General features: G+C 32.4%; 3 protein-coding genes across 5 annotated transcripts; 2 read left to right on the top strand and 1 right to left on the bottom strand.

The window, feature by feature from the left end:
* The first annotated feature begins 35,259 nt into the window (after nucleotides 1–35,259).
* Nucleotides 35,260–43,753, top strand: LOC132714992 (uncharacterized). Its single transcript, XM_060697952.1, has 5 exons — nucleotides 35,260–35,798; nucleotides 36,729–36,932; nucleotides 37,896–37,933; nucleotides 41,133–41,982; nucleotides 42,274–43,753. Exons 1-5 carry the CDS (start codon nucleotides 35,630–35,632, stop codon nucleotides 42,612–42,614), a joined length of 1,602 nt encoding a protein of 533 aa, XP_060553935.1. The 5' UTR covers nucleotides 35,260–35,629; the 3' UTR covers nucleotides 42,615–43,753.
* On the bottom strand, nucleotides 43,588–56,040 carry LOC132714993 (uncharacterized). 2 transcript variants are annotated; one of them, XM_060697954.1, is made up of 9 exons: nucleotides 55,886–56,040; nucleotides 53,039–53,112; nucleotides 51,810–51,952; nucleotides 51,210–51,370; nucleotides 49,055–49,218; nucleotides 48,753–48,840; nucleotides 47,734–47,902; nucleotides 45,852–45,969; nucleotides 43,588–43,763 (listed from the first exon to the last, which is right to left on the bottom strand). In XM_060697954.1, the coding sequence occupies exons 1-9, from the start codon at nucleotides 55,900–55,902 to the stop codon at nucleotides 43,690–43,692; spliced, it is 1,008 nt and encodes a 335-aa protein (XP_060553937.1). In that variant the 5' UTR covers nucleotides 55,903–56,040; the 3' UTR covers nucleotides 43,588–43,689. The 2 variants fall into 2 exon arrangements, with proteins under 2 accessions (XP_060553937.1, XP_060553936.1); XM_060697953.1 differs by lacking the exon at nucleotides 55,886–56,040 and adding an exon at nucleotides 53,794–53,843.
* Nucleotides 56,041–56,179: 139 nt separating this feature from the next.
* On the top strand, nucleotides 56,180–64,292 carry LOC132714991 (serine/arginine repetitive matrix protein 2-like). Of its 2 annotated transcripts, none has more exons than XM_060697951.1 (7): nucleotides 56,180–56,547; nucleotides 57,542–58,239; nucleotides 58,691–58,764; nucleotides 59,286–59,333; nucleotides 59,543–59,641; nucleotides 60,584–60,685; nucleotides 61,890–64,292. In XM_060697951.1, exons 2-7 carry the CDS (start codon nucleotides 57,561–57,563, stop codon nucleotides 63,225–63,227), a joined length of 2,340 nt encoding a protein of 779 aa, XP_060553934.1. In that variant the 5' UTR covers nucleotides 56,180–56,547; nucleotides 57,542–57,560; the 3' UTR covers nucleotides 63,228–64,292. The 2 variants fall into 2 exon arrangements, with proteins under 2 accessions (XP_060553934.1, XP_060553933.1); XM_060697950.1 differs by having other exon boundaries at nucleotides 59,283–59,333.
* Nucleotides 64,293–72,089: the final 7,797 nt, after the last annotated feature.

The raw sequence follows: 72,089 nt of genomic DNA, 5'->3' as shown, positions 1-72,089 counted from the left end.
GAATCTGACAGCATAATAAGTTTTCATTTCTCAAAACACACCTTTGTTTTAGATAATCAGTGAAGCCAAGGGTGCAAAAGATACATAAACATTTATACATACTATAAATATATATACATGTACTATATATTACAAAACTATATATATATATATATAGTTTTGTAATTCGTTCCACTTTTGTTATATTTTCTGACAAAACACTGTCATACAATACTTTTTGAGTGGAACGGCTTTTACAGTTAATATGTCATAATATTTATGTATGAATTAAGCAATTTTGAGCTTACCAAAACGTAAAGCATGGAAACGGTATAAATTATATGTCTCTAGAAATAAGAAGTTAGTTCTGCAGGCCAGAAATTCATAGTAATTCAGACAAATAAGCTATAGATATAAGTATAAATTTCTACTTGAATTCAATAACACTACAATATCAATATTACATCCGCGACTATATGTCTCCTTATGTCAACCAAAATACAAATGTAAAAGGTTTATTGCTAGAAGGCTAAAAACAAGCAATACAATATAAAATATTCTATACAAACATTTCTAATAAAGAAATCGCGTGTTTTTCATATATAACCATTTGTTACAAGTTGTATACGAGAATCTACTTGTTTGATATTGTTTTCAGGAAATGTCTGTAAATATATAAATTTGTTTTCAAGACATTTTCACGTTTAGGAAAATTAAAATCCCGATTGTTTATTTTATGAATATTTGTTAAATGTGAAAGGCTCATCCTTATCAACATCGGCAAGCACCTTATATCTATATTGGCCATTTGTTTCTCCGTATTGACCACCTAGTCTCATTATAGTAACAACTAATTTTACTTTTGCATCAAGATCATCCTGACTGATCATGGTATGTAACTTTTCGCTTTTCACCCATTGCATATCTTGAATGATAAATTTAATGAGGATGGTTACAAGTATGATTATTGTTGTAGAATCAACATGCACAAAAGTCACATAATATATCATTCACTTGACCGCATTAAGACCTTTTCCATCAATTATATAGAGGATATTGAATGAGTGTAGTTTAATGAACGAGTTGAATAAAATTATATTATGCGAGCCTCTGGCGAGCATAATATTGTTTTATTCAACGTGTTCAATAAATTTAGTATTGAATCTACACGAATATGATATGTTATTTTGGTTTTGGAGTGATATATGTGGATATATTACCTGCTAAGATTTTTTTAACTGTCAAATGATAAATATTTACCAAAGTAGAGTAATGATACAAATTCCTATCAGTATTGAAAACAAATATGACCTTGTGATGCTTGATATTAATTTCAAAAAAGTGCTTTCAATAGACTACTCCTTTTCTCTTGGGGGGCAGGGGACATATTTGAATGATGGCCCCGGTCAAATAGTTTAATAACTCAGACATGGTGTTTTGAAGGTACTGATAACTTCTGATATTTCTCTGTCATTGTAATTCTTTCTTGTTTGTGTGTAGGAAATGAGATATATTTTTGGGATTTTACCCGAAACTAAGCATTTTGGTAGCTTTGTATGTATTTCTGACTCTCCGTATGGAGGTGAAAAAGTTAAAAATCAAGCTTTGACAGTTGGCGCCAAACAAGTAAGAAATTTCAGATAAATTTTGTGAAAAATCTAAACGTATGACAGACACTTTATTTGTCATTTCTGAAAATGCCATAGCTTGCACTGCGTGTTACAGATATTTTTAAAGGAATCGGGCGGATTCTGGAGTATGCTGCACCTTCATGAAGATTGCCCATATTGGTATATTTTAGGTGTGATTTTGGCTGGGTGGGGGTAAATATAAATTGCTGTCAGTCATTTTTTGAAGGAGCAATGCATGCAAACTATTATTTTCTTCAATGTATGTCATATATCATTGAATAAAGCTGTGCAACTGGTTATCTGCCTGTGAAACAGATTTTGAAATATTTGGAATTGTGTTTCTGGTCACACTGAAATACAAAATTTTTCATTTTTAGGTCCCCTGCCCCCTTACATTCGTTAGGTACGGGAAAAATATGTCATGTATTTATGTGACGTCATGTTGTGACGAAGAGGTACCCTAAAGGGAATCTTATTTCGACGTTTCATTTGAAACAGCAATGATTTTTTTAAAAATCGTCTAAACTCGGCAGGGGAAGGGTAATAAAATTATTATTTTGGTTTTGGAGTGATATATGTGGATATATTACCTGCCAAGATAAAATATCACCCTCGCCTAACGGCTCGGGTGATATAAAATCTTAGCAGGTAATATATCCACATATATCACTCCAAAACCAAAATAACATATACTATTTATCACATATTAAAATCATAACGGTAAACTGTCAAAAAGAGTCATTTTTCATTGACACGCCTTTAGTGTAACGCTAACATTAGCGCGTTTTTACGCTATGTTTCTATATAGCGCAAATGACGTCACGTCAAAGTGTTATTACACTAGTGTAATATCGTTTTTCAACATTTCAACATTTTAATTTAAGATTGATCACAAACCTCAGACCTTGTTTTAAGAAATGAAATATCATCAAGTTTAGATTTATTAATTCAGTTATTTGTATGCAAACTGTCACAACAGGTTATCCGTTGGTGTCATGAAAATTGCAGAACGCTGCAATGTTGTCAAGTGTGCTTTAACGTGATAGATTTTTGTAGTCACAATGATGGTGAAAGTAATTCTATACCATAATATTTGCTAGTGAATAACAGGACTGTTTGTTTTTCTATTTTATTTAATGTTTAATAGCACAATTTGTAATATTTGGTTTTGAATAGAATATTAAGAATTGTATTCAAATTATAGAAGTCTTAAATATATATATTTCATTAGCCATTATATGTTCAGAAGATATTTTGGGTCATAGAAAAGATGACTGCTTGCAGGTAGACAGAATTCAATGATACAATATGTAAAATGTGTTCGTTAAAGCCTGCGTCACATTACAAGCGGGGACCGGCCGAGATACAGGGATCCATGGAACACCGTTTATAATTTAAGATCGGAAGGAAACATTTTAATCCTATCCAGGAAGATAGGAGTCGTCATTTACCCTCTGTGGTCCTGAAGGCATTTCGGACGGTTCGATATTCTAAAGATAATTGGCCGACTGTCGTACTACTATAAATGCACAATTGTTGTCCGTTATCCGGCCATTTTGCGCCATCGTACAGTTACAGTAAGGTATGCGGGCAAAAACCGTGCGATATCCGATCGGCTATTGGTATTTGTATGGCATGTCTTCTCCCTTCGTTCTTAGGCAGGCTGTCCAGCAGTTAACCAGTACTAGTCGACTTCACTTTTGCAAGGAACTGATAACTTCTGTACATGCGGTGCAGAGGTACAGTGCGAATGACCATAGAAAAGAGTTCATGATCAACCACAACGAAAGTGTCCTTAACCTCGGGGAATTTAACCCGAGTTCCGATTCACAGTCCAACGCTTTACCTGTCGTCAGGTCTTACGGTGTCAATATGGGCATTATAAGACCATACGGACAACGTACGGCGTCCAGCTGAGTCGCCTTTGTTGACCGTTCGGAGGGTTATTTTGTGCCAAGAATGTGAAATTTTTCACCGGCATGCAACCGGATATCGGAAGGTTTTTCACCTTGTCTGCTACAGTGAGCCAGCGATGTGCTTCATACCGCAAGAAAATAACTCCGTGCTAAATGTCTACGGTTACCCGTACGATGCCCTACCTCTGGCTTGTCAGCGAAGGATCATCGGTCCGAGACCTTTAAATACTAGTGTTCAGACACTCATACCCCATCCTTAACCTAATCGGAGTTTATTGTGACGCAGCAATAACGATACCAAATTCGTTTAAGGTCAATTGTGTGAACGTAAAAAAGGATATTATCAAAATATCAATACGGCATTCCACTTATAAATTGGTTGAGAATATCCAGGCTTTTGTAAGTTAATCAAAATACGGAAAATAGTTCAACGCTTTCAGAATTTATATATGCATTTGATGGTGAAATATTATCGTGATGTTACAATAGAATTGGATAGCTTTGATTCATTGATTGAAGTTAGGAAGCGATTTCTTTTCGAAATTGAATGAAGAGATAATAGCGTGATAGTTTAAAGTTCCATTCATTTATTTTTTATTCCTCTTCTTGATTGATCAATTCAGAAATTGAAATAAACTGTTCAAACATTCTTTAAAATGCTCTTTAAATCAAGTTATTGTTTCAGAAAAAAATCGGAAGACATTTAAACATTTGGAATGTAAAATTTAGTCTTTTTTTTATTCAATAATTAGATAATGGACAAAGTAACAAGATGGACTCGGAAAACGATTGGAAAATAATGAACACTTGTTTTTAAGCATTCATTAAAAAAGAAAACGTCCCAACGGGTATTAAGATACGTGTTTATAACTCTAACATTTAATATGTGATATCGTTATCTACTTTATACATAAAATTCACTCATCGATCAAATCATCTGTTTCATCTATCTTCTAAAAATGTGTCAGATTGTTATCTGACGTAAGAATGTTATGAATATAGTATGTTTTACTATAGGCTTATTTAGAGATAGAAATGTTGCACATGTGGTTTTACATGTATGCCCTTTTCCGTTGCATTGTTTTTATTAAAATCATTTTTTAAACTTTATTAAATGTCATTTCTTTGATGTATGTATTAGTCTTTATAAATGCCAAGAATTGATAACAACAATATTTAATTTTGAATTGAATAAGAATTCAACATAATTTGTACACTTACATGTTTACACTATTATTGACTCTTGTTTAACATGGTTTCTGTACTAAATTTCTTTTCTAATCATAATCTTTTTTTCTTTCTAGGTTGTTTACATTATTAAGATCTTTTTCAAAGACACATTAAAGTGGAAACACATTTCTATGACAGTTTAATGGTTCATCTTTCTCTTCGGGCTCAAAGTATATCATTTAGGTATCTTATTTGGAAAATAAATGGCATTTTCTTCATTCTCTGTAAAAGGTTTTAAGACTGCAGAAACTCGGGCTTTAAATCAAAACAGTATATAATACGTACATAAGACACTACTTTCTCATCATCAAGTGTCAGTAGATAAGTACATTTTAGTGGAAGGATTTTTATGTTTAAATACAGAAAGACTGTAAATTAAATAGTTACTAAAATATGTATTTTTATAAGGATAGCTTATATAAAAAAATCTTGACCATTTTTTTGCACGTTTTGTAAATCAGCGACGATTTAACTATGATGTACTATTTGACTTCTTCTCTATCTCCTCTATGTTTATTGACACGCACTAAAATAACATCCGCTGTACAATAAATAATATGATTGCAATAATTGCCTGACATTCAATTTCTCACCATTTAACGTTAAGTAGGAATTATGCCGTGGGGTTTTATTGTTGTACTTCACTTAAGTGACCTTTTTGACGACATTTTGTGTGCAGTACATCCTTTCACAATGTTGATAATGATCACATCAGCTTGTTATCGTTTTGTTTGTTATTAAAATTTTAATCAGTTAAATGTCTTGTTGATTCTTCCAGAGATCCAAAGATTCGTATATTCTTACGTAAGATATACTGCACAAAATAGTTATATTTTGTTCAAATAAATCTATTTATGACAGATAATATGAGATATCTCATTTTTTAACTCACCTAGCACTAAATTAAGCAATAAGTTCTATTACGAATCCAATGAAATTATAGCAATTTCTCTCGAAGAACCAGGGACATAAAATTATAGCAATACTTAAATTATGTCAGGGAAGCCCATCACACACCCTTCTACACCCGTTGTTGTAAGCAAAAACAATTAAAGAGGGGAAACAGTGCTAGAAATAATAATCAAAACATTTGTATCTCATACATCATTTGAAATTGGTTTCTAAAAGAATTATCTTCACACTTTATTGTAATTTTCAGTTCACATGAGCTCGCATGATGTACATGTATGTCGTCTTTCGTGCGTGATTCGTCGTTCGTCGTTATTCACAATAACATTTACTCCAAAAAACAATATTTCTAGGGTAGATTGTGACTTAAGTTAATAGGAATAGTCATATGGTGGTCCATTGCAAATTGTATTATATACACGGTTCTTGTCTGATTCACAGGAACATAAAATGGACCTAGAAATAATCTTTTAAAATCTCTTCTAAGAACCCAAGCTTAGATATGAAGCGAAATATAAATTTGTCTTCCTTTACTATAATTATATAGATCATGTCCCAGGGATCAAAACTTGTTATGCCTTAGGGCTCATTAAGTTAAAATATACTATTATAGTAAATAAATGTATTTGCCTTTTTGTGAAACTACGATGGTCAAAGTATTGATGTTCAGTCAATAGCATTACATAGTTGTCTTCTACAGAATAATGTAAGCTCTTGCCATTCGGGGACACAATTTTTCATAGAAGTATAGTTAAACATCTGATAAATACTCTCCCTCGAAACTGCAATGACCAGAACAAGATATTTGTCATGTAGCATCAACTTGTGGTCAACTACAAAAGTTCTGCAAACCATGCCTCTTGTTTTCACGATTTAAGAAACTTTCAGAAAACTCATATTATTGCGTTAAACTATTATGCACACGACTCGGATATTTAGCTTGTAGTATTATGGAAGAACCACTACAAAAGTATATAAATGATGCACCTAAGGTCAAAATGTGCCCGCCCTTGAGTCACTTAGTTTAAATATAATATACATAGTAAATGTAATTCAAATATACTTTTGTGAGACTAAAATGCCCATGTTTTCCATTTTAACATTCCTTGTAGTTCTTTGAAAAAAATCAAAATTGGTCCCTCTCTCGAGGTCAGCTAATAAACTTATAGAAAACACATTTAAGTCGTTTTGTGGGAAACGACTTAGTCTTGAGCCTTGATATATGGCATGTAGTATTGCCTAGTGAACTTCTACAATGTTAAATAAATCATGAACTTAGGGCCATATATTAACAAAATAATGATGAAGAGTTATGAACTTTGTCTAATACGTTTACTAAATGTCGTCATTCCTTGTTTATCTTGTTCTTCATATTTCTAACACTGACTCTCTTGTGAGCGATAATGATAATCCGTTGCAACTCCATCATAAAACAATGTTTCATCATTTTACTTAATAAATTCCATTATCCCATAGCCAACTTTTTGTGCAATTTTTATTCAATATATCTCAATTATTTGATTGATTATATAACAATTGCTTTTATTTTCACTGCGTGCCTCCTGAAGACAATTTATGTTGTTACCCTTTGATAATTTAACTCAATTTATACACAATCTAGGTCAGCGTCATTCTTAACAATAACAATTCTCCAAAGTTCAATAATGCTCTTAAAAAATCAAGCATGGTTCGTAATAAAACAATGTTTTGGAAATTGACAATTTATCAAGTATTTAATGCTATAAGACTTCGTGTAGACTTAACCAGAGAAATAAAATCCTTACAATATTGGTTTGAACTTTAAATCAGTCAATTAAATCCGTACAGTTTTAAAAACTGAATTGATTAAGGTAAGAAAAGCTTTACAAGGAGATTAGTAAACAGTAAACTGTACTGTAATGAGGTGGCAAAACAAAGCCACATTATGCCAATCCAAGTGTTAATAGTGTTTGCACATGTTTAAGTCAAAATCACTTCACATTGATCCATGAATTTGTTCAAATTTATATTTCGCTGTGCAAAAGTTATCAATAATCCCTGTTTCTTTAGAAATTTTTATAAGTATTGTTCAAAATGTATCGATAACGTTCAATTTCTAAAAAAATGGTTCAGTGTTTCAAAAAATTTATACTTTTAGATTTCTTTATTTTATCCTTAACATTATTGGTTAATCACCATCTATTATAGTAAATCACATATAGAAATATATTACTTAATTCAAGTCAACTTTAAAATGACATCGAAAAAATAAGCATAATCTCATTTTAAATGAGATGAGTATCAGCTAGTTATACTTTTTATGTAATCGGTTCTTCATTACGATAATATTATATGATACGTTATGATATTGACATGTCCCCTCCTCCTTTCCCCGCTGTGTTGCCCTCTCACGCTTCTGATTCGGTGCCTTCTGAGTACCCTGCTAGTGTGGCTGCATCGGGCTGCATTTTGTGAACATCGCCTTGCCTTATTCACCATTGTTCTTTCTGTAACACATAATTCTTCGCTTCACTCATTTTCAAGTTTAGATATTTACTATTGTGTTGGTCTGGAAATTCATTACATTAAATCAATTAATTAAACATTAAATACCTTGATATATCAAATCGTTAATTGTATTAGTCAAATTGCCAAACGAGTAAACACAAAACAGTATCAGTTATTTAATATTGCTTATAGAAATTTGAACAGGATGTTATTATTAAGGATTTATCAGGAGAAATATACAAAAGTAACATAATTTCCTATATCTAAAACGATATGATTTCTGTCGTGTCAAGTTTATATCTGAAATCTGTATAGAAATGAAAATGTAAAATTCTACTTTAGTCAAAGTTCCCGTCACAGACAGGCGTCATCATGACACAGTTCACTGCTATTATACTTTTGTTCCCAAGGAATATAATATGTTCGAAATAACCCAAAAAAAGGCACTTACAACTGTTAATGTTTAATCTCAAAAGCAGGAGGCTATGACCAATTGTTCCGTTTTATTTTTAGCCATATGAACTTAGATGTTGCTATCCACATTTTCCTCGCTTCTTTTATGAAGATTATACAAACTCCGACATACTCTGATTGATTTATTTAAATTATTACTACAAATAAGTGTATCTAGAAATACTAAGAGGCAAAAACATAAAAATACTCAAAATAAACATATTCCTCCGGCATTAAACAACCGAGTTGTTCTTCGATTTCACATTCATTTAAATTTTAAACTATGTTCATTACGGATTCTTTAACAATAGTCTCTATATGCAAAGGAACATTAACTTACCAGGCTTAGAAGCTGATATATTTTTCTTCATTGCTATATCTAACACACACTTTACTCTGAACAAGTGATAAGGGTAAGTTCGTGTAAGTTCAGGGTCGCCAATTAAATTGTATAAGCCTTATGCTTCCTACAAAAGTTTAAATAGTACACTTCAGAAATGAACAACATTATCGTTTATTGTTTTAAATGATACAGTCATGTTTTAATAAAAAAATCTATTAGCTTGTTCATAGTCCGTTCCTGAAATAATGCACGGAAGGGCACCCGAGGTCGTCCTCCGCCAGTAAAGCTGGAACGTTGCCATATGACATATACTGTGTCGGTGTGACGTAAAACCCAATAAAACAAACAAACAAAAGCTTGTTCATAAGCTTAAAGTCCCTGAAGGCAAAACCGAAGATCAATAAATGATCAAATATTTTAACTGCAGCTCAAATTCGCTTATATTTTCATTCAAGACTGCATACTTAGTATCTTTAGAGTTGTAATACAAATAGTAACAATTTAAATAATCAATCATTGTGTATCTGATTGTTAGACTTTTATTTGTCTTTATTATTTACTAAAGATAAATATTTTATATAATAGATGACACAAAATAACAAAATTCCGATCGATGATATCAAAACTCGAGAAATAATTCATATTGTTATGACATCAATAAAAAATACATGTATTCAGTTATATGAAGTATTTATTTTGTCTGTACTTAATTTCCGATCTTGTCATATAAATACAAATTTTGCAATTGGCCCACATAATGTCGATTCTGAAATATCGTCAATGGACTCTGCCATTGTTACTTCTTGCATCAGTATCTAGCTTTAAAAGCACAAACGCATAAATAATATTCGTTGACAACACCAGACGTATTTTTTTTTATTATTCTGTTTGAGTTTTAAAAAGAGCTTAAAATGTTCACGTTCTAACTTAATATTGTTAAATAAAAATCTGGAAATTATATCTGATGATTAATTTAATTTTGTTAATGGCAAAATAACAAATGGCATTGATCAATCTCGGATTTCTGAAAGTGCCCACATCATTGCAAATAGCTATAATTAGAAATCAAAAATATGATTTGGTTGTTTTATTTTATCTCAAAACAGATTTTCCTCAACCAGATAGGTTGAAATTAGGATTGTTTAGTTGTTAACGATGATCTTCACCGGACTCTGATACTGTATACTTAATGTTCTGGTGATATTTGAATATATTTTCTACATAACATTTAAGTATTTAACAGTTGTATTGTAATAGAATTTGAAAGGTTATTTGCTTTATATTTCTTAAAGCATCATCTTGTTTCAGAAAATCTATGCAGACGCGTGCAATTGTACTTTTAAGCGGTCATAAATAGATGTTTTGTACTTCATCTTTCGTTGTTTTTTTATATTTTTTGATAATTTGATGTAATCACAATATATACATACTACAATATTTGAGTGAAACGGCATTTCAATTCAGTATTTCATATATTATATAAGCATTATTTAGCTTACCAAATCGTAAAAGTAAAAACAAAACATTAAAGAAATGCAGTGGTCTAAATCACTTCATTTATTCAATAAAATGGTAAATATACCTCTAGAAATAAAACATGCCTTATGTTTAAAACTTCTGCATGTCAGAAATGCATAATAATTCAGACAAATCAGCTACAAATATAGTTACAAATTTATTTTATATTTCAGTATCAATTATAATATCTGAGACTATATGTCTTCTATTGCAATGCTATTTTATTATGTCTATAAATCTTTATGCATGTATATTTCAAAATACATATCTAAATGATTTATTGATAGCAGGCTCACAAACAAGCAATAAAATATAAGAAATTATTTATGGACGATAGACATTACTAATAAATAGATCGCGTGTATATCATATATACCATTTGTTTTAGGTTGTACACTACACAAGAATCTACTTAGATTGTTTGATTTCAGGAAATGTTTGTGAAAAAATATAAGTTTGTTTTAAAGACCTTTGTAAGTTAAGAAATTAAAGATCCTCTTTCCATGTCTATTTCGTCCTGATTTACGAATGCATGTATCGTTTTAGACGTTATGAGCAGAAAATGCATAGATCTCTTCAACACAAACTTAATAACCTAAATAATGTATAAAAAGTCTATCTATTATAATGTCTAAAAATGGAAAATGACATCCTGCATTGTTTTTTTTTCTCGCCCTGTCCCCAAACTGTCTGTACGAATGTAGAAAGCCTTATAAACGTATAGTGCATTTTCTATATGAAAAAGAAATGAAACAAAGACAATCTCCATTAAACAGTGATGAATAAAAAAGTGTTAAAGTAGAAAAATATGAAACTTATAGAACTGACCTGAGCAAGGGGTGTATGTAATTATGCAAAACTCGCATTTTCTTTACAAACTTTATCAAAAAGTTACAGAAAAACAAATATAACATACAAAGACATGCTTCAAGTAAGGATCATCGAAGGAACAGTGAAAGCCGTGACAAAGAAGCCGTGACAGACGACATTTTAATGAAAAAGCATATCACACCTCAAGATAAATGAATTACCATATAAAAGTGGATCTTAAATGTATGAAAAATAAAGTGCATAGGATTGGATGTTTCACCAATTGTTTAGGACTTATTCAAGTTGGACATAAAAATCTGGAACAAACCATGATGTATATGACATAAAAGTCATAAAGTATATCAAACTCAAAGACAAAGATTCGACTATTTTAGTGACTTTCTGGTAAATCCTTTAATCTGACAAGTATGTATTTATTTCAGTTGTATGTTTTCTTGTGCCGTCAAATGACAAAATGCATAAGTTAATAAAAAATTTTAATACAAGTGTAGAGTAATATCCAGAAAACGAAACTGTATATATTACAATTATAAACGCAAAAACTCAAATGTTTTGCGTGATAATAAAATGAGTATAATTATTGTATAAAACAATTTTAATGAATCTAATTTACACAGCTCTTTACTATTGTTATCTGAGAGGTCTATATAATTTTCATAACGGATGAAATGTTTCTCATATGAAAAATTGCACTGTGTATAATTTGTAGAAAATTCGTCTGCAAGTTGATTTATGACTTGTTATAATGTCACTATATTTTTGTTGTTGTCGTTGTTTGTTGGTTTTTGTGGGGTTTTTTTTTGGTTGATTTTGTTTTGTTTTGTTTTATTTGGGGGTGTTTTTTCACATATTTCATGTTTTTATTTATTTCATTTCATTTTTTTTTGCTTTTATGATGAAATGCAATCATGACGTAAAAACAATTTTCTTTGGCTGCTATGCCTTATTTATTTCTAATTACAAACACTGCGATTGTTGGCTCTATGTACCACAAAACGTCAATCCAGTCCCTGTATGTGGTAAACGGTACATTACCCAATTTGCTGCAATACATTTTTATCTTGTGAATTATTAATAAGACAAGTGAATAATGAAGATTTGCCATTGCTTCCTATGAGTATCGAAATAATTCAGCTGCAAGTATTGAAAGCTTTTCCGTTCTAAAATAATAACTTTTGCAGCAGTTTGGTAATGAACTGCACTGTTCGTTTACCTGTCAGTACGTGTTTTGTTATTTCCTTTAGATTGATGGATGGTTTTGTCAAGATTGAAGATGGGCACGCCCATTTAAGATATTTGTATCCGTTATACAAGGAACTGTTCCATTTTATTTCTTGGTCACACTAAAATGGATATAATATTTTCTGGGAATTTAGATTTGATATAAAACAACCAAGAGGTCAAAGATGATAAACCTTAAAGATATGATCAGACAATGTCAATAACGATGCGCAAAGAATATACAGTAAAAACCCTCAATTAAGACCACCATCGGGACTGGACCAAAGTGGTCTTAATTGTGGGGTGGTCTTAATTGTGAGTAGTCTTATTGCTTACACACTTTACAACCATGTTCTATTTTAGTCATTTTAATATCAAATTCTATTTGATCTGATTTCAATATTATTTATTATATGATGTACATAATACACCCATCAAATAAGAAATAAATTCACATGATAGCAAAATCAATGTGCTTAAAGCAACATTAAACCACTCTAAAATCTACTTTCTCACCTTATTTCATACAATATCCCAATAATAAAAGGTGTTTTTGACACCTTGTGAAATGAAGTGTCATGCCTAAGAGCATTTAAGCAGAAAATAACAACATGTTAACAAATTAAAGATCTAGGCAGGTGTTGACTTTAAATCTGTGGTCTCAATAGTGGGGTCAAATAAAGAACAAAATAGAGAATTGGGACTGAATCTGGTGGTCTTAAAAGTGGATAAGTGAGGTGGTCTTAATTCTGGATCATGTAACCATTGACATAAAGAACAGAAAATTCCGTTCTTATAAAAAAAAGGTCTTAATAGCGGGGTGGTCTTAATTCCGGGGTGGTCTTAAGGAGGGATTCTACTGTATACTCTATAATTGTCTCTAAACTAATTGCAATATCCTTATCACTCGCCCCTTTGAGTCAAAACAATATTCAATATATCTCATTTTATTAATGGCTTATTTTACAAAATTAAAATCTGCAATCAATAAATAGCTAATTCTTTGTCAATTTATTCCCTCATGAACGAAACGGAGATAATGTTCCAACATTTATCCTTTGTTAATTCAATTTATTTTATTTAAAAATTAGGCCGCCGGTAGTTAAAAATACCTTATCTCTAAGGTCACCGGTTTTTAGAATTATTTTGATGGGTTATGCAGTTTGAAGACTAATTATTTAATCAGATACTATTGCAATACATGTTTCGATTCTATTTTGCTTTACATCAATATTGTATTAGAATTGAATTATAATTGAATGGCCATCAGATTGCATAAGATAATTAATATCAAAACGACCACGGTTATATCACGATGGAGTAGATTTTGTTCTCTTACTGGAGCAATTTTTACAAATGCCTATGCGGTTATATGGCATTAAAGTTGACTTGCTATCTCAAAGTAGCAGTTATATCAATCCAGCAGCATTTGTATTGCAATCAAGTTGATTTGCTGCCTTAATGAAGCATTCATAGCAATACAACTGTGGTTACACGGCGTTTAAATTGGATATAATTATCCATAATTCCTTTTATTAATATGAATTAAAATAATGCTATAAAGAAGATGTATTGCCTTCTAAAAGATTTTATTCCCTTTAATAAAGAAAAACCAGGGATAAGAGATTTGTTTATAATGTCATTGATATCATCCTTCAAGTCAGAACAACAGTTTAATAACACAATATAATTTGATGACCCAAGCAAGTTATAATAATACGTTATTGTCAGTGCTAGTTAATAGTAACGGTTTTGATTGCAGGAACTTGGATACTAGAAATACAAATGATAAGTTTCAGTATAACTACAGCAACCATAGTCTGCTATCATGGAAAGAAATCTTAAAATTTTAACTAAAAATATCAATCAATGCTCAATACTAAAATATAACGAAATGTTAGACATGAAGAACAGCAAGCTTGTTCAACTTTTTGGTTCAATGCATCCGTAATACAGTATATCTATTACTTCCTACAAAACATGTTTTTTTCAAGTGATAAAATATACTTTGTTGAAGACATGACATTCATATTATGTGAAGTAATTATATCACAATCATCATAATGCATTGTTTGGTAACATTTAAACAATCACATGTATTTTCGAAGATACCTTTATTTTTATCCTTTCAAATAGAAACATGTAAATATACACAAAGGAGCGCCGACGTTAGTGTTTCGTTTTCATGATACTGGTATAACAATGATCTTAATTGGGAAAGCTTTATACTTTTTTGATATTGCAGCTTTCGGGTATTTTAAATGTAACAAATTGTTGTCATTTGATTCAAGTGTGAGTAGGATGAAAACAAAATTTATGTTCTTCATTCACAATATACAATTATACACTCATAGAAATACAGAAAAACACATGTTTGTTATTAAAGATTGTTCTTCTAATCACAATATCGCGTGTATGTATCTGCCGTGGGTAAAAAGAATGAATTATTGGTTGCTTCCATGTCAATATTCAGACAGTCTAGAACAAAATATGTATTTGTTTATTTTACTACTTATATTTCGGGGGAAAAACACACCTTAATAACATATATTATTATAAAGGCTAAAGAATATATATGAAAATTCAACAATACTTATGAGGAGGGTCCATTAATGATAAAAAAAATAAATTTCGTAGGAAAGGTAAATTTCTCAAAATGTTATTCACAATCATTATTAAATCTAAATCGGTTATGAACGTTATGGTCCCTTATGTTAAATAAAGATATTTAAATACGAGACGGATTTTATATGTCCGGGGCCCATGCGGTCCGGGTCCGGGGCCGGTGCAGATATCAATGCACGACAAAGAAGATTTATAAGCACTATTCAAGCATAAAGTATACATCTGATTCGTTAATGCATGTTTACTTTTCCGTTAATGCACACATGCACATTCTTATATAAAATGTGCATGTGTGCATTTACGGAAAAGTAAACATGCATTAATGTATAAAATTCACGCGGGCACGCGACGTTGTTACAGGTTTTCATTATGCTGGGCAAAAAAAAAACACCAAAAAAAAACTAAATGCAATGACGGCTCCGTTAATTTACTTTTTTTCTTTTGGTTTTGGTATTACGTTTTGCCAATTCTGCAAAGGTTATATGACGACTTCCCAGCTTTACTGGCGGAGGAAGACCTCACGTGCTTCCCGTGCATTAATCCAGGCAAGAACGGGCACTTGTTCAGTGCATGGAGTAATGAACCAAAGCCCGTTCCGTAAGCTAGCTAGATAGCTTCATCATTTCAAAGAATCCAAAGTGCCTGCCAGTATGGAGAGAGGCTATTGGTTTGAAATCAATCTTTACCATTCGACCAAATAATAACATTATCAAAACATTACGGTCAAATGACATCACACTCGCGCTTGAAAAACATAACACAACCATTTTTTTAAACGAAAAACAAAGAAACGCGGAATTACCGAATCAGACGTATACTTAATGCTTGAATAGTGCTTATAAATCTTCTTTGTCGTGCATTAATATCTGCACCGGCCCCGGACCCGAACATATATAATCCGTCTCGTAATTTAACATAAGGGACCATAACGTCCATAACCGATTTAGATTTAATAATGATTGTGAATAACATTTTGAGAAATTAACCTTTCCTACGAAATTTATATTTATCATTAATGGACCCTCCTCATAAGTATTGTTGAATTTTCATATATATTCTTTAGCCTAGATAATAACATATGTTATTTAGGTGTATTTTTTCCCAGAAAGTAAGAAGATCTTAATAAACAAATACATATTTTGTTCTAGACTGTCTGAATATTGACATGGAAGCAACCAACCAATAATTCATTCTTTTTTACCAAGGGTAGAAATATACACGCGATCTTGTGATTAGAATTTAAAATCTGTTATAACAAACATGTGTTTTTCTGTATTTCTATGAGTGTTTAATTGTACATTGTGAATGAAGAACATAAATTTTGTTGTCATCTCACTCACACTCGAACCAAACGATATAGAGGATATTTGTTTATTTCATAGTAAGATCGGAATATATTTCACCGAGTGAGCACCAAAAGGTATATTTCACGAGTGGCGCAGCTTTTGGTGTTCACGAGATGAAAAATATTTCGATCTTACATTAAACTTAACAAATTTTCTTTTTATTATATGCAAAGAAACGTTTAAAAAGACGTTTTAACCAAATGCTTGAATGAAAAGCGCACCAAATAATTATACAACGTGACGTTATTTACGATGTCACGTCAGTAAGTTTCTATACACTACCGAAAAGCGTGTAATTAAACAATATTTTATATTTCAAATACTTGGAAGCTGCAATATCAAGAAAAAATATAAAGCTTTGTCAATTAAGGTTATTGTTATACCAGTAACATGAAAATGATAAACTAACCATGGCGTTCCTTTATGTATATTTACATGTTTCTATTTGAAAAGTTAAAAATAAAGGCATATTCAAAAATAAATTTCCATACATGTGATTGTCTTAAAAGTGCCAAAACAATTATGATGATTGTTATATAATTACCTCACATAATACGAATGTCATGTCTTCAACGAAGTATATTTTATCATTTGAAAAAAAAAGAAAAAAACTACAACTGTGTCCAAAGGACACGGATGCCCCCACTGACAACATATATATGGTATATAGTGAAAAAATCAACAAAGGGCCATACTTCTGTTAAATTTGGTTGCAGCAAAAATTCCTTCCTTTACTTCCATCTACACATTAAGGTTGTTCATCCCTGGAAGTTTAAGCAAAATCTGCCATCCGGTTTAAGAGGAGTTGCGTTCACAACATTTATATATGGTATATAGTGAAAAAATCAACAAAGGGCCATAATTCTGTTAAATTTGGTCGCAGCAAAAATTCCTTTCTTTACTGCCATCTACACATTAAGGTTGTTTATCCCTGGAAGTTTAAGCAAAATCTGCCATCCGGTTTAAGAGGAGTTGCGTTCACAACATTTTTTTCTACACAGTATATAGTGAAAAAATCAACAAAGGGCCAATATTCTGTTAAATTTGGTCGCAGCGAAAATTCCTTCCTTAACTACTATCTACACATTAAGGTTGTTTATCCCTGGAAGTTTAAGCAAAATCTGCCATCCGGTTTAAGAGGAGTTTCGTTCACAAGATTTCGGGACAAGTGCAATGCTATATTCTCCTCACTTTGTTGGGGCATAAAAAAGAAAAAAAATATTTATTGAAAGGAAGTAACAAACATACTGTACTACTGCTTCATTGAAACAAAAAGCTGAACATTGAGCATTGATCTATGTTTTTGTTTAAATTTTGAGCAAAGTTTCCATGATAGCAGACTATCATCAAATGTAGTTATCTTGATTTTTTTCATCTGTAATATCAAACATCCTGCAAAGAAAACCAAAACTATTATTTAGAATTTGCTTGGGTCATCAAATTATATTGTTATTAAACTAAACTGTTGTTCTGTTTTAAAGAATGAGATAAATGACATTATTAACAAATCTCTAATTCCTGGCTTTCCATTTCAAAAAATCATTTTAGAGGCCATACATGTTCATTTACAGCATTGTTTAAATTCATATAAATAGACTAGTGAAGAAAATATCCCGGGATCAAATGAAAAAGATGAAATAAATAGTGGAATTATGGATAATTGTATCCAACGCCATGCAACCACGGTTGTATTGCTATGAGTGCTTTATTAATAGAGCAATTCAACTTGATTGCCATATAACTGCTGCTGTATTGAAAAACTGCTTCATTCAGACAGCCAATCAACTTGATTGCTATATTACTGCCTCTGTATTGATATAACTGCTACATTGAGATAGCAAATAAAATAAATTGAAATATAACAGCAGTGGAATTGTAAAATTGCTCCAGTAAGACAACAAATGCGCTTGATGGTCGTACTACCGTTGTCGTTTCGGTAGGACTGAATGCTACTGTATATTATAACAGCACATAATCTTCAGCAATATGATGACCATTTAATTATAATTCAATTATAATACAATATTGATGTAAAGCAAAATAGAATCGAAAACTGTAATGCAAAAGTGTCTCCTTAATTAATGAGTCTTCAAACTGCATAATCCATTAAAATTATTCCATTAAAAATATTCCTAAAAAACAGTGACCTTAGTGATAAGGTATTTTTAACCACCGGTGGCCTAATTTTTAAATAAAATAAATTGAATTAATAAATGATAAATGTTGGAACATTATCTCAGTTTCGTTCATGAGGGAATAAATTGACAAAGCATTAACAATCTATTGATTGCAGATTTGAATTTTGTAAAATAAGCCATTAATAAAATGAGATATATTGAATATTGTTTTTGCCTCAAAGGGGCGAGTGATAAGGCTATTGCAATTAGTTAAGAGAATATTATAAAACATATAACCATTACGCATTGTTATTGACAATGTCTGATCATATCTTTAAGGTTTATTATCTTTGACCTCTTAGCTGTTTTATATTAAATCTAAATTCCCAGAAAATATTATATCCAATTTAGTAAGGCCAAGAAATACAATAAAACCGTTCCTTGTATAACGGATACAAATATCTTATATGGACGTGCCTATCTTCAGCCAGGATATAACCATCCATCCTTTGAAAGGAAATAGCAAAAGACGTACTGACAGGTTAACGAACAGTGCAGTCCATGACCAAACTGCTGATGTTAAAAAACAACAACAAAAAACAACAACAAACAAACAAAAACAACAACTATTACAGCAACAACAAATTTCACATATACTTGTAGCTGCTTTTAGAACATGTTGAAAATATTGCAGTGCAATTTCAAAAGTTATTATTTTCGAACGAAAACCTTTCAATACTTGCAGCTAAATTATCTCGATACTCATAGGAAGCAATGGGTTTCTAAAGACAAATCTTGATTATTCACTTGTCTTATTAATAATTCACAAGATAAAAATGTATAACAGCAAATGGGGTAATGTACCGTTTACCACATACAGGGACTGGATTGACATTTTGTGATACATAGAGCCACCAATCACTGTGTTTGTAATTAGAAAATAAATGAGGCATAGCAGTCATTGACTTATTTGACGAAAATAATAGTTTTGACGTCATGATTGCATTTCAGTATGGGTTTCAAAGTTAACTGGTTCATATTTTTATTTGCGTCTAATAATTTGAAATAGAATGAAATATTACTTATATTCAACAAGTTTTAGTCTAACTATATCAGACAAAAACAGGGAAAATTTAAAATTTAACAATGTATCTGTTAAACGGACTACATTAAAACAAAATATACATTGAATAAATGAATCTAAATTATACTTCTTCATTTGAAAGAGGGAATAGAAAGCAGTGCATACCGTTTGGTGAAATATGTATGTTTCTTTAACACAATGGTTGCAATCACCAGCGCAGCTGCCCACTTATATAAACAAATGAATGCGTTAACGTTTAGGTGAAATAAAAAACATGAAATATGTGAAAGAACACCACCAAAAACAAAACAAAACAAAAAAACCTAAAAAAACAACAAAAAAACCCACAACAACTAAAAACAAATGCAACAACACAAAATAGTAACATTATAACAAGTCGTCAATCAAGTTGCAGACGAATTTTTTACAAATTATACACAGTCCATGAAAACATTTCATCCCTTATGAAAATTATATAGACCTCTCAGATAAAAAGATTCATTGAAATTGTTTTATACAATAATTTTACACATTTTATTATCACGCAAAACATTTGAGTTTTTGCGTTTATAAGTGTAATATATACAGTTTCATTTTCTGGATGTTACTCTACACTTGTATTAAAATCCTATTAACTTATGCATTTTGTCATTTGCCGGCACAAGAAAACATATAACTGAGATGAATACATACTTGTCAGAATAAGGATTTACCAAATAGTCACTTAAATAACTTTTGCAATGGTCGAATCTTTGTCTTTGAGTTTGATATACTTTATCTCTTTTATGCCAAATACATCATGGTTTCTTCCATATTTTTATGTCCAACTTGAATAAGTCCTAAACAATTGGTGAAACATCCAATCCTATGCACTTTATTTTTCATACATTTAAGATCCACTTTTATATAGTTATTCCTTTATTTGGAAGTGCGATATGCTTTTTCAATAAAATGTCGTCTGTCACGGCTTCTTTGTCACGGCTTTCACTGTTCCTTCGATGATCCTTACTTGAAGCATGTCTTTGTATGTTATATTTGTTTTTCTGTAACTTTTTGATAAAGTTTGTAAAGAAAATGCAAGTTTTGCATAGTTACATACACCTTTGCTCAGGTCAGTTCTATAAGTTTCATATTTTTCTACTACTTTAACACTTTTTTATTCATCACTGTTTAATCGAGATTGTCTTTGTTTCATTTTTATTTCAAATAGAAAATGCACTATACATTTTTCAGGCTTTCTACATTCTTACAGACGCAGACAGTTTGGGGACAGGGCGAGAAAAAACAATGCATGATGTCATTGGCCATTTTTTAGACATTATAAACGATAAACTTTTTATACATTATTTAGGTTATTGAGTTTGTGTTGAAGAGATCTATGCATTTTCTGATCATACCGTCTAAAACGATACATACATCCGTAAATTAGGACGAAATATACATGGAAAGAGGTACTTTAATTTTCTTTACTTACAAAGGTCTTCAAAACAAATTTATATTTTTCACAAACATTTCCTGAAATCGAAAAACTATATCAAACAATCTAATTAGATTCTTGTGTAGTGTACAACCTATAACAAATGGTATATAAATTATGATATACACGCGATCTTTTTATTAGAAATGTCTATTGTCCATAAAAAAATTCTTATATTTTATTGCTTGTTTGTGAGCCTGCTATCAATTAATCATTTAGATATGTATTTTGAAATATACATGCACATAGATTTACAAAAATAATAAAATAGCATTGCAATAAACATGATAAAGAGACATATTGTCCCAGATATTATAATTGATATTGAAATTGAAATATTAAATAAATTCCAGGAGTTATTTGTAACTCTATTTGTAGCTTATTTGTCTGAATTATTGTGCATTTCTGACATGTGGAAGTTTCAAACATAAGTCATGTCTTATATCTAGAGGTATATTTCCCATTTTATTGAATAAATGAAGTGATTTAGACCATTGCATTTTTTAAATCTTCTGTTTTTACTTATACGATTTGGTATGCTAAATAATGCTCGTATAATATATGAAATACTGAATTGAAATTCCGTTTCACTCAAATATTGTCGTATGTATATATTGTGATGACATTTAATTATCAAAAATTATAAAAAACGGAACATAAAGTACAAAACATCTATAATTCATGACCTCTTCAAAGTAAAACTGCGCGCGTTACTTCATAGAAGTTCTGAAACAAGATGAGTCTTTAAGAATTGTGAAGCAAATAAGCTTTCAAATTTCTTTTAGACTACAGTTGTTAAAATGGTTTAATGTTATTTAGAAAATAAATTCTAATATCACCAGTACATTAAGTATATAGTATCAGAGCCCGGTGAAGTTCATCGTAAACATCTAAACAATCCTAATTTCAACTATATGGTTGAGGAAAATCTGTCTTGACATAAAAAAAACAATCAAAATCATATTTTGATTAAACTTCAGTGTTCTTGAAAAATACAGATTCATTTTCAGACACGCACATTTCTAATTATAGCTGTTTGCACATTTCTAATTATAGCTATTTGCAATGATATGCGGACTTCTTCCATAAATCAGAGATTGATCAATGCCATTTGTTATTTTGCCATTAACAAAATTAAACTACTCATAAGATATATTACCAGATTATTTTTATGTAACAATAACAAGTCAGAACGTGATAATTTTAAGCTCTTTTTAAAACTCAAACAAATATACTTCTGGTTTTGTCAATGAATATTATTTATACGTGCCTTCATATCATTTGTGCTTTTACAGCCAGATAGTGTTGCCAAAAGTAACAATGGCAGAGTTTCTATTGACGATATTTCAGAATCGACATTACGTTGGCCATTGTAAAATTTGTATTTATATGACAAGACCGGATAATAAGAACAGACAAAATAAATACTTCATATAACTGAATGCATGTGTTTTTGTTGACGTCATAACACTCTGAATTATTTTTCGAGTTTTGATATCATCGATAGGAATTTTCTTATTTTGTTTCATCTATTATGTATTATATTAATCTTAGTAAATAATAAAGACAAATAAAATTCTAACAATCAGACACACAATGATTGATTATTTAAATTGTTATTTGTCTATTTGTATTACAACTCTAAAGGTAATAAGTATTCAATCTTGAATGAAAATGTAAAACTTATAACTACATGTGCATTTGAGCTGCAGTTAAAGTATTTGATAATTTATTGATCTTGGATGTTGCCTACAGGGACTTTAAGCTTGAGAACAACTTAATAGATTTTCATTAAAACATGACTGTATCACTTAAAACAATCAACAGATGATAGTGTTGTTCATTTTCTGCAGTACTATCAACTTTTGTAGGAAGCATAAGGCTTATACAATTTAATTGGCAACCCTGAACTTACCTGAACTTACCCTTTTCACTGGTTCAGAGTAAAGTGTAAGATAAAGCCATGACGAAAAATATGTCTGCTATTAAGCCTGGTCAGTGAAAGTTCCATTGTATATAGTGACATAATGATACATAGTTTACAAGTAAAGTCGAATAACAACTCAGTAGATTAATGCCGCAGGAAACAATGCTTGTTTTGTATAACTTTATGTTTTTGCCCTTTTTAGATAGACTGATTGGTAGAACTGGAAGTAAAAATTTTAATAATCAATTAGCGTATGTCTGATTTTGTATAATCTTCATAAAAGAAGTGGGGGAAATGTGGATAGCAACATCTAAGTTCATATGGCTTAAAAACGGGACAATTAATCATAGCCTCCTGCTTTTGAGCATTGTAAGCGTCTTTTTTGTAATTTTGAACATATTAGATTGTTAGTGAGCAACAGTATAACAGCAGTGAAAACTCGGTTCGACTGGAGCACGATGATGCCTGTATGTAACCGATTACATTAAATTAGGATTCTTGTGTAGAATTTTAGAACTTTATCATATGCATACATGTATTTCAGATATATATAAACTTGACACGACAGAATTCATATCGTTTTAGATAAAGGAAATTATGTTACTTTTGTATATTTCTCCTGATATATTTTTAACAATAACGTTAACATCCTGTTCAAATTTCTATATTATACGTGATATTAAATAGCTGATACTGTTTTGTGTTTACAAGTTTGACAATATGACTAATACACTTACAGATTTAATATATCAAGGTATTTAATGTTTAATTAATTGATTTAATGTAATAAATTTTAGACCAACACAATAGTAAATATCTAAACTTGAAAATGAGTGAAGCGATCGAAGAATTATGTGTTACACAAAGTACAATAATCAACAAGGCAAGGCGATGTTCACAAAACGCGGCCCACGATGCAGCCACACTAGCAGGGTACTAGTATATACATATCATATCATACTATCTTAAATAGAATCGGTTACTTATCATAAAATATATAACTAGCTGACGCTCAATAAAAAATGAGATAATTCTTATTTTTTCGTTGTCAAGTTTAAGTTTACTTGAATTAAGTAATATATTTCTATATTAGATTTTTATTATAGATGGTGATTGACCAATAATGTTAAAGATAAAATAAAGAACACTAAAAGTTAATAATTTATTTAAAGACTGAACCACTTTTTTAAAAATTGAACGTTACCGATACATTTCGAACGATACTTATAGAAATTTCCTTGGGCTGCATGGATTACTGATTATTTTTGCATATTGAAATATAAAGTTGAACATAATCATGTCAAAAGGTATTTATGACTTAAACATGTGTAGACACTATTTACACTTGGATTGGCATAATGTGGTTTTATTTTGCCACCTCATTACAATTAACCGTTTACTATTCTCCTTTTAAGCCTTTTTTACCTTATTTTATTGATTTTTTTTAAAACTGCACGGATTTAACTGACTGATTTAATGTGCAAACAAATTTTTTAAGGATTTTACTTCTCTGGTAAAGGCTACATGAAGTCTTATAGCATTAACTATTTGTAAAAATGCTAATTCCCCCCCCCCCCCCCAAAAAAAAAAATTAAAAATATGTTATTACGAACGATCCTTGTTTTTTGAAGAGCATTACTGAACTTTGGAGAATTGTTATTGATAAATTATCAAAGGGTTACAACGTAAATTGTCTCAGTTTGATTATTCAGGGTTTAGGTTGACAAGGCACGCAGTGAAAATAAAAGCAATTGTAATATAATCAATCAAATAATTGAGAAATATTGAATAAAAATTGCATAAAAATGTTGGCTATGGGATAATGGAATTTATTAAGGTGACAACAGACACTTTCCGTGGTACTCACATAAATGTCATTGAAACCAACTTATTTTAGTAATAATTATTATTTATTTAATCTTTGTGCATTAAATGTCGTTGATCATCATAAAAAATAACATATTTGAAAAAAAATGCCTTTGTAAATGATTGATTTTTAATAAAAATCCTAAAATTTTAAATCGTCATATCAAAGTCATTTTTTTTTTTTTTTGTCATCAAACTTTTGGAAAATAAACATACTTATAATATCTGGGGAACCGTGTCTCAAATTTTTTCTATCTTTTCTCAAAAAAATATTACGTAACGTCAAACATTTTATACGACTTTTTTCACCATACATATTACGTAATTAAAGATAATTAAGTCTCTGATTGAGCAAACAAAAATCCCTGACACGGTTCCCTCCGTAAATAAATTCCCTTTCATGTGCTTTAAACCGCATGTTAATTGCTTGATTATTAAAAAAGTTATGCCGATTCAAAGTTAGTCCGACCCGCATCAAACGAAGTGTCATAAATCGGCTGTTCTCTCTCGGACCCCTACGTTTCACGCTAAATAATTGCATAATACACAAATATCGCACCAGAGAGGGTCACAAGTTGCGGTAACATACTCTAACAACATTTTATGACCCAGTGTCATCTGACCAATTAAAAATTTGCTGATTAATATCAGTTTATAACAGAATTTTCTTCAAATCTTAACGTGATTTACTTTTCGTCTGGTATCGGTCTCACATGTCACGTGACTTTCGGTAAAATTTGAGGCACTCGGTGGGGGGGAGGAAATGGAACGTATTTGCGCACCGTTAGCGGGGTATTTAATCGTTTCACGTTTGAAGATTATTATTATTATTATCATCAGCATTATTATTATATTATACCAGTGTCACTCTGTCTGTGTATTCGTGTATGAATTTCCGTTAAAATATAAATTAAAATAACAAAAAACTTAGCTTCTGACGGTCTTTTAAAGTCCATGGTAGATGTACAAATTAGAACGGGATATTATATATTTTTTCCTCCAAATTGATGTAAATGCTTGACATATTTTAATAGAAATAAAAGGTATCACTCGATAATTATGATCTGACCTTCTTGACATCTATTATCATGAAAATCGTCTATGCACGACATAGAGATCCAGTTTCTACTGGGGTATACAATAATTCCATACTGTGTCCCAGGTTTATTAGTACTGTGTTCGATTTAGTGGCGAACAATTTATTTAAAGCATACACTGATAATATATATTAATTTTTTTTATTGTTTCATAGAGAAATAATCATCCTTAAACAATCTAAAATGGTTTAGAAATTTGTCAGGGACACCGTACCGTACCGCAAGTCATATAGGCGTTCACATAAAAAAGTTGTCTGTTTTTGTTGTTGTTTTACTTGACATTGTTAGAAAACGAGGTTGAATGTAAAGCAAGCCATTGAATCCGTTCAAAAGTCCATAAACTCAATGTAATATATATCAGATTAACGGGACAGACACATTTTTTTCACACATTATTGATATTTTAGCAACCATATTTTTAAACAACCCCGTGGTCGTGCGATTTGCCGCTATGCTTAATTGTTTATGGTTTATACATTATGTTACGTACATTGGCCGACAATTTCTTATTTAATAAAAAAATGCTAAATAAAAGGTAGACGATATTCATAAAAAATGTACGGTATTTGTACGATACATGAATTACGAGTGGTATGGACCAGTATGGACCGGTAATTCACGGATATATGGAACTACCGATTTCCCTCATTAATGCCTCAACAGGGGGCGGAGCGTTATCGATAATTGACAGGTTACGCGAATAGCAGATAAAAATCGTACAGGTACCGTTTAAAAACGTTTAAAAACACATTTTTTTGACTAACTGCTTCCAAAATTAAATCACGAATGTGTTCAGAAATGGTTGATAAATCTACTAAGCAAAAAATCTCATTTTAGGTTTTTTCAGTGATAATTGACTCCGTTGTCACCTTAAGTAAAATGATGAAACATTGTTTTATGATGGACTTGCAACGAATTATCATTATCGCTCACAGGAGAGCCAGTGTTAGAAAAATATGAAGAACAAGATAAACAAGGAATGACGACATTTAATAAACTCATTAGACAAAGTTCATAACTCTTCATCATTGTTGTGTTAATATATGGCCTTAAGTGCATGATTTATTTAACTTTGTGGTAGTCCACTAGGCAATGCTACATGCCATATATCAAGGCTCAAGGCTTAGTTGTTTCCCACAAAACGACTTTAATGTGTTTTCCATAATTATAAGTTTAATTGAACTAGCTGACCTCGAGAGAGGGACCAATTTTGATTTTTTCAGAGAACTACAAGGTAATGTTAAAATGGAAAAGATCGGCATTTTAGTCTTTGATTTGCATTTACTATGTATATCATATATAAACTAATTGACGGAAGGGCAGGACACATTTTGACCTCATGTGCATCATTAATATATTGTTGTAGTGGTTCTTCGATAATACTACAAGCTAAATATCTGAGTCATGTGTATCATAGTTTAACGCAATAATATGAGTTTTCTGAAAGTTTCTTAAATCGTGAAATTACATTAACTTTTGTTGTGGACCACAAGTTGATGCTATATGACAAATATCTTTGCTCTGGTCATTGCATTTTCAAAGGAGAGTATTGTTCAAATGTTTAATTATACTTCTATGAAAAATTGTTCTCCCCGAATGGCAAAAGCTTACATAATCTTGTAGAAGACAACTATGTAATGTTATTGTCAAAACATCAATACTTTGACCATCGTTGTTTCACAAAAAGACAAACACATTTATTTACTATAAAAGTATACATAAACTTAATGAGCCCTAGGGCGTAACAAGTTTTGATCCCCGGGACATGATTTATATAGTTATTGTATAGGACGACAATTTTATATTTCGCTTAATATCTAAGCTTTGGGTCATAGCAGAGATTTTTAAAGATCATTTCTATGTCAATTTTATGTTCCAGATAATCAAACAAAAACCATTTATATAAAATTTGCAATGGACTACCAAAGGACTATTCCTGTTAACTTTAGTCACAATCTACCCTTATTGGCTAGAAATATTGTATGGAGTAAATGTTATTGTAAAAAACGACGAACGACGAATTACGCACGAAAGACGACATACATGTATATCATGCGAGCTCATGTGAACTGAAAATTACAATAAAGTGTGAAGATAATTCTTGTGTGATGATGCATGATATACACATGTTTTGGTTATTATTTCTAACACTATTTCCCCTCTTTAGTTGTTTTTGCTTACAACAACGGGTGTTGAGAGGTGTGTAATGGGCTTCCCTGACATAATTTAAGTATTGCTATATTTCCCTAGCCTTTTCGGGACAAATTGCTCTAATTTCATTGGATTCGTAATAGAACTAATTGCTTAATTTAGTGCTAGGTGACTTAAAAAATGAGATATCTCATATTATCTGTCATAAATAGATTTATTTGAACAAAGTATAAATATTTTGTGCAGTATCTCTTACGTAAGAATCTACGAATCTTTGGATCTCTGAAAGAATCAACAAGACATTTAACTGTATAAAATTTTAATAACGAACAAAACAATTACAAGGTGATGTGATCATATTATCAACATTGTGAAAGAGTGTACTGCACACAAAATGTCGTCCAAAAGGTCAATTAAGTGAAGTACAATAACAAAACCCCACGACATAAGTCCTACTTAAAGTTAAATGGTGAAAAATTGAATGTCGTGCAATTATTGCAATCATATTATTTATTGTACAGCGGATGCTATTTTAGTGCGTGTCAATAAACATAGAGGATAGAGAAGAGTCAAAGTACATCATAATTAAATCGTCGCATATTTACAAAACGTGCAAAAAGAAAAATGGTTTAGATTTTTTTGTATGTTATCTTTATAAAATACCTATTTTAGTAACTATTTAACTCTTTCTGTATTTCAACATAAAAATCCTTCCACAAAAGTGTACTTATCTACTGACACTTGATAATAAGAGAGAGCGTCTGCAATTAGGTATAATGTTTTGATTTAAAGCATTGACCCTACTACAGAGTTTCTGCAGTCTTAAAGCCTTTTACAGAAAATGAAGAAAATACCATTTATATTCAAAATAAGATACCTAAATAATATACTTTGAATCCGAAGAGAAAGATGAGCCATTAAACTGTCATAGAAATATGTTTCCACTTTAATTCGTCTTTGAAAAATATCTTAATATGTAAACAACCTAGAAAGAAAAAGATTATGATGAGAAAAAGAAATTTAGTAAAAAAAACATGTTAAACAAGGTTCAATAATAGTGTAAACATGTAAGTGTACACATTATGTTGAATTCTAATTCAAAATTAAATATTGTCGCTATCAATTCTTGGCATTTAAAGACTAATACATACATCAAAGAAATGACATTTAAGAAAGTTTAAAAAATGATTTGAATAAAAACAATGCAACGGAAAACGGCATAAATGTAAAACCACATGTGAGACATTTCTCTCTCTAGATATGCCTGTAGTAAAAAACATACCATAATCATAACATTCCTACGTCAGATAACAATCGGGCACATTTTAAGAAGAGCGGATAGATAAAGCAGATAATTTAATCGATGAATAAATTTTATGTATAAAGTAGATAACGATATCACATATTAAATAATAGAGTTTTAAAATGTATCTTAATACCCAATGGAGCGTTTTCTTTTTTAATTAAATGCTTGAAAATAAGTATTAATTATTTTGCAATCGGTTTCCAAGTTGTTACTTTGTTCATTATTTAATAATTGAATAATAAAAGATAACATTCCAAATATTTAAATATCTTCCTTTTTTTCTGAAACAATAACTTGATATAAAGTGCATTTTAAAAAATGTTTAAACAGTTTGTTTAAATTTCTGAATTGATCAATCAAGAAGAGGAAAAAAATGAATGGAACTTTAAATTATCACGATATTATCTCTTCATTCAATTTCGAAAAGTAATCGCTTCCTAACTTCAATCAATGAATTAAAGCTATCAAATTCTATTGTAACATCACGATAATATTTCACCATAAAATGCATTAATAAATTCTGAAAGCATCGAACTATTCCCCATATTTTGATTAACTTACAAAAGCCTGGGTATTTTCAACCAATGTATAAGTGAAAGGTCGTATTGATGTTTTAATAATACATGCATCCTATTTTACGTTCACACAATTGACCTTAAACGAATTTGGTATCGTTATTGCTGCGTCACATAAAACTCCGATTAGGTTAAGGATGGGGTATCAGTGTCTGAAGACTAATATTTAAGGGTCTCGGGCAAATGACCTTTCGGTGACAATCGAGAGGTAAGGTATCGTACGGGTCACCGGAGACATTTAGCACGGAGTTATTTTCTTGCGGTATGATGCACATCGCTGGCTCACTGTAGCAGACACGGTGAAAAACCCTTCGATACCCGGTTGCATGCCGGTGAAAATTTTCACATTCTTGGCACAAAATAACCCTCCGAGCGGTCAACAAAGGCGACTCAGCTGGACGCCGTACGTTGTCCGTATGGTCTTATGATGCCCATATTGACACCGTCAATTCCCCGGCGGTTAAGAACACTTTCGTTGTGGTTGATCATGAACTTGTTTCTATGGTCATTCGCACTGTACCTCTGCACCGCATGTACAGAAGTTATCAGTTCCTTGCAAAAGTGAAGGCGGCTAGTACTGGTTAACTGATGGACAACCTGCCTAAGAACGAAGGGAGAAGACATGCCATACAAATACCCATAGCCGATAGGATATCGCACGGTTTTTGCCCGCATACCTTACTGTAACTGTACGATGGCGCAAACTGGCCGGATAACGGACAACAATTGTATATTTATAGTCCGGTAGTCGGTAAATTATCTTTAGAATATCGAACGGTGTCCAAAAAAAAATGCCAAAGTTTTTCACCATGTGACCGGGCGAATACCCTTCGGAAACCATCCGAATACAACAGAGGGTAAATGACGACGAAAGGATTAAAATATTTCTGTCCGATCTTAAATTATTAACAGTGTCACATCGATCCCTGTATCTCGACCGGTCCCCGCTTGTAATGTGACGCAGGCTTTAACGAACACATTTTTACATATTGTATCATTGAATTCTGTCTACCTGAGTCATCTTTTCTATGACCCAAAATATCTTCCGAACATACAATGGCTATTGAAATATATATATATATTTAAGACCTCTATAATTTGAATACAATTCTTAAGATTCTATTCAAAACCAAATATTATAAATTGTGCTATTAAACATTAAATAAAATAGAAAAAAACAAACAGTCCTGTTATTCACTAGCAATTATTATGGTATAGAATTACTTTCACCATCATTGTGATTAGCCAAGACTACAAAAAACTATCACGTTAAAGCACACTTGACAGCATTGCAGCGTTCTGCAATTTTCATGACACCAACGGAGAACCTGTTGTGAAAGTTTGCATACAAATTACTTTAATAGTAAATTAAACTTGATGATATTTCATTTCTTAAAACAAGGTCTGAGGTTTGTGATCAATCTTAAATTGAAATGTCGAAATGTTGAGATTTCACAAATGCATGTATTAGCCTATTGTGTATGTGCTGAATTAAATGTGAAAAGACATGAGGTGAACTGTTATATATTTTGATAATTAATGAAAAAGGTCCTAATGCGTTAAAATGAATGATATATTATGCGCATGTTGATTCTACAACAATAATCATACTTGAAACCATTCCAATTAAATTTATCATTCAAGAAATGCAATGAGTGAAAAGCGAAAAGTTACATATCATAATCAGTCAGGATGATCTTGATGCAAAAGAAAAATCAGTTGTTACTACAATGAGATTAGGTGGTCAATACAGAGAAACAAATGGCCAATATAGATATAAGGTGCTTGTCGATGTTGATAAGGATGAGCCTTTCACAGTTAACAAATATTTATAAAATAGACAATGGGGATTTTAATTTTCCAGAACGTGAAAATGTCTTAAAAACAAATTTATGTATTTACAGACATTTCCTGAAAAACTATATCAAACAATTAGATTCTCGTGTACAACTTGTAACAAATGGTTATATATGAAAAACACGCGATTTCTTTATTAGAAATGTTTGTATAGAATATTTTACATTGTATTGCTTGTTTTTGAGCCTTCTAGCAATAAACCTTGTTACATTTGTATTTTGGTTGACATAAGGAGACATATAGTCGCGGATGTAATATTGATATTGTAGTGTTATTAAATTCAAGTAGAAATTTATACTTTATATCTATAGCTCATTTGTCTGAATTATTATGAATTTCTGGCCTGCAGAAGTAACTTCTTTAATTCCAGAGAATTCTGATTTCAAGAGACATACAATTTTTATCGTTTCATGAAACAATTGAAGGCCCTTACCATGCTTTACATTTTGCTAAGCTAAAAATTGCTTTATTCATGCATGAATATTTATGACATACTGGCTATAAAAGCTATAAAAGTCCACTCAAAAGTAATGTATGACAGTGTTTTGTCAGGAACGAATTATAAAACTATAAGGTATATATAAATGTTTATATATCTATTGCACCCGTGGCTTCATTGATTTTTTAAAAACAAAGGTGTGTTTTGAGAAATGAAAACATATCATGCTGTAAGATTCAATTAGGCAACATCTGTCAAAAGGAAAAAATATAACCAATTTAAAGAACTCTTGATGTCTTTCGCCATTAATAACAAAACAACACTAATTTTAACTAATTAGTATCTGTTTATAGAAAACAAATATTATGTTTCTGCTTAGGGTTTTTATGTTCTGAAAAAGAAATTCAAATTCGTTTTCAGACACGCACAATTATTATGAGAGCTATTTGCAATGATATACGTCATTTCATAATCAGATGTTTGATTTATTATTTTGCCATACACAAAACATTAAATTACTCATTAGAGATATTACCTGTATTTTTAAACAATTGTAAGCAAAAGCGTAATTATTTTGGGCTCTTTTTATTATTCAAACAGATAGATAATACCTAAAAACTTCTTTAGACAATGAATATTACTTTTGCATGTTATATCGTTTGTGCTTTATGTGATTGATGCAGGGAGTAACAATAGAACCAAGTTCCTTGAAGTTATGACAGAATCCACAAAATGCGGATCATGAGCACAAATGGTATCTATGTGACAAGACCGGAAATTTATTATAGAGACAATTTCTGCTTTGTACTCATGTTATTAAATTTATTTGTCTTCGGGTTTTATGGTACATATGACAGCACATCAATCTGAATTATTTCAAGGTTTAATATCTTTAATCGGAATTTCTTATAATGTTTCATCTATAATACCTATAGCCTAATGTGATATTGCCAAGAAAGATCCTTACACGCTATCTGTATTGAATGACAGAAAGTAATCTTTTAACTGTACGCTTATAACGAATTGAAACTGCTGTTTAAGTATTTTATAAATTTACAAATTATAGATTGACAGATTGAGTGTGTCATGAATACTGAGGTTTTATGCTTACTCGTTTGACATTTAAATTGATACAATTTGATTTGATGTCATAAATTTGAAACAAAAAGTAAATATATTAAACTTGAAAATGAGTGACGCGAAAAGAACATAAAGGAGGATAATTATATCAAAAAATTACTCATCATAAATTGTATAACTACGAAGGGTGTTCAGATATGAATGCAACTGGGTCAATTTTCAGAAATGCTTAACAAACAGTGTCAAAATATTTATCACAATCCCCCAAAATACTCACCACCATGTGATAAACAAAATTTTAATCTTTTAATCCAATTTTAAAATGCGTTTTCATAAACCTTTCGAGGTCTTTAAATTATGAAGGACCTTGCCTTTGGAAAACTTGGCAATTTGAATAGCCGGACCTTGATTAGTAAAGAAAAGTACATACATGACCTTTTTGATGCTCATGGTGCGTTTTGCTATGCAAGGTCTTTGACTTCTTTTGGTCGCCCATATTTTGTTATGTATCTTTCGCTTGGGCTTAAAAAATTGATTCCATGTCTCATCACCAGTAATTATATTTGCGAAAGATCGATTGTTGTATTTAGGAATCTGTTTCAACAATTGTTTAGAGAGTGTTTTATCCGAGCAAGGTTTTGCCTGTTTTGTAAGGAGATGGGGTTTCCATCTGGCACTTATGGCTACAAAAAAGTAATGTGACAGCATTGATGAAAAGATGTAAATATTGAAGACAATTTCGGATGAGCCACTCAACTCAACACAGTGAAAATAACATAATATACAATGTAAAATTTTATGACTATTGAAAATTCATGTTGTGAAAATTTAGTGATGTTTTCATAAAACAAAAGTGTAATTATGTTAAAATTATTTGTGTGCATTCATTATTTTTATTTGCTATTTACTTAATTTTGTGTGCATGTTGGTCAATAAAAAAAATTGATGTAATTTACGATTGAACTCTTGTACATTTTTTATATATTACATTGCTTATAATATGTAGTATGTTTGTATTACAGATACAAGGATAAATCTCACTGTAGATCTACTGATGGGAGAAAAATGTTGGAATGCATAATCACTTTAATGTGTTGCGTTACCAATATAACAAAGTGTAGAGAAATAAAACATTAGCAGAAACAATGCAATTTTATATTCCTTGATCATTATGTTAGCTCTATCTATTATTTGAACAATTTTATTTTAACTAATTGCATTTCGATGATAATATATCAAACAAAATTTTATTTAATCTACTGAAAAATCAATGAGCAATGATAGAAAAGTTCTTTACAAAATGCATCACTGCCATTCTTTACATTTAAATCAGCACACATTAATTATTATGTATTTATAACTAGGGACAAAATATCATGGGAGATAACTCGTATAGCAGTATTTTAGTACATTTAATTAAAAAAAACAAATAATCAAACAAACAAAAAAGCAATAACGCGTTCTTTTAATACTAATCATAAATAATATAATAAATCAAATAATTACATTCAGCATATCTTATTATACGTATATATCATATTAACATTATTATTTTATTTCACTGACCAAATTTCAAAATACAATGCTTCCCCATTTATGTAAATTGAGATTTAAAAAAAAAACAATACAAAAAACTGTGACGGTATCATGTACACTGTACTTGTCTTTGTAGTTTAAACCGCATACAGTACAGTAAACAATATTTGAAGATTGAGACAAAAGAATATTGATCACCATCTGTGATTTGGAATTAAACCATTTATAATACAATAGATGTCAGTTAAATTGCGACTCTATATTTCATGCATAATACCTTCAAAATAGTTTATACTTTAATTTACGGCAAAGTAACGATTTTTGTATCCTGAAGAAGGAAATTACTTCGTTAATAATTGAATTCTCCGTGGATGTTATTAAATAAGGTGGAAGTTTGGATTAATCGGTGTAATTAGATTATTCTTTCCGTGAATACAATAAGTTTTAATTGAATTTTCTTTTGTTATTTGTGCTTTTTGCTGTTGGCTCACGTGCAATTAAAGACAAGTAAAGTAATTTTTGATTTGCGTATCAAAAAAATAAGAAAATAATACATAGATAAAAGTGTTGTTCTGTTTCACTTAAATAAATGAGAAAATAATGGATTAATGGTTTAATCGTTCAAAATATGACATTGAATCCGGACGACGAGAGGCGGCTCCGCCGGAACTGGAGTTTGTTGAAACAGGAACTACGTGTGGATGATTTCGTTCACAAGTTTGTTGAGAATGGAGTCTTTGCGCCCACACTGATAGGCGAAATAGCAAATGTTATGCCTAATACGCCGAGCATGAAAGGTAAAGTCCGGTTAATTAAAAAAAAAGAAACATTTCATTACAAAAGACCTGTGGCGACATTTCAACTTCATGAATTCACGATTTCATCTCCGTGAATTCACAATTTCATCTACGTGAAATCATGATTTCAATGTCATGTAGTCACGATTGCGACTTCACGAACTAACTTCATAAATTCACGATTTCAACTTTATGAATTCAGGATTTCAAATTCACAAAGTTAAATTCGTGAAGTTGAAATCGTGAATTCATGAAGTTGAAATCCTGAATTCGTAAAGTTGAACCCGTGAATTCGAGAAGTTGACATCGTGAATTGACGAAATTGAATTTAAGTTGAAATCGTGAATTCAGTAAGTTAAAATTGTGAATTCACAAAGATGAAATCTGAAATTCATGAAGTTGAAATGTCCCTTCCGGTCTTTCCGGTACTTTATTGTACGCCTTCTTCACCATGTGTATCCGTAACGCAGAAATGAGAAAATGTGAAAATCTAAACGCGTTATAATAATTCTGAAATAACAGACATTTGTTTGGGCCAGTTTAGTCTTTTTATGTGGAAACGCCGAATTCTGAAGCAGCACTTGTAACTTCATAAAGACGGCATAAATCATATTGTATCTGCTTCCTTAAAGTGTTATATAACGCCAGCAAATGTATCAGGTATATACCAAATATTAAAAAAAAGATCAAGTTTTGTATACGATATTGTACTAATTATACTAATTAAAAAATAGGACGAAGCGGACCAGTCGCCTTCAGAACTTTTTCACTGTACATGTATGGCACGAAAAAGTTTATCCAGTTTTGTTGTTCTGTTCATTATTTTTTTAACTTAAAATCAACCATTTTATAGGATACGATGTATTGTATTTGTTCCGCTATGAAATCATGCAATGTAATTGTGATGTATCGTGTTCAATTATATTCCAGCTGAGAAATTCTTGAACTGTGTCATAACTTGCGGGAATCTCGGTTACCAGACGTTATGCCAGTTGATTCGTAATAACGCAGATAATCGATATAGCCGGGTAATGGAAGCCTTACAGATTTACCCGGCGGTACATCATCCTGGCAACCAGGTTAATGCCAGTACAGCGGCCAACAATAGTGCTGTAAGAAACGTCGAAGTTGCCCGTAAGTAGATCGGTTTATGGTTTTATGTTGCCCGTTAAAATGATTCTTTTCAATCGTAAATTAAATCACTACTGCTGTGGATTAAGAAAAGACCAATTCAAAACATTGTTCGAGCGACTGACATTCCGTTAACTAACTTAAAAGCTTCGTTCACATCAAATTACTCAATGTGAATGAGGTTAACTGGGTTTGGACATTTTTAAAGGAAAATTGTTGTGATATCGTATACATTAATATAAGTCTCTGGTTACTGTATTTTAGTCATGTCCTGACTTTATATAAGAAATTGCATGCTCGTGCAATTAAGTTATTGCTATGATATTGTATCGACATAAATTTAAAAGTTGGGTGACAAGATGAAAGGCTTCACAGAGCATACAAGCTTTACGAGCTTAAAACATTTTCTTCTTTTTTCATGAATGAAGTTATATTCTAACAATATCATTTTAGACATATATTGTGTTTTATCATTTGTGTTATCTTTAAATACAAGTCACTCCTATAGTTAGGCTGTAAGAAAAAACAAAAATGCTCTTAAGTGGGCAAATGGAACTTGAATATACTTAGGGCTTACTCCCTTTATGCCCTGCGTGTAACTGCGTGTACTGTCCGCTTCAGGCTTTAGAATTGTCTCCCATTTTCAAACATTAAGAACTGACCACCTAACATTTTAAAACAGTGCTGAATCACTTGTGATGGACTTGTCAAGCTTCCATTTTGATGGAAATATCAAATAACAATGTTGGGGTTATTTGTATGCAAAATTAAAAGATGCTTAGTCATGGCATCAGGCTGGCCTGGCTTCATTTATACTAACCGCAACGGATAATCGTGGTAAGGGGCAATAAGATAAAATCAAAATTCAATTTTGATTTAACATTTTGTCTGTGTCTTGAAATTCATGTATGATTTATATTCATCAGTTTGACAGTTTCACATACGATTTTCTATTACAATTTTCAGATCAAGACTCTAGACCGTCAACAGCTGTTTCCTCCACGGTGAGTTTAGTATTTCAAGTTAACTTTTTTTAATAAAGTGCAAAACAATTTATTTTGCAATTCTTTATTATAGCGCATTGTTCAGGTATACCATCGCTTTATTTGTCCGTGTTATTCATAATTCTACTCGGGCACCGCCAAGCCGGTGCTAGGGGGCGTGGACGGTAATTTGCACTTGACAGTACCGTCCACGAACAGGCTCAATCAATCCGAGCCTGCAGCATTTTCAATTTTGCCGTATTAGGATTTCTTTAGGGATTTTTATTTTCTCTATTTTGTTTACATGATTGCCAAATGTAAGCATTAAGTGGAATAAAATCTGACGTAATTAACATGGAATAAAGTCTGAGGTAATTAACATGTTTGTCCGATATAATTTATGCACATTTTCTAGAACATTATTATTTTAATATTTGCTGTGTGTGTTCTACAAGAAAGTACCCCTTTGGGCCACCGGTATATGTCAAGATATTAAAAAACTTTAATGTTGTCATAAGACATTTAGAAACAATTAAAATTGATATCTACATATTGATCAGGCATTTTCAAATACTATCACACAAATTGCAGGTTTACATTTAACAGTCCTTTAAAAAAAGTACAAATAACAGTACTATGATACAAACTACTAAATGAAGGATAGGTCTAGTGAAACTTGAAAAATTGAAAAAAAACTCGGTTCTAACAAAGATATATGTTAACCCTCCCTGCAAACATCATAAAACACATCATTTATTTTTATTAGACTATCTTATTCTAAATCAGGAATTGGCAACATTACTTATCATTTCAGCACTTCTTTAGTGCAATGTTCCCTTATTAAGTTGGACTTTGATTAAATAATTTTATTGCCATCCTTAGTCACTCTGTTCTTCAACCTATTGGTAAATAGTTATATAAGCTAGCGTACCCAGGGGCTAAATATTTTATATTTAACAATGATACACAAAATATGAGAAATTTCAACAACGGAGAGCACTGTTCAATGAACATAGTCCCGAAATGACCTAGCCGCACAGGATCAACGGTAAGGCCCTCAGTTGGGCACCGAACAAATCACATTTTGAGTATGTCATTTGACTGTTGCAGTCTATCATTCACATGTTCAACAATTGTAACTTAGTATTTTTTCACATGAAGTCGCATTATCGTTTACAAAAGCGTTTCGAAAAATAGCTAATACGTGGAGTCTCTTCCATAACCGCTGATACAATGTAGCAAAACTTTGCATTCACTCCAGAAGAAATTAGGATCACTTAATAATTAATCATGTATGTTAAATTTATCCTAGCATCATTCAGTAAATTTTCTCCGTTGCCATGGATGCGATCGATTGTAATTATCCTTGAATTTCCGAGCACTTAAAACAAGATTAACTACATCGAGCAATTCTTCATTGACTTATACATCATTTCGTCTAATGCACGTTTTATTTTTTTATTTGTAACATTTTAATTGAAAAACGTAAACTTGCTTTTCAGTAGACTCGATTTCAGTACAATTGAAATAGAATACAAATTATATATTTTCATACAATCACCTAGAAGTGATGGCTTTCAAAATACAGACGGATTTGAGTCGGTATCGGAAATTTCTCAAAGTATCAAACTGTGTAGTGCGAAAAGAAATGACTGGCTTAAATGATCTATTAAGATCTATTTCTATCCATAATTTGATAATGAACACTATATGGTAATCAAAAATCCATTTTAAGGAGATAATATACATTTTTAGATTCTGGTTTAATAGTTTATCTAATACGATAATGGTATACATTACCACGATATACAACATTTAGCACTATTTTCAACAATTATTGCTATTATTTGAAACATTCCCCTCTTTCATACTCCAAAAAAGGTTAATTTACTGTAAAGATCTATTTATATGAATGTATTTTGATGATAAAGGGATATTTTTGTCATTGTTGTTTTCAAATGAAATATAATGTTTGTTGTTGCCCTAAATATATTCAACCGAGACCATTCACAGTGTCATAATCTTTTTTATCAGTTTTGTAACTTGATAGTTAGAAGAAATTTTTTTAATATAATTGATATAATATAATATAATTTCTGCAATCTTTGGAACTTTCAATTAAAGTTATTCAAATGTTTAGTCATGTACATGAGTTTGCATTATTCCTACTGATTTTTGAAATTCGACATTCAAAATCACGAAGTATTATTTCAGTTGGTTTTTTGGTGACAGTTAATGAACAATAATGAAATTAGAAATATTGTCCAATCTACCTCTTAACTCAAGACATGTATTTGTTGTGTTGTTTACTGTATGTTAATGTGGCCATATTGTAAAAGAGAAGATTAGAAGTTATTTGCAAATATGTGTGCATAAAGATTCAATATGATCTTGAATTTCATGCTTTCTCTGCAAGTTTGGTAAAACATCAAAATAAACGGACTTGAAATTTTGAAGACAAAAACAAGAATAAAAATTAATTTCTACCTTGCCATTGTAAAAGCCATTTATATATTATGGATGATATCTAAGACTTCTGCAAAAAACGCACCAAATTATCTCTATACTCTATTTTGTAAATAAGTTACGGTTTATATATCTGGAAAGCCTTATAAATATTTCAGCACAGCTTGGGGCACTAGTTGATAATTTGCATCTCCAGTGTTGCATCTTTAAACTGGCTTCGTTTCATGCGCCAAGGGGCAATTTGTCTCCATTAATATACGTTCACATAAAAAGAATATACACACTTTCATATCTGTAGATGTTTGCTTTTAGCAAAATTGTTTTCGATTGTTGGGAAACGTTTCTAAATCCTGTAGCATCGTGATAAGTACATTTGAAATAATTTAAAATCGAAAAGCTTTCCGAGAATTACACAGGGGAAAAGTTGAAAGGGTCTTTGTATTTTCTGACTCATCAACGTTAATCAACATTGATTGACTTTTGCAGTGGTTTTCCATTTTTCTCACAACTCAAATCATAGAAATACTACTGATATTATTTTGATATTGGTGGTGTGCTTTGAAATACATAAAAGTAGGTATATTCAGGTTATGATGTTGAAATTTCTGTTCCAATTAATTTGTCAGAAATCTTGGTTTAGATACAGAAGAACACAAAGATGCTGAAATAAAATGTTGTAAAGTTTAGCAACATTGGCATGTTGCTTAATTTTGACCAATTATTTAATACTTTTTATATTCATATGTTTTTCTAGAGCAGTGGAACAGTAAACAGTGAGACTGGGGAAAAACATCGAAGAATCCGCAACATCCCGACTGACAACAATCAATCCAACATTGCTGCTGCACCTGTAGCAACAGTGGCACCAACTGTCAATGTTTTTCAAGCAGGGAGGCGAACAAGCACGGGAGAAGACTCAGAAAATGGTGGACCAAGACTTTTGTATGCGGAGTCTACACTTGCTTCACAGAGCGACATATCCCTGCAGTCTTTCAGCTCCACTTCGACTGACAATCAGACACCCATAAATAAGAATTTACTCACAGCTCAGGTAAACAAACCTGGAACTACAACGCCTAAAAGTATAGCATCAGATGGCCAACAGCAAAGCAAGAACGTATTAAATCAAGCAGTAGACAAATCCAGGAGTGATACACCATTGGATATGCAAGTTCTTGAACAAGAACTTGTCAGGATGGCGCCGGCTATTGCAGATCTTTTTAAGAAAATTGCTAAGCAAACAAGCAGCGTTCCCACTTCTGAAGAGGAATTGCAAAAGGTTAAAGATGAAAACGAACGATTACGGAAAACGAACAAGTCACTGATAGAGAAACTGAATTCATTCCAACAAAAGATCATTCAACTTCAACTTGATAATAAGAAACTGAAAGAAAATGGTGATACCACCCGTGCCAAGAAAGAAGAGCTGACCGTGAAAGCAAGTGAACTTCAGGACATGGAACGTAGACTTGATGAGCACAAAAAGGCACTTGAAGAAAAGGAGACAGAACTGAACACTCAGTTGCTGAAGCTTAAAGAAATCGAAGAAGAAAATGAAATGCAAAGAGAGAAGATTGACAAACTCGAAGAACTCCAAGATGAAGGTACTTTTTCACAATAAATTTGCTACTTTATGAAATGATCTGTGCTTTTGTGAAATTAAATTTTGTATTTCGAATTTCCTGTTTGTTTATGTTTAAAATTTTAAGAAGTGAGGTGAAACTGTCCCTTTAAAAAAGTACTTTTCATTTTCAAGCATTTATTTTCATCTTTTGACGAATAATGTATTTTCTTGACGGCGTAACTTTTAACTTTAAAATGTCATGATTCAATTTTGTTCATTATATTATGTCTCTTAAATTGTTAAAATTTATTGTTATTCGAATTTACTCTAGGAATAGTTGAAAGGAACATACAACAAGAGCAGATTTCAACCTTGGTCGAGGAAAAGGAACGGCAAAAGGATCAAATAGACTCTCTAGAGGAGCAGCAAAAAATGGGGGAACAGCGTCTTCTGAGGCTCGAACAACGGCTCAACCAATTAGAGCAGGGACCAAGGCGTCAAGGCCGCAACAGACGGGTCATGTCGCCTCCAAGAAATAACCACTGGATGAACGGCTACGTTGATCGGTCACATCATGCAAATGTTAAATTCCAGTCTGAAATTAAGTTCAACCTTGACCGTGACGGGAAAAGAACATCATCTCAAGGAAAAGCGGGATGGCCCTTTATCTGATTAATGAACGGTGTGAATTCAGGATCCGTAATTTTTAGGACAGTGTTTTTTATTCGATAAAATAAAATATCTTCGAACGTAAAGAACAAAGCTACTTAAAAGGGTCATTAATCAAAAATGCTTTTAAACATTTATGTCATGAACATTTTCTCTCAAACACTTACATTGATGACTGTTTTATTTCTACATATTTTTTGTGAAGATGTACATACATATGCTTAGAAAACCTTTCAGACTGAAATGATAGTAACCGGAGACATTTGAATTATCGTCAAAATGATGTGATAGCGTTGGACATATTATGTTGTACATTTGTAGTTTTTTGTACTGTGTTTTCTTCAGAAAGTTGTGTCGATACAGCACCTTTACCAATACCATATAACTATTTTCTCTTCTTGTAAACGATTCATTAGTAAAACAATTATTGTTCAATGAACTATTTTGGTATATTGTTTAGAAAACGTGTCGCACAAAGTAAACAGAATATATCACTCATTCAAAACATCCAATAAATAAAAAACTGAAAACAATATCAATGTTTTTCATAAGACTACTATAAGAAACAATGTATATAATTATGCCTGTTTTTTATTTCTATATTTCTATTGATTGTCTATATTTATTATTTGATTTTACGGTCTGTCCTTTAATGTATGTTTTGTTGCTACATGGTTTTTGTATATATAGCTGTACATAGGCATGGCTAGAAAACAGATTTTCTTTTATCATAAAAGCAATCAACTAAACTGAATGAATAGTAGAATGCTTTTTCATGCGTGTAGTGAAGAAATACAAGTTTAGCACACTTGATCATATTTTTAAATTACGCGTCTTCCAGGAGGTTGGACAGTTGATATTTATCTTTTAATATTATGATTTTTATACTAATATGACATAGCATTTAAATTGTTACATACAGTATATTAAAAATCTATGTCAGCAAGTATTGAATTATAAAAAATAATAGAATCGATTTTAATCTTCTACAATTTTATTCATTAGCCGAACTACAATATCACTGTCTGCGTTTACAAAATATAGCTGAATGGTCCATTGTTTTATTGCAATATGATGATCATATCCATTGATAACGACGGGTTTGACCCAATGCCGTGACGAATACTAAAATACCAAGTACGTATGACAATCCTGAAACAAAGGAATAAAAAAAAATATTATACGTATGAGCCGCGTCACGACAAAACAAACATAGTGGGTTTGCGACCAGCATGGATCCAGACCAGCCTGCGCATCCGCACAGTCTGATCAGGATCCATGCTGTTCGCTTACAAATCCTATTACAAGTAGAGAAACTGATAGCGAACAGCATGGATCCTGATCAGCCTTCGCGGATGCGCAGTCTGGTCTGGATCCATGCTGATCGCAAACCCATTATGTTGGTTTTGTCGTGACGCGGCTCAATTATATCAATGTTCTGTCTTTAACATAACATATTAATTAAGATTTATTTATGTAAGTGCACATGTACGTACACTTACAGATGGTATTAAATTGTTTCAATTACATGTAGTTTGTCTTTATCATGTATTCATTAATTGTATTCTACATTAAGTTTAACATGTAACGTTTGAGAATTTAACTTTTCTTGTGCTCAATTTATATAATGATCGTTTTCCTGCTTCTGAATTTGGAACTGTCTTTTTAAACCTTTTCCATGCTGGTAGCAACTTTATCTACCCATGTGACCATTGCAGAACAAGATCAGCCGGAACATTCGTGTACCCTATGATCATGGTCTGCACTGGTTGTTATTCAATCAGATCTGATTTTGAATTTTCCCCTATCAATTAAATATTGTTTTGTCAAGAATGAAAGATGGGCAAGTCCATTTAAGAAATTTAGCAGACTTAGGGTTAATGTGGAGAGATTATGATCATATTAAATTGCTAGAATTAAGCACGAGAGTGGACCTGGCCCAACTCTCGAGGCAAAAACCATTAAGATATTGTCGTCCCTAGTGCAAAGTGTTCATAAGATTTTGTAATAATTTGTGAATAATGTTAAACTCAAACCATTAACAAATATCAAATAAATAAAAAGTTTAAATAATTAATATTACAATGTATATTATTCCTGAAAGTTTTATGCTCTAGCTGTTTAGAGAAATATCGGTATTCTTCAGTCTGTTTTGCGACTTGTTAATTTAAGTCCTCGTTACAATTAAAATAATTACTTAATTATAATTATTTGGTATAAATTATAAAGATGATAGACTGATACGTATTCTTTTACTGAGGCAGCTTATGAATCCACATTTCACTATCATTAAACAACACATTGCAGACTTAACCGCTAAGCGGCTTGCGGCAACTGATTCTACGGGTCATGCAACCAGTGCAGACGACAATCAACAAGAACATCCGGGTCATCTGATCATGATCTACACTGTTCGCTATCCGGTTGTTACTTTAATTTTATTTTGAAAGTATCCCTAAACATCATAAACGGTTTTGCCCAAATTTAAATAAGCGCAAGCCTATTTACGATAATTAACAGAATAATGGCTAAAACATTTTCGTTCGTCAGTAGTACTAAAGACATTTTTCTATAAGTACTTTTAGGACTTTTATGACGCTCTTTATTTCCCACTAACTTTAAATAATATTGCCTACTTAGTTTGCAAACAATGTCAGCCGTCTTACTACAGAAATCTTTAGTTTGAAACCGCAATAAACGAAATTTAAATCACGTTTTGTTTTCTATGTATCTACGAAACATCTTAGAACATGTCCGTGAACAGTGATAACAAACAAATCATTCACACACACATATATATGTAACCTTTGTTTATTACTATTTTCTAAAGAAATTACCAGTTTTCAGTACATATTAATTATCTAGTACAGGTCATAAACTTTCGTTTCATTTTCACGTTAATGTCCTTTCCTGATTAAAATCAATAAAGGAATAATTAAATTGAAAACAAAAATTTTATTATACCCATATTACTTGAAAGATTGAGAGAGAAAAATGTTTTTTAAAAGTAGAATGTTACATTTCATTTCCGTTTCTAATGAACTTCATCTCCTACTTCGCATACATTACAAATTAAACGAAGGTGAAATTATATTGCATTCTACTTCAAAGCCAATATTTATCCAGTATTTTTGTTGATTATCACTTGCAAAGTTGTTACGAAATGTACTGTACAGTGTTATTATGAAGTTATAATTACATCAGCACTATTTCAAAAATTGTGTTTAAAATATGTCTCACCGGAAGTTGCTGCCCCTGTGTTCCTGATTGTGAGGTGACTAACAACAGTAGCTTTGGTTCCAGTCAAATCAGTTGCCGCAATACTCATATCCTGACGACGACGCCTTTTACTACAATCCTAGAGGGAATAAACACAAATGAGCCGCGTCACGACAAAACCAACATAGTGCGTTTGCGACCAGCATGGATCCAGACCAGCCTGCGCATCCGCGCACCATGTTGTTCGCTATCAGTTTCTTTACTTGTTATAGTGTCTGTAAGCGAACACAATGGATCCTGATCAGACCGCGCAGATGCGCAGGCTGGTCTGGATCCATACTGGTCGAAAACCCACTATGTTGGTTTTGTCATGACGCGGCTCAAATACTTTGTTAGTTTTGGTATATTTTAATTTAGAAACACCTAGTCTATCGATCGTTCACATTTTAGCTTGGCAGCTTCCTCACATAAAGAACCCAAAGTTATGGGCGGGATTCAAACCCAAAGCGGTAAATGACACGTAATTTGAAGTCGGAGACAATATCCAGTCAAACATCAACCCCCGATCCCTTGCCTTGAATTTTATTAAAAGATCAAGAATTCATAGATAATCAAAAGGCATTCGTCAAACAAAAAGTGTTGTATAGGGTTCAAGCATCCCACAATTTCAGAATTTTTAGAAATATATGCAAAAACTTGAGAATTAAAAATATTTTATGTAGGGTATGAAAACAATTAGACAAAGATATGAACGAAATTCTGTAGTTATTTTGAGATTTGAAAATAATAATATGTGACAAGCTAAGCGATTTTTGGCCGAAATGTGATATCTGGGCGATATGATTTATAAATAGCTTTAAACAAAGGCACCATAAAGCGGGGCAATATAAGCCCGAATGTAAATGTGTTCGAGTAATCACAAATAATCTTTCAATTAGAGAAGACACCCAATCAAGAAACGTGTGGCCCCCGAGGTTAGGTCAATATCGACCCCTGATGCATAATTTATATTTATTTTTATATATTTCAACACGGCAATGTTGCATGACAAATATTTACACTCTTTCACAAAATAAGAGTAGAAATGTACTGCATTTATTAAGTGACCAACGGGTTGGGCAAATATTAAACCAAGGGGAATGATTAACACCAATATTTGTAGAGATAAACACGCCAATGCTACATGTCAAAGAGCTAAGCTCTATGCATTGTAGTTTGGCAAAATAAGACTTAAATGTGTTTTCCTATACACAACTATATTCCCTAGGTGAACCCCGGGGCGGAGTCAATATTAACCCAAGGGTCATGATTAATACCAGTTACAAGTATTTTAGGGTCCACAAAGTGATGTTACGTGCCAAATATCTAAGCTATGGGTATTTTAGTTTTACACAAGTCTAACATGTGCTTTTTTCCTATAATAGCCAAATAAGTAATCAAGAGACCCCTTGGGCGGGGTCAATTTTGATATCAGGAAGCCCACAGCCGTGTTCTGCACATCGTCACATTAAAAGTCTAATTTCTGCCAAAAAGTTGCTTTCGGTTCAAAAGATGCAGAGCGGAAACGAAATACATGTAGTCTAGTCAATATATTGCAAAAGTTTTAAAAATTTGTTTTTCTGTATGTATGTATATTTATCCATAAAAAGTCCCGAACTTTATAATTTTGAACAAAAATGATTATGTATGCCCCTGACCTTGACCTGAGGAAGGTCAAACCTGCGCTCTGCACATCGTCTCGTTTCTACAAGGTAGTTTCAATTTTCTCCCATCAATTCAAAAGATTTTCTCTCATCAATTCAAAAGATACAGACCGGACATTGCTAACAGACGGACAACCAGGTGGATAATAATTAATATACGCCGATTTTTTTTCGGGTGTATACATATTAAAAGTGTTTACCACAGTACAAGCTGCATCTCCTCTCGTACAGATCTTAACGCTGCACGCGATGGTAAGCTGGTCTGACGTATGAAACTTGAAGGCATATAGGTCACTAACCAAACTTCCCTTTTCTGTAGCTGTCCCACTTGCGGCTACAAAGTTTGTAACCATGTCCAAAACACTGCAACTATCAAAGAAATTTCAAAAATGCTCAGAATTTGTAACTGATTGGTGTAAGTCTAAATGGTTTGGGTGTAAAAAGACGCTAAATATGCCCATCCAATATTCTCGGCAGACAAAACAGAATACACTAGTCTTACTTTATACTAGTGGCACAAGCGAATCCTCACCGCGAATCGCATCAAAAGTGTCAATTCAATCCGTTAAACACTGGAAGTGATAATTCTTTGCTAGTATAGAGCAACGCCAGCTCTTTATTGTTGGTAACCCTCCAATTTTAATAGACTGTTCTAAATTCAAAACAAGGCAAATCCATTATACAAATTCAGCAAGTAAAGGGATAATAATTGTAAAGTACTTTATACGTTACGATGATTTTTAAAGCTTTCATGTACTTGAATATATTCTATGCAAAAATGAGCGGACGCTCTATTCTTAGAACCGGAATGACTATACTTTAGAATAGTTCCAAAGATGTCGTCTGAAATGCAACTATAGTACTTTCCGTGTACAAAGATTAATATTCAGCTATGTCCTACATACGTTTTTGAAACGACTTCGGAATAAATAAAAAATGAATGTAAATATCATATCATAAAATTAAATATAGCTCTGTGTAAATATGTAGACTGTAAAATGTTGAATATAACAAGCGCATATATACGTGCGTGTTTGAAAATGATACAATGATGTTAATACCAAAATTGACATCTTAATTCATTATTTAAATTACTTAAACCTTCATTTCACAGAGTCAACAAATACCCTGCAATCTTCTGAGACTAAATTTATTTGTTAATGGAATATGGGGGATAACTCTTAAATACTACATTATTATATTCAGAAGAGTTACTTACCCTTGCAATATGACGGGCACTACCGGAGGTGTTCCAAGAATTGTCCCCGGGTTTGCCGTGCAGTGGTATGGAAGGAGATCGTATTCATCTAAAAAAGAATAATTTTCTTTATCAACATTGAATATATAAATTAGCATAGGATTGAACAATAAAAACTATCACGTCATATATTTCCTGAAAGTACACCAAACCAGACATGTACAATAAAACAAGTCATATTTTTATATCAAAACAGACAAAACAAAATACCACTTGGGAAATTCACGAAACTGGTGAATGCTTTAGTAAGTAATTTGACTTACATGGTCCTTCTACTTTCCATTTCAATAATTCGCCGACGTTTGCGGTTGAAACAGTTTGCGTTATATTACTATTCCATATCATTGAGATGACGACAAAACTTGGGGTTACAGGAGCCCCAATGTAGCTCTCAGTTTCGTTTGTAGTCTCATTACCAGTAGTTCTTCTGTGAAAAATATATATAAAGCAATGTAAACATCATGTTTTTGCATAGATAAACATTTTTCATGCTTACTTTTTTTAACAATTGAGCCGCGTCATGACAAAACCAACATAATGGGTTTGCGACCAGCATGGATCCAGAAGAGCCTGCGCATCCGCGCGGTCTGATCAGGAACCATGCTGTTCGCTTACAAACTCTATAACAAGTAGAGAAACTGATAGCGAACAGCATGGATCCTGATCAGACTGCGCGGATGCGCAGGCTGATCTGGATTCATGCTGGTGTGACGCGGCTCAATTATTTATTTGGTGACTTATCCTCCTTTGAACTTTAAAGACAAAACACAAAACTTGACCAACCAATATTTTATAGTACATGGTCCAACTGTGTGACTTTATTGTTTTGAAAAGGCTATAATCACGTTTAGGTTAAAGGCTTAAACAAAACAAGAGCTGTCAGAAGGACAGCGCGCTCGACTTTTTTAGTGCTTGCCTATAAAACAAAACTTTGACAGTTAAGGGCACACAAGACTTTAACTAGGAATTTCTAAGTACAAATCAAGAAACATTTTCACAGAAACATCTTCTCTTGCTTACAGATAGGTCTCATGATGGCACATAAGAACTCCAACTTCCAAAGTAATATCTCAAATGGTTAAGTCAACAAGTGGACAAGAATGAAAATCTTAACTGAGTTTCTAAGTCAAAAAGGGCCATAATTCAAATAAAATCCTTAACAGAATTACCTTCTCCTGCCCATGTTTTGGGACCATGATGGTAAACAAGTATTCCAACTTTCAAATTAATATCTCAAACAGTTCAGTCAAAAAGTGGACTGGTACTAAAAACTTAACCAAGATTCTAAGTCGATAAAAGGCCTTAATTTTTAAAACAAATCCTTGACAGAGTTACCTTCTTCTTGCGTACAGATGGGGGTAATGATTGTGAAATAGCATTAAAAGTTTCAAAGCAATATCTCAAAGGGTTAAGGCAATAAGTGGATTTTACCCATATTCAATGTATTTTCTAAGTCAAAAAGGGGCATAATTCTGTCAAAAACCTTGACAGAGTTATGTCCTCTTGTCTGTTGATGAAGGTCGTGATGGTAAACAAGTATGGTCAGTTTCAAAGCAATACCTCCAATGGTTTTGAAATAAAGTGAGGTGGTACAAAAAACTTAACCAAGCTCAATACACTTTCTAAGTCAAAAAAGGGCCATAATTCTGTCAAAAACCTTGACAGAGTTATGTACTCTTGTCTGTAGATGGAGGTTATGATGGTGAACAAGTATGGTAAGTTTCAAAGCCATACTTGTAATACTTCTGAATAAAGTGGGGTGGTACGAAAAACTTAACCAAGGTGTGACGCCAACGCTAACGCCGACGCCGACGCCGACGCCGACGCCGACGCCGACGCCGGGGCGAGTAGGATAGCTCCCCTTTTCATAGAAAAGTCGAGCTAATGAAGGAATACTAAAATCTGACTCCTGGGATTAAACAGTGTCATTTTTATTTGTTTTTCTTTATTTTTTACTGTTATCATGTACCAAAGACTATTTAAAGTCGATAATATGAATAGAAATAAAATTTTGAAAAATTTACAAATACTGTTTTACCATCAAATCGTCACATGTTACTACATATATATGTGAAAATAATACAAACCAATAAGTATCTGTACGGCTTTCTATAAAATAGGTTAAAAAAACACAGCAGTCATACATAAAGAGATTCTAAAGTTAATCTAAATGTTTGTTAGTTTGACATGGACGTTCTTGTTTGACTGTCAAGTACGTAACTATTTCTAAAATACCAAGAAACTATTTCTAAAATACTAATACCAACTTCGCTTTGAGAATTCTGAAGAAAAATATTCTTTGCTACATCGCCTTCAATCAAATCATCCACTAGGTCATTGGCGGCGGCGAGATTCATAAAGTGAACATCCTTTCTGTGTACCGGCAGATACTTCTTAAAAGGAAGCTCGGATACTTACGTGCTAATATTCAAACTGGTAGAGGTGTTAAACATGACTCCTTCATTAACAATTTCTTGACAGCGTATCACATAGGTCTCTGAGTAACTTCCAGATATAATTCCATCACCAGTAGCATCTGTACCTTCTCTTACACTCAACGTAAAGAATATATCTTCACTCTTAAATAAACAAAATGAATGAGTATATATTTATAAGACGTATAACGTGGCTAAATATGTTTATTATCAAACGCACAGCGTGGCCAAATATGTTTATTATCAAACACACAGCGTGGCTAAATATGTTTATTATCAAACGCACAGCGTGGCTTAATATGTTTATTATCAAACGCACAGCGTGGCTTATTATTTTTATTATCAAACACACAGCGTGGCTAAATATGTTTATTATCAAACACACAACGTGGCTAAATATGTTTATTATCAAACGCAAAGCGTGGCTAAATATGTTTATTATCAAACGCACAGCGTGGCTAAATATGTTTATTATCAAACGCACAGCGTGGCTAAATATGTTTATTATCAAACGCACAGCGTGACTAAATATGTTTATTATCAAACACACAGCGTGGCTAAATATGTTTATTATCAAACTTGCCTTTGGACATCCAATAATTGTGAAAACGGTGGCGTCGATTGATTTAGTTACATTACAAACAGTGGTATTAGTCCCTGCAGTTGCCGACTTAAACAACGTAAAGTCAGGGTTCTGTATAATCACGTCGCAGTTTGGCTGGCACTCTAAATTTAGAAAAGACATAAATGTATAAGTATAGATACAACAACAGTGCCAATTAGTCACAAAAATACGAGGGTTGTCATAGAAGTAAAGAGACAAGTTGTTACTTTAGTAATGATTACTGATTAGTAAATTTAAAAAAATATAAATACATGGCTAACGTGTCATATTGTATATTATTCCAAAATTTTCTTAGAAATATATGGAATATTAAAAGATCTACATGCAATCCCTCTAAGTACATGTATGTAGATATATCATTAAAGACAAGTTTTTTATCTGACCTTATGTGTGACTTTGACCTTTGACCTAGACACCTGTTCATTTGTGCAACACTACATATCATGTTGGTGAACATTTCTTTTAAGTAATACTAGAATTATCCTTACCATTTTTAGTTTATATTTATTTATTCTAGTTCGAAGCACTCTCGAATCCGTTCCTGGAACCAACCAGTACTAAACAATGAGTGTAAAATTTGCTGCTCACGGATACAACGGCTTACGGTTTTGAAATCATTCTACTCAAAAAGCAATTTTGAAAAAAACTTCTTAGTTGCAAAAAAAGCATAACTCAAATAATATAGTTTTAAGAAATATGTGCCGTGTCTTACTGATGCTTCTTGTCATGATAAGCTCATAGAAGTATTCCAAGCTTTATGCTGATACACCTTGTCAAAAATATAGCTTCCAGAATAATGTTCCTTGTCTTACAAATGCACCTAACTATGCTTACTTATGTCTGAGTGATAGGCTACGTAAAAGTTTCCTCGGACTAGTAATCTAAGGATCGCTAGCCGCATGGGTTCAAACCCCGTCAGGGACAAGTCGCTGTTACCTTAAGCAAGAAACTTTACACTCATTGCTCAGTACTGGTTGGTTCCAGGAACGGATTCGAAAGTATGTCTATAAGCTTATAGCTTCCTACACAATCGAACTAAAATAAATTCTGTATAACCAAAAGTTTGCACGATGACGTCAGCAACAATAACAACTACGTAAACAACGAAGCAGCGATCATCGATCATAGCTGGAACAGCACGAGCTAAAGTGCTACATGGATTGTTCATGTTTAGAGCTTATGCTTACCTAGATCCAGCGTGAAATGACTCGCTTTCATTATTAGGAATCTGGCCAGGAAAATCGCGAACGTCAGTAAAATTCTGAAATATGAACACGATAATAACTTAAATTACCAGCTTAGATTTAACTACATAACAGTTCATATTGAAGAGGTGGACTAGTGCAGAAAAACATCACCACACCACAGAAATTTAAAATAAAACAATCAAATGTAAAATAATAACTATTTGGTCACTTTACAAATTTGCAAATATATCACGTTAGAAGTCAGCAAGAAGTCATGGTAAAGATTTATTGGCTGATTTCGCAAGTGATCTGCAGACAGTGATAAAAGTTTTAAAAAATTCGTCATTATGTGTACTAGATGCATGCCGGCAATTTATGTTTATATACTATAATACCGTATGATATGTTGAAATGCACGGGGTATATTATAATTTATGTAATTATGCAAATTGACAAAGGTAATGCTTATTTGACATGTCTCCTGCTAGTGCATATATAGACTTCTCATTGATACAGCTGCATTGAGAAAAGAAATCGGCAATACACGAAATGAAAATTTTCGCTTAAGGTGATTCCGCTTTGTCAGCCATGTTTGTTTTCACAAAGTCTGTCCAAAGTGAAAGTAGGCCAAAATTCATATAACAACAAAGCTCACATTGTTATATGATGAGCCATTTGCAATTACACTTCCAGTTCTATGTTTTAAAGACTGTTTTAAACAAAAATAAAAAAATGATAACAATAAGAAAATTTACCTTGAAAGGACTACATTTCTGAAGACCAAAAACATTCTGTTGCAAAGTTTTATGCACATTTCATGCATGGCAAAATCGTTTTTAAAGTCTGTTTTAGTGCCAACAAAAGCTATTTTTTTGCAAAAAAAAATACAAAAATCTTTAAAAAAAAAACATAAATCTTAGGAAAGTAGTTTATCTGACCTTGAAAAAACATGGCCACCATGACATTTGTAAAAAAGTAGTACCATGAAAATAAACATCATTTACCTATTTCTTGTGTACATGACAAACAGACCCACTTCACTGTTACACATAAAAAGGTTAAATTTTTAAAGTTTGATTGTGTTTTCATTTTAATTGTAGTTCATAAGGCTATAAATGATGATTGTTTTCTTGCACTACTTTTTTACAAAAAATAATGGAGGCCATGTGCTTAGAAGGACATGAGATACTGATTTATTTGAAGTTAAGTTTTGAAAGATTTTTGTATTTGCTGCAAAAAATAGCTTTTGTTAGCACTAAAACAGACTTTAACCCTTTCCCACATGAGCATATTGTGAAAAATGGCCGTTTTCAGTGAAAAGCCTCCTGTTACAAGTTCAAACTGCTATGAAACTATGAAAAATGCTTCAATACTAATCAAACTTGGCACAAATGTTGACTGGACCATTGCCTTTGTAAGGACATGCTCAGTCTTAAACTTCCTGTTACCATGGCAACGAGGGGACATCTCAAAATTGCCAAAAATCACTATTTTGCCTTGATTTTTTCCATCAAAAATTATTTCAAAGTGCTGCAACTTCTCAAGGGATTGAGATAGAGTCAAAGCCTTTTCAGCGTTGGTTACACGTTACCTTATGATCGACCTGGGTCATTTTCAGCCTCTCACAAGTCCAAAATTTTCTTGGCGAAGAGGGGGACTCCGCCCCCCCCCTTCAAACCCCCCAAACAGAAGGGGGCACATCCCCCTTCTGGCAACCCCCTGATGTATCTTTTGGAGGGGGGGCGGCGCCGAAAAAGTGCTCACTTTTTTTAGCAACATTTCTCAAACGAAAACATGTGTTTGGGGCCAAAATAGGACATTTTTCAAGCATTTTTCACTATTTCAGGCCTAAAAAGGAGGGGGGGGGTCGAAAGTGCGTTGTTTCGCGTATATATGAGGTAAAGGGTTAAAAAGGATTTTGCCATTCATGAAATGTGCATAAAACTTTGCAACAGAATGTTTTTGGTCTTCAGAAATGTAGCACATTCAAGGTAAATATTCTTATTGTTATCATTTTTGTTTATAATTGTCCATAAAATATAAACCTGGAAGTGTACTTTCAAATGGTTCATCATTTTACAATAAGAGCTTTGTTGTTATATGAATTTTGGCCTACTTTCACTTTGGACAGACTTTAGTGAAAACAAACATGGCTGACAAAGCGGAATCACCTTAAGTATAGGAGAATGGGACCGTAGTTGAGGCGCATGTTTCTGGTTCTGCACTTAATTTACTTAAGGTTTGTCCGATATTTAGATTATAACGTCAAACTTGACCAATTTTAAAACTAACAGACCGTGTTACATTGTAATTATATTTTTTGAGGGCATACACTCGTCTGTTGTGCACGTGCAAAGCAAGAACAGCATTTCTACCGTAATACACTTGTCATTATAAAAAGCGGTTGCATAATCGTCAACGCTAACGAAAATATAATAATAATGTGTAAAAGTATATGGTATATTGCATATCAATGTCTTATAAACCGTTTAATCTAAATACAAATTACAGATTTCACTTTCTGCTGCTATCTAAAAATGCACATGATGTCACTAACATATACAGATATACGTATTTCCTATATAAAAAAACAACAACAAAAAACACGTGTTTAATGGGAAAATAAACATTAAACAATTCATAAATAAGCTATATACAGCAAATTGTTATTACAAATTAACTGGTTTTAGTAGCCATGTCATGTGTATAACAAAACAGCTGAGAGGTGCACACGTACAACAGACCTCGTTTTGGTAAAGGCAATGTGTGGGGATAAACATTTTCTTTCACGAAACACAGACTAGTCCTACAAAGCATTAGAAAAAAGCAAAACAAGAAAAAACTCACCGTGTCCACAACATCATCCTTCTATGTGAATGGTAATCAATGTAGTGCAGTTCATTTCATGTATCGTATTTCTGCACGGAATTCACGTGCGTATAATTTTAGTACATGAGGTAACCCGCTTCCGAGAAACGTGAGATATTTTTTTTCACTAAAATTGTTAAAAATACTAGTAGCTATCTGTATACAATGCACTAAGTGTTGAGCTATATAACTTTTTTTTTAGAAAATGCCATTATATGAGCTCTATTTAAAAGTTTTAGCATATAAACAAACATTTCGTCTGCTCATATTTCATCTGGTTGACTATATTCACGAACACAGTGACACGTGTAAGTAAAGTCACCTATATACTACTAGTACATCTGCATATAGATCATTGTGTTGCACCTGGGGTGGGCCAATGAACTATAAATTTATTTTATATCTAAGGGTGCCCAGTTGTTTATTTGCAAAAAAAAATGAAATTTCAGAAAAGCCATTTACTTTCATTGGCGTCTATTGAATCAATTTAAACGAATTGACACCGACTGTGATGTACATCTACTTTCGTTTCATCTTGTGACGTAACGATCGGACTATTTCTACGATGAAGATTTTACCTGGACACCGCCTGTCAAAATTTCGGCGCCATGTTGTTTTGATTACAATTTTTACGGAAACAGGTGTGATTATTTTGCTTTTTCAACTTAAATCGATGTTATTGTTTAATCACTACCACTGTATATGTATGTATTGATCTTATAAGAAATGACGAAATGTAGTTTTGTGATCCATTTAATTTCAAAAGGGGGTTAAGTGCTAAAAATTTGTAAACAACAGGTGATGTGGTAAAGTAAATTTATAAAATTTACTAAATTGCCTGTTGAATTACTGAATTTTACGTGGCATGGTAAAATTGTAGACAAAGGAATATACTTATACAATTTTCGCGGTTACATGATGGGTAAATCAAAGTACAGCCTATTATAAGGTGAAATTTTAAGATACAGTACTGTGAATGTATAATTAATTATTCTTAATATTTCCTTGTTCCTCATTATTGGTTTAAGTTTAAACTGATAAGTAAGCAGACAATTTATATGTAAAATATTCTTTCAAGATAATGTCTTATATAATATGAAAGTATAGGCAGAGCCTATGAAAGGGGAAGTCAGATAAAAAAAAATGTTCATTTTCTTTCTACATTTTTTTTAAAGGTGTCATTTGGTAATTCATGCACCTCTCCAGTTTTCAATAGAACTTTTTGATGATTATTCTTAATCTGAAAATTTGCGACTGTTATAGAAATCTGCAGTGTGGCGAAGTGGTTAACACGTCAGACTAAGTAATCTAAGAATTGCTGGCCGTTGGTTATAGGCAAGCCCTTAGATTGTTTTCTTGGGCAAGAAACATTACAGTCTTTGTAATAGTACTGGTTGGTTCCAGGAACAAATTTTGAGATGTTTCAATAACCTTACAGCTTCCAACACAATCAATCTAAAAAATATTTGTATAACATAACTTAGTACCTTCATCTTAAGACAGGCATTGCATGTCACGATCTGATATACCATTAAAATGTCAAATGTGAGTATTACAATTATATCTCTGTGTAAATGCATAAATGATCCTGGCAAATATTTTTCAAATCTATATTTTATGTTGTTTTATCTACAGATCTGTTTTGCAAGAAGCTATGGAGACTGGAAGTGTTTCCTCCATTCCATCATCAAGTATTTCAAACTCTAGTGCTAGGAGTACCCCTATACCTAGTACCTACAAACCTATTACCCCAAGTGCATCTTTCTTGGCCCTTACCAAATCTCCAGATGAAGACTTGAGACGTAGAAGTCCAGATGAACTCCTTCAAATTATTCGAAGACTTGAAGTCGAAAACAGAAATGTTATTGCAGAGCATTCAAATATTGTCAAAGATGTGAACAAAAAGATGCAAATTCTATTGTTAGAAGTACGTGGAATGAAAGATATCAATCAAAACCTACAAGATGATAATCAGGAGTTACGGGACTTGTGCTGTTTCCTTGACGATGATCGACAGCGTGGAAGGAAACTTGCCAGAGAGTGGCAAAGATTTGGTCGCTACACAGCAAGTGTTATGAGAAGTGAAGTTTCGGCATACCAAGAAAAGTTGAAAGAGTTGGAGACAAAACAACAGGAATTGATATCTGACAATTTAGATCTGAAAGAGCTATGTCTGTATTTGGATCAAGAACGACTGAGGGCAAGCCAGCCTCGGGACGAGGGGGACGGAAGCAGCAGTAGCACTGTGGCAGGCAACGAGGATCAGAATGATATAGAACTGGTGCCTGTTAGTCAACTTCAAAACAATAATACAATAGCAGACACTGAATCAGGTAAAATAGATATTTTTTTTGTTGTTTAGTACATGCACCTTCCAAGTTTGTTGCTTGAATAAATTCACAAACATTATTGATAGCAGCTGAGTAAATTTAACATTGTATACTTCTGGGGAGGGATATGTTCCTGGTCACAAACTGCTTTTAGTCTTGTTAATTTATCATAATTTATATGTACCATAATAAACTATAACATGAAATAATAAATAATTATAAACTGTTTCATCTGCTCTAAATAATTAATGTCAAATATCTTCAAGATTGGAAATAATTAATACACTAAATGTATTATTTTATGCAAAATAAAGCATAAAATTACTCAAACTAAATCTTAATATATCACTTATGCAATCCATAAGGATTAATATTTTAATAACTTGTTAAACAGACTGTGTGACAATAGAATATGTTAAACAATAATGTATAAGTAAATATTTTATTTTTTCAGCAACCAATGATTACATACGCCAACTAGAGGACAAAGTTAGGCATCTGGAGAAAGAAAAGAAGAAAGCATCTAAGGTAAGAGTTGGAAATTTGACCAACAAACATGTTTTTCAAATTTAGGAAAGTGTAAAGTGGAATCTCTTTTTTCAAGTTTGGGTAAGATATCTTCCTGCTAAATATTAATTAAATTTTTAACTGGTAGCAGTTTTTAGCCATTCAAAAGTTCAATCTTATAATAGATTATAGTAGCTGTATTTAAAGAATAATTTAGATGACACTTTATTTGCTTCATTTTAATATATGGTGATATAATTGAGATTATTAATTAGGTGTTAATTAATTAAGTTATTAATTACTGTTATTATTATAAACTAGGATTAATTAGGCAGACTGTAATACTGATAACTGTAAATCATTTGTATCATTTGTTGATAGAGTGCATATAAGATAATATCACTGAAACTGTGCTAGTTGTCATTGTTTATTGTACAGAAAAAGAAAAAAATCATTTTGTATTTCTTAAAAGCTGACATGTAGAAGAAGTGATATTAATATGTCAAACACTTTATCATGATGTTTTAATTCATTTTCAGCAGTCTGGTAGAAGCATCGACATCCAAAGTAAAGATGCACCTCATGCTCAGGTAACTGCTTCTTTTAATATCGATAGGCCAGACTTTATTTCAAGATGTGTCATTGTTGCTTAAACCCATTGAACCAAAAATAAATAAAGACTCAGTTATACTAACTTTTGTAAACTCTGAATACAATACATGTACATTGTTTTTATGATGCATATTAGGATGTCAATGCATTTGATTGCAAACTAACAATGTTAATATATTATAAATAGGTTACTGGTACCCAGCGTGTTGGTCCAGATGGTACTCAAGCTGTTGATGGTCAGGGAACCAGCCCTCATAAACCAGAGGCTGTGGTACATGCCATGAAGGTGAATTAGTATTAATATTTTCTCTACAGTTGTAATGCCTGAGTCTGCAGGGCAAGAGGTTTAATAAGTTAATATGAGCCGTGTCACGACAAAACCAACATAATGGGTTTGTGACCAGCATGGATCCAGACCAGCCTGCGCATCCGGGCAGTCTGATCAGGATCCATGCTGTTCGCTATCAGTTTCTCTACTTGATATCGAGTTTGTAAGCGAACAGCATGGATCCTGATCAGACTGCGCTGATGCGCAGGCTGGTCTGGATCCATGCTGGTCGCAAACCCATTATGTTGGTTTTGTCGTGTCGCGGCTCATATGTGTCTTAATCAGAATACCTGTTTTGTTTTTCTGTATTTCATATAGAGAAACCATTGTTTGTGCCATGGTTTCCATATGCTAGTGTGATGTCATTTGACACTTTTTGATTACTTTTATAAAACTAGTGGTTCTGTCACTGCGTTAAGTTGTTTATAAATTGCACCATGCAGCAAGATTATTTTTTGGAAAACACAGTCATGAAAATCTATTCATTTCCTCTTGGTCAGTGTATACCTGCTTGTGTAGATTTTAGCTGGACTATTTAGAGATCAGGGAGAGCTATTGTATTTGCCCAGTTGTCAGCGTCACACTTTGGTGAAGTTTTTGTGCAATTTAGAATTTCCAAAATACTGAAGGGAATGGGTTGAAATTTCTCACACTTATTTGAAAGCACAATGGAGGTCATTGTTAAGGCCTATAATTTTAACATTGACTTTGTCAGATATATGGCCCTTTTGAACTTAGAAAATTCTACATTATTCTACATTAAACAGGCTCTTGTTGTACTTTAAAGCATGACAAGAGTCAAGCACAGTGTCCTACCAACAGTTATTGTTTTGCAAGAATACATGTATTTGATTATTGTCTTTTGTATAGAGTTTATACATGTTACATTGTTCCTTGTAGGTGTTAGAAGTACATGAGAATTTAGAGAGACCAAATACTGCAGTAGGAGAGGAGAATACACTGGATGATAAGGAGAAGGCTATTGTTAGAGAAATGTGTAATGTAAGTATTCTGGTTACTTGTTATAGTCATCGGTACATTAGTTCATATGTCATTGGTTTCTCATATCCATTTAAAAAGCGAAATTGTAATTGTTAGATCAGATATTGAAAATTCCACTCATCAACTGGTAGTCACAAGTAGAATTTGCTGCACTGCAAGTGAAAAAAGGTAGCCTACTTGATTTTCAGATTTCCCTCTGTAAGGAAAATATATGAAATTGGTCATTCCAGCATTCTTTAACTTTCCTTTCAAATGATTATTGTGTACTTTCATCATTTATTTTATAAATAAAGATGTTAACAAACAACTTAAAGAAGCAAAGTTTGTCCTTAAAATCAGACATAACATGTAGGACAAATAGTGTAACATAGATTACAGGATAAGTAGCTCTGAAAATTATTTGTTATCCCTGTAAATCTTGCAATAATTTTGATTATTAAACTTATGAATTCCCCTGTGGCAGCCATGAGAACTGCACAAATCTGAGAATCACAGAGAAAGAGACATACCTTACAGTAACTGATATTTGTTCAAAGCATTACAATTCATATCAATACATTATTCAGAGTCACCACAAATTAAGTAACCATAGTTTGAACTTTTGATTGGACATGAAAATTTCAAATTTTGCTGTTCCTTAACATTTAATTGTGCTTTATATTTGTGTACTCATGACAGAGTATAGGCAAACTGTAAAAATCTGTCTCGATTATTATTATTACTGTATAATATTTCAGCTAAATGTCAATCACACAATAACATGATAATTGAATTGAGATATGGTTTTTGTATACTATGCTGATGCATTATTTTACGGTATTCTGCAAATGAAAATGAAAAAATTTGAGGGAATGGGTAAATATATAAAAACAGTATATAGATATTTAATATTTAGGTCTTTATGATTATTTTCTGAAAATAAAGATTCATAAAGTATTCCTGAGAGCAAGTTCATATTTTGACTGAAAATGTTTAATATGGTATATTAATCAGGGATACAGGCTGCTGGCTATGTGCCAGAGTGACCTTTATGTTCGTTTTCATTTGAAATTCCAAAAGTGGTCAATTTGAAAGGATAGAGTTTTTACAGTGCAGCAGCTATAGTCTGGCAAATACTGTACTGATCTATATTCTTTAGTCAGTATCAAGAAATGAAACAAGATTCATTCACCTGCATGTCTTACAATGTCATATTTGATTACAGGTTGTATGGAGGAAGTTGGGTAATGTGAAAGCTGAACAACAGCAGCATGATGTCCAGAACATTAATCAGCCACCTGTATATGAGAACCTGCAGCCAGTACGCAGCAAGAGCACACCGCCTGAGAACGTTGACAAGAGTCCTACCGGACAACAAGGCAGAGATATGTACTACACTGCCCCAGAGCCAGGTCTAAGGTCAAGCACGGAACTGTTAGGGCCAGCTCCAGGTCAACCACCAACAGCTTATGTACAGAGAACAGATAACAGTAGAGGTCATACAGTGTTTCAGGTCACTCCCTCTTATCCTCCTGGCCAAGAAATCCGGAGACAAGATGAGTATTCTGGACCCTATCCAGGTCCGCAAACATCTCAGTCCCAGAGGCCTCCCCCTAACTCAAATTCTCAAGGTCAACCACCACCAAATCCTCATTATTCAGGTCAGCAAGGTCGTTACGGTCATGTACAAACATCAAGGTCAACACCAGTCACCCCTACACCGCAACAACAAAGCCAGCATCCTAACATAACGCAAAAAATGGATCCAAGGAGTCATTCTCCAGGTCCTGTTAGGAGGTCAATGACACCTAAGGCTGCTGATATGCAGCGCAGCCATTCACCAGGTCCAAGGCCAAGGTCCCAGTATTCAAGATCTGACTCGCAACCAACAACCAGTTATAATGGGCCAGTTTATCAGAATCACCCTGCACCAAGCAACATGGGAGATAACTCCTATGAGAATGTTCCATCTGGTTACTACTATAACAATCAGTCATCACAAAACTATGCATCAAATCATAATCGTTCTCAAGATTCTGTCAGTTCCAACTATGATTATCCAGCCCCTCCCAATCAAGCTTATTCCCAAAACCCATACCCAGATAACAGTATGCATCCTTCGAACAAAACTCAACGATCATCAAATACATATCAGGCCACACCCTCACAAAATCAGCGCCAGCCTCCATCAAACCAATCACCACCTTATTATCAGAATGTATCGGCGAGGAATAATACGCCAGCAAAAACAAATGTAAGGGACCATTCACCACAAGGGGCACGTTATCCTCAACAAAATGCCCCACTACCTCAAGGCCAGTATCAATCGCATAGAAACGCCCCATCTTCTAACCTGTCATATAGTCACCCATCTTACCCACCTTCCTCTCAGCCCCACCCAACATACTCTCCAGCCTCCACCCCATCTGGTTACAACACGCAGCCTCCAGCGTACAGTGCCCCTCCCCAGTACCAAGATCGTCGTTCGAGCTATATTGATGCACGAGACAGCAACATACCTTACCCGGACAGAAGAAACGTTAATGATTATTATAAGAAATGAATTACTTGAACTGCACATCTACTACACCATTTTTTTTCCGGAAAAATTAGCAAAGATAATATCATTTGTGTTCATTGACTTATCAGTTCAAAGTTTATTGTGATTTGCAATGACATGAACAATAGGGCTTTTCTACAAAGGGTATATAAAATACATTTATTGAACTTTTTGACACTTATTGTAAGCTTTAAGTTAAAGATAGCACAATCTCTCTCATACATTTGATATGATGCCATTGTTTTGATTGGCAATATTTGACAAATGGCATTTTTTAATAGTATCTGATCATAATTTGTGCATGTTGTTTTTTTTTTGCGATGGTTACTTTTAACTCCTCCCATTTAAATCAGAGAATACTTTTTTGTGTCATTGAATTTAGATAATTTGATATGAGCAGCTTATGTTTTATACATTAAAAGTAAAAACTGTAATTTATTGCAGCTAAATGTATGTATCTTAATTAATAGTACTTAGTACTGAAATTTCGGAGTAAGACTTTCGGGTATTTATGGTATATCCGCACTAAAACTACATTTTAGATAATCATGAAGTAATTGTTCTAAAGATGTAATATCTTTTAACATATGATTGTGACAGATTGTCTAATCAGGTATAATAACTGATATAATATTTTATGAAATATTTGTCTGTCATATGGTGAACAACAGTATTGTTAACATTTCAACTTATTTTTGAGAGTATTTGTTGAATATAAATGGCAGTTATTGGGTATTTAAGAACGTGCAGTTTGTTTGGAAGGCATGACTATAAAACTGATGTGAAAATTATGCCAAAATAAAGGAAACTTATTAAGGTATTGTATATGTGACCTAGTGGAGATTTATAGTTGTTGATTTGTAATCACAATTATCACCAGATGATTATAGATAATATTTTTGTTTGGGATATTGTTCTACATAACATCACTTAGCTATTTTGAATAAAATGTTGTTTACAGAAAATTATGTTTTATATAAACAATATTTTTGTCTGGGATATTGTTCATAAATCACTTAGCTTTTGTTCATTTCGGAGTTTAAATAATGTTGTTAAATCACATAAATTTTTAAAAAAAGCATTTAGCAACAATTTTCGAATGATAAAAAAAAAATTGAATCTGGTAAATATTTTGACCTCATTTTCGGGGGGAAAAAAAGCTTTTTTCTGCAATTAGGAAGAGGTCCATTTACCAGACTTGCCTAAAGAAAGCCTGGGGAAAAAAATACTGACCATACATTTGTAATTGAATTATAAGAGTGATCCACTGACTTTGTGAATGGGATAGTAATATTCAGTTACTTTTAAGGTGCTCTATTTATTTGACAGGAACTTTAATTCTTTTGTGATCTGAATAAAGTGTTTATTTCAGAATATGACAAAATAAAAATAAACTGTGCTTGCATTTACCGTGTTACAGGACTATATGAAAAATATATAATATGTTAAATTATGAATAATTTAGAGTTATTTTATTGATAAAATGAATTATTGTCTTTGGTGATTACCTTGATCAAATTTCATTTATTCATTAAAAATTATTTATTATTTAGATTGTTTATGGTTCACATAATGATCTCAAATCATCATCATGTATATACAACGAATTTTTATATTCTCTTCATAAAATAAAAAAAAATGCAAAAATGATATATAAAACTGAAATCTCTCTATTTATCTGTTTAGTTATTATATTTTGTACATCATTTAAATGATCAAACTTTGATTTGATTATTTTATTTTTTTAAAAAGATTTATTTTCAGAACATAATATCGAATATAAATTTATGTACATGTATAAGGATGAAAAAAAAGAGAAAACCTGAGTGTTTAGAAACATATTGAAATATCAAACAGAACTACAATTGAGCCGTAGCATGACAAAACCAACATCCGCGCAGTCTGATCAGGATCCATGCTGTTCGCTATCAGTTTCTCTACTTGTAATAGGGTTTGTAAGCAAACAGCATGGATCCTAATCAGACTGCGCCGATGGATCCATGCTGGCCGCAAACGCACTATGTTGGGTTTGTCATGGCGCGGCTCAATTATTATTTTACAATTTATTGTCATTCTGTTCTTTTCGTAACTCTACACAAATAGAGCAATAGAAAATACAGTACAAGTTATCACTAGAATGTATTATTGTGCCATAAAGAATACATGTTGAAAATGTTTAGATAATCATTACTGTTATTGAATATTTGCACATATTAATGAATGTGTTGTGAAATGTGTATTTTTTTATATATTTTTATACCCCCAAAAACGAAGTTTGGGGGGGTATATAGGAGTCACCCGGTGGTCGGTCGGTCGGTCGGTTGGTCGGTCGGGCGGTCGGTCGGTCGGTCGGTCCAGACGTCCGTTGCATTTTCCTTGTCCGGAGCATAACTTTAAGACTAATGCTTGGAATTCAATATAACTACACACAATGGTCAAGCACATTGAGAGGAAGTGCAGTGCACAAGAACCATAACTCTATCTTGATTAATTACAGAGTTATTGCCCTTTGTTACTTTTCCTTGTCCGGGGCATAACTTGAAAACTACTGGTTGGAATTCAAAACAACTTCACACAATTGTCAAACACAATAAGGGGAAGTGCAGTGCACAAGAACCATAACTCTATCTAAAGTAATTACAGAGTTATTGCCCTTTGTTGCTTTTCCATTGCTTTTTTTTTTGTCCGTTGCATTTACCTTGTCCGGAGCATAACTTGAAGACTAATGGTTGGAATTCAATATAACTACATACAATGGTCAAGCACATTGAGAGGAAGTGCAGTGCACAAGAAACATAACTCTATCTTGACTAATTACAGAGTTATTGCCCTTTGTTACTTTTCCTTGTCCGGGGCATAACTTGAAAACTACTGGTTGGAATTCAAAACAATTTCACACAATTGTCAAACACAATAAGGGGAAGTGCAGTGCACAAGAACCATAACTCTATTTAAAGTAATTACAGAGTTATTGCCCTTTGTTACTTTTCATTGCTTTTTTTTGTCCGGACCATAACTTGAAGACTAATAGTTGGAATTCAATATAACTACATACAATGGTCAAGCACATTGAGAGGAAGTGCAGTGCACAAGAAACATAACTCTATCTTGACTAATTACAGAGTTATTGCCCTTTGTTACTTTTCCTTGTCCGGGGCATAACTTGAAAACTACTGGTTGGAATTCAAAACAACTTCATTCAATTGTCAAACACAATAAGGGGAAGTGCAGTGCACAAGAACCATAACTCCATCTTGACTAATTACAGAGTTATTGCCCTTTGTTACTTTTCCATTGCTTTTTTGTCCGGAGCATAACTTGAAGACTAATGGTTGGAATTCAATATAACTTCATACAATGGTCAAGCACATTGAGAGGAAGTGCAGTGCACAAGAACCATAACTCCATCTTGACTAATTACAGAGTTACTGCCCTTTGTTAATTTTCCTTGTCCAGAGCATGACTTGAAAACTACTGGTTGGAATTCAAAACAACTTCATACAATGGTCAAGCACAATAAGGGGAAGTGCAGTGCACAAGAACCATAACTCCATCTTGACTAATTACAGAGTTATTGCCCTTTGTTACTTTTCCATTGCTTTTTGTCCAGAGCATAACTTGAAGACTAATGGTTGGAATTCAATATAACTTCATACAATGGTCAAGCACATTGAGAGGAAGTGCAGTGCACAAGAACCATAACTCCATCTTGACTAATTACAGAGTTATTGCCCTTTGTTACTTTTCCTTGTCCAGAGCATAACTTGAAAACTACTGTTTGGAATTCAGTACAACTTCATACAGTCGTCAAGGACATTAAAAGGAAGTACAGTGCACAAGAGCCATAACTCCATTTTGACAAAATACAGAGTTACTGCCCTTCGATACTTTTCCTTGTCCTGAGCATAACTTAAAACGTACTGGTTGGAATTCAAAACAACTTCATACAATGTTCAAGCACAATAAGAGGAAGTGCAGTGCACAAGAACTATAACTCTATCTTCAGTTTTTATAGAGATTTTGCCCTTTGTTCCTTTTCTTTGTCTTTCTGGACTTATTACAGAGTAATTCAATTAAACTTCTTCAATGGCCAACCACATTGAAAGGAAATGCAACATACAAGAACCACAACTATCTTTAATTGCCAACAACCATAACTCTATATTTCTATTCTTTTACAAGGTATTCTGTTACTAGTAACATCCTCATTTCCGAAGCAGTCTTGTGGGGGTATTAATCACATTTAGTGATAGTTCTAGTTTTCTTAGTAAAAAGTGCTACAGATTGATCATGTTTCTTTACCAATTTTTCTGTCAGATGCTACTGGTATTGTTAATAAGCTAAAATACGGAGGGTCTGGGGTTCCACCTTAGTTTTGCACACCTGCCTTAAATTAACCACAAATGGGTACATTAGGCCCTTCTTCACTAGTAAAGCTGGAATGACACCATATGACCTTTACAGTATTGAAGTGTCTGAAAAGCTAACAAGAAAAATATATACATGTATTGTGAAAATGAATTATTTTAATGCATTTTTAAAATTTGAATTTTACTCCACATGCATTTCTGATTATTATTTATTAAAGCATTTCTGATTTAAGATATATATGAATGAAGAAAATTTATAGACATTGCATTTAAGATATTTTTTTCAAAAATATACAGATATATAGATCAATGTATATGTTTTATGTGCCGTCAAAACGGTTTTTCTATAGAGTCAGCACTGTTTCTTTGTTTAAAAAAAATGAGTGAAATATTGTATAAAATTGTTGTAGATAAATAGTCATTACTAAATGCATTTAGATTGTATTTTATGTTGTTATGTTGATAAGAAGTTGTTAAAATATACACATGGTGCAGCAACATTGTCCGTTTTAGATATAACATGTTTATTGTACATTTTTAACATAGATATGTCTGTTACATATCTGTATGTGAATAGTCTAAGATGTTTTTCTTAAATATATGTTTATGGTGCACTGAAAAGATGATTTTTGTTGTTTTATTGTTTACAATACTAATATGTTTTGGTATATGAAACATTGTGTTGATCTTGATGAGTCTTTTTTTTAATTGAGACTATTTGTTTTAAGCAAAACAATATAACTTTTTCAAAATTAAGTCAAAGTAGGGATGTCAAGGTCATTATCAAGAAAAGTGAAGGTCACATAAATGAAACATTCTTTTATCATGATAACTTTTTATGTATATAAAAGTGATAATTGTACTTGTTGCAATGTCACTTTTACAAAATTAGGTCAAATTAGGGATATCTAGGTCAAGGTCATGATTCATTTTAGTGAAGGTCACAAATCAGTGCAGCTGTACAAAATTTATGTAAGATTAGGAGTTTATAGGTCAAGGTCATGATTCAGTGCAACTGAAACAGAATCACTACTACATAATTTAATCAAGAAAAGAAGTATATCTGGGTCAAGAATCAATACAGTGAAAGTTACTAACCAGTGCAGATGAACCAATGCATTTTTTTAAAAAATTTAGATAGGATTATGGATATCAAGGTCAAAGTCATAAGTCAGTCAATAACCAGATAATTTGGTCTTAGATTTAATAAAACTGAACATTTTTGGTTTATATAGTTTTTCCTTTTTGATAATTAGATTTTGAATGCCAAAATTGCCAAAACAACATCAAACGAACAATCGTTACATTAATACATATACATTCTTTATTTGATTATATTGTAGAAAATTTACACTTGCACACATTAAAACTAATGCACCTTTATATCTACAGTAATAGTAATTCTGTTATAACAGGCCTGTTTCACTATGCAATATTTTGTTGTTCAAAATAAAGTCATTGTTATTAAATTAAACCATTTGCATTTAAGATATTTAAATATTTAACATTTGACAACCTTAAATATCTTTGAATTTGTTCAATTTTTTTAAGCAGATTTTGTTGTTAGCACTTAGGGTCATTCTTTTTTATGCTCAGTTACCACTTCTGAATTTGTCATTCATTTCTGTTGATGTTTGCTTAAATGATAAGATAGGAGCATCCGTGGCCGAGTGATTAAGGTCGTTGACTTCAAACCACTTGCCCCTCACTGCTGTTGGTTCGAATCCTGACAGGGACTTTGGATTCTTTCATGTGAGGAAGCTATCCAGCTAGCTTACGGAACGTTGGTGGTTCTACTCAGGTGCCCGTTTGTGCCTGAAATAATGCACAGAAGGGAACCTATGGTCTTCCTCCACAAGTAAAGCTGGAACTTCGCGATTGGACCTATACTGTGTCAATGTGACGTAAGATCCGAAACAAAAAAAAAAATGATAAGATACTATTATTTCTGGTGTTAAACAGGGGACCATGTACACTAAGTGAGCTTTGATGTACTATAAGGTCATAATTATTCTGCCATACTTTGTCATTATTGAGAAAACATACGTTTGTAAATTGTTTATACAAATGATTTTGTCATTAATGATTATTGAGAAAAGATAAATTTTTAGATTATTTATACCAATGATGCTGGAATATTTCTGCCAAAAAAAGCTTCGAAACACCAAAGAAATTATTTCATTGTAGTACATTTGAAATATTTAAACCATTACCTTGATTTATCTTTTGGCCATATCAGCTTGCTCAGTCAAGTCAAGTTCTGTACTGTTTGTAGAATTAAATTTTGTATTTCGCTATTGAAATCCCTTAAATTTTGAATGGACTGTTCCATGTTAAGTAAGGGGAAATCTATCCTGTATAAAGTCAGAGCCATAAAGGTTTAATGTAATAAGTGTATTTTAAAACCAAATAAGATAGGGGATTTAAACCAAGATGTTTACTTTTACCTGGGAAACTGCATCTGAGTGGGATGAAGTACCAGGAGGTTTGTTTCCATCGGTAAAACTTAAGTGTTTACATATAATGATATAAACAATAAATTAATATTATGGATGTCTATTTATAAATAAAATTGAAGTAGTAATGAGTTGAAAAGATTAAAACTGGTCAGAGATTGCTCTGTTCAAATTTTTCTTTGATTCTTTAGAGTTTTGATAGTATTTTGTGAATACAGTTATAAAATTGTTTCATAAAATTACTGTGAATGCTGGACTTGTACTTTATAAGCATTTTTATCATTTTTTAACTTCATTCATTTGTTCAAGAATAAACTGTTACAGATCTGATGACGTCACAATGATAATTACCTATTATAGTAAAATGGCATTGTTTTGATATGTTAAATAGATAAATGTTTTAAACCTATAATTGTTATGTTGTTATTGATGCCATATACAAATAATGCAGTAATACGAAAGTAACAAATCCCATCACTATAAAGTTCAAATGGTTTTTAATGAACATAAATTTTACGACGGTACATTTAATTAACTACAGTGCCATCTCGACAGAACAGTAGGCGCCAGGGAGACAAGGGTTTTTGGTTGTTGTTGTTGAGAGATAATAAACCGTTCGATAGCCATAGGTAGACAGTAAACATTATGTACACCACCCACAGAATATTTTCTGCTATTGAAAGCATGTTCGATCAACATTGCAATTAGAAATATTATGCTCCTGTAAAATGCCTTTTCTCTAGATTTCATGTAGCCCTCGTGCTTCCTATGAATGTTTTGTTTACTGTGATAGAGGCAAGTACAAAACCATGTCAACTCGCACTTTCTGATCATTCCTAGAAAGGTATGAAAAAAGCCAACTTTTTGTAAGATTTTGATGATTTGAATATTGTCAAAGTGGTACAGAAAAGCATCAAATACTAACGTGCATGTGTGTTGAGAACTTCGAGTTGCTGCCACCCACCGTTGTAGGTTTGAATCCTGTCATGACTTTGTATTCTTATATGCGCAGAATGTAACAGGCAAGATAGTGGAAGGTGGATAATTCTATTCGTTTCTACTCTTGTGTAAAGAGAACTCTTCGCTATAGCTTGAAAGTCGCGATAAGAGATTGATGGCTTAAAATCAAAATGCTTTGTTCATGTATGTTGCCTTTATACTTACCAGTAACTTCAAATTCCTCCGCAAGTGACCGTCCACTTATCATACATACTTATGATTCCTGAATCAAAGGTAGAAACATATGACCATTAGACTTTATGTCAGATCATTTGTATAGGATAAATTTTGCCGCGCCTGACCAAAGAACTACTTAAACGAGCGCGGATAATGCTTTTGAGGTCGAGATTTATTTGTTTTTATTTGTTTGGGTCGTCAGACCAAACAAATAATGGTAGCGAAATTTCAGAGCCTTATGCTGTTAATTGCAAATGCCTATAGTAGTCCACTTTTTAGAAGCGGTTACTTCCATTTATATGTACACTAACGCAGAAAAATTCATGGGAGATCAATGCGTAAAGATTGTCAAATGACAGGCGCATTAATTTTCAAGCAAATTAGTTCCCGAATGGTCGAAGATTTCTAATATTGTTTCATTCTTTATAGATATACATGCTTACAGTAAGCTCCATGATTATTCACATCTGTGTTTAGCGTCGAAATGATAATTTAAGAGTTACAAACCCTAATTTAGATTAATATGGTTTTCTTCAGGTCGTTTACTTATAATTTCACTGTTTGCACGCTCGCTTATGAATCGAGAGGTCTTCAGTTCAAATCCCCTCTGAGGCAACTCATTTTTTAAAAAAAAATTTAAGTCAAATAAACATTGAATTGACTATCAGTGTTGCAATTAGTCTTATAGCCAATTTACTACAGTTAAAACACTGGAAAGCATTGGTGGCACTATACAAAAACAAATTGGTTTATAATCTCACAACCTTCACCTTTCTGACATTCTGAGACCCAAACAAATTCAGCGCCTTCTGTGCTTTGATTTTGTTTGTTGGTTTGTTTGTTTGTTGCTTTTTTTAGTTTAA

The sequence above is a fragment of the Ruditapes philippinarum genome, unplaced genomic scaffold (assembly GCF_026571515.1).
Source record: "Ruditapes philippinarum isolate M1 unplaced genomic scaffold, ASM2657151v2 ctg3907_1_1_1_1, whole genome shotgun sequence".
In the NCBI taxonomy this organism is placed as follows: Eukaryota; Metazoa; Mollusca; class Bivalvia; order Venerida; family Veneridae; genus Ruditapes; species Ruditapes philippinarum.
Note: the sequence above shows the minus strand (reverse complement) of the source record. Positions and strands in the feature narration are given on the sequence as shown.

Bases quoted from the DNA above. Each gene is read 5' to 3' on its own strand.
- LOC132714993 (XM_060697953.1), bottom strand. From the start codon at position 53,828: ATGTTTTTGGTCTTCAGAAATGTAGTCCTTTCAAG. The intron at 53,113-53,793 runs GTAAATTTTCTT...TTCATATTTCAG, and splicing joins AGAAATGTAGTCCTTTCAAG to AATTTTACTGACGTTCGCGA. The intron at 49,219-51,209 runs GTAAGTATCCGA...TATTTTTCACAG, and splicing joins ACCAGTTTGAATATTAGCAC to AAGAACTACTGGTAATGAGA.
- LOC132714992 (XM_060697952.1), top strand. From the start codon at position 35,630: ATGACATTGAATCCGGACGACGAGAGGCGGCTCCGCCGGAACTGGAGT. The intron at 35,799-36,728 runs GTAAAGTCCGGT...ATTATATTCCAG, and splicing joins TAATACGCCGAGCATGAAAG to CTGAGAAATTCTTGAACTGT. The intron at 36,933-37,895 runs GTAAGTAGATCG...TACAATTTTCAG, and splicing joins AAGAAACGTCGAAGTTGCCC to ATCAAGACTCTAGACCGTCA.
- LOC132714991 (XM_060697950.1), top strand. From the start codon at position 57,561: ATGGAGACTGGAAGTGTTTCCTCCATTCCATCATCAAGTATTTCAAAC. The intron at 58,240-58,690 runs GTAAAATAGATA...TTATTTTTTCAG, and splicing joins AATAGCAGACACTGAATCAG to CAACCAATGATTACATACGC. The intron at 59,642-60,583 runs GTGAATTAGTAT...TGTTCCTTGTAG, and splicing joins CTGTGGTACATGCCATGAAG to GTGTTAGAAGTACATGAGAA.